The 72,089-nt window shown below is 36.1% G+C and overlaps 2 protein-coding genes across 4 annotated transcripts; one reads left to right on the top strand and one right to left on the bottom strand.

The window, feature by feature from the left end:
* The first annotated feature begins 38,852 nt into the window (after positions 1-38,852).
* On the top strand, positions 38,853-40,278 carry LOC107789895 (probable glutathione S-transferase). The gene is given in 4 exon segments (NM_001325484.1): positions 38,853-39,028; positions 39,030-39,047; positions 39,049-39,163; positions 39,934-40,278. Coding segments are annotated over 4 exon segments (654 nt in total).
* LOC107789894 (sister chromatid cohesion 1 protein 3-like) lies at positions 40,195-47,763 on the bottom strand. Of its 3 annotated transcripts, XR_001648931.2 has the most exons (16): positions 47,520-47,763; positions 45,269-45,530; positions 45,149-45,195; positions 45,004-45,053; positions 44,843-44,910; positions 44,388-44,761; positions 44,181-44,295; positions 43,956-44,092; positions 43,409-43,878; positions 42,844-42,883; positions 42,604-42,676; positions 42,389-42,521; positions 41,944-42,077; positions 41,785-41,823; positions 41,069-41,149; positions 40,195-40,332 (listed from the first exon to the last, which is right to left on the bottom strand). XR_001648931.2 is itself a non-coding variant. In XM_016611775.2 (14 exons), the coding sequence occupies exons 1-13, from the start codon at positions 47,638-47,640 to the stop codon at positions 41,976-41,978; spliced, it is 1,992 nt and encodes a 663-aa protein (XP_016467261.2). In that variant the 5' UTR covers positions 47,641-47,762; the 3' UTR covers positions 40,863-41,149; positions 41,944-41,975. The 3 variants fall into 3 exon arrangements, 1 of the variants encoding a protein (XP_016467261.2); XR_012703092.1 differs by lacking the exon at positions 41,785-41,823 and having other exon boundaries at positions 47,520-47,762; XM_016611775.2 differs by lacking the exons at positions 40,195-40,332; positions 41,785-41,823 and having other exon boundaries at positions 40,863-41,149; positions 47,520-47,762.
* Between the last annotated feature and the right edge of the window lie 24,326 nt (positions 47,764-72,089).

Genomic DNA, 72,089 nt, shown 5'->3' with positions numbered 1-72,089 from the left:
CATGGGAATTGGTTGATCTTCCTCCTGGAAATAAACCTTTGGGTTCTAAATGGATTTTTAAGAGAAAAATCAAAGATGATGGCACTATTGATAAATTCAAGGCAAGGCTCGTAGTCAAAGGGTATAGACAACGAGAAGGTCTAGACTACTTTGATACATACTCTCCAGTTACAAGAATTACGTCCATACGGATGTTAGTAGCATTAGCTGCAGTGTATGGTCTTGAAATTCATCAAATGGATGTTAAGACGGCCTTCTTAAATGGAGAGTTAGAGGAAGAAATTTACATGGAACAACCTGAAGGGTTTGTGGTTCCAGGTAAAGAAAAGAAGGTATGTAGACTTGTTAAGTCTCTTTACGGACTAAAACAAGCACCCAAACAATGGCATGCGAAATTTGACCAAACAATGTTGTCAAATGGTTTTAAGATAAATGAATGTGATAAATGCGTGTACATTAAAAATGTTCCAAATCACATAGTCATTGTTTGCCTATATGTGGATGATATGTTGATAATGAGTAATGACATTGCCAACATAAATGCTACTAAGCGTATGCTCAATAGCAAGTTTGATATGAAAGACTTGGGAGTTGCTGATTTAATTCTGGGAATTAAGATCAATAAGACTCCTCAAGGTCTGGCATTGTCACAATCTCATTATATTAAGACAGTACTTGAAAAATTCAAGCACTTGGGCTTTAAAGTTGCAAAGACTCCAATTGACGTGAATCTTGCATTAGCAAAGAACAAAGGCCAAAGCATATCACAATTGGATTATGCTCGTGTATTGGGATGCTTAATGTATATCATGAATTGTACACGACCAGACATAGCTTGTGCTATAAGTAAACTGAGTCGATATACGAGCAATCCAGGCCAATCTCATTGGATGGCAATGAAACGAGTTTTGGGATATTTAGAACATACCCAGAACTTTGAATTGCACTACAGTAATTTCCCTGCGGTGATTGAGGGATACTGTGATGCAAATTGGATCACCGGTTCAACTGATTCTAAGTCCACGAGTGGATATGTATTCACTATTGGTGGAGGAGCGGTATCTTGGAAGTCGTCCAAACAAACATGTATTGCCCGCTCTACAATGGAGGCTGAATTCATAGCCTTAGATAAAGCCGGTGAAGAAGCTGAATGGCTCCGGAATTTCTTGGAAGACATTCCATTTTGGCCCAAACCGTTGGCACCAATATGCATACATTGTGATAGTCAAGCGGCAATTGGAAGGGCTGGGAGCGTCATGTATAACGGTAAATCTCGTCATATACGACGAAGACATAAAACCGTTAGGCAATTACTCTCTAGAGGAATTATCACAATTGACTATGTAAAGTCAAGTGATAATGTGTCGGATCCACTTACAAAAGGCCTAACTAGAGAGGTAGTTGAGAAATCATCAAGGGGAATGGGGCTATGGCCGAGAACAAGTCATTGTGGCGGTAACTCTACCTAGAAGACTGGAGATCCCAAGATCTAGGTTCAAAGAGATCAAACAAAGTCATTAATGACGGTTCAACATTGTCAAATAAAAGTTTAGTCCATTCTCGTGATGAGACAATGTTCAGTACCAAGGATAAAGCATTAAGGCTTTTTAATGATTTCTAAATTTGATACGGGGTATATCAAATAGTGTATCTACAGGATGACACGTTTAGGAATCACCTATTTAAGTGTGAAGTGTGAGCCGCTTCAAGGAGAACTTTGTAAGGCCAGTTCTCTACGCACTTATGAAACCAGGCGGTGTTCATGGCTGAAACGAACACAACAATGAGAACCAAAGACGGTTAAGGGTTGATTGTGTGACTTATGGTTGTCTAGGTATACACCAAAGATCGACGGTTCAAAGATATCAAAACTACCGATTGACCGAGTATATCCGACATAAGTTTACTACGGAAAGTTCAAAGGGAAACCTACTTATCCAGATGCAATTAATCCTTGCTTGTAAATCACACAGTTTTTCATGCATACTTCCGTGATATAGCCATTCCCCATTCATGTGGGGGATTGTTGAGGTTTTATTTTAAGATGTAATATTCTTAAAATGAGGGTGAATGGGAAATGGAGGGAAAATGAAATTTTGAGTAAAATTTTAAGTTTCCCCCTCTTAACAATGAGACATTGTCCCATATTGGAAGTGGAAGACATTTTTGGTGGGTATATATATATAATTGCTCTTCTTGTAGCTCTTAAAGAGTTAAGAAGAAAGCAAGCCTCGCGCCGTCGTCGTCGTCGCTCGCTCGGCTCGGCTTCGGCTACGGCTACGGCTTCGGCTTCGGCTTCGGCTTCGGCTTCGGATTTGGATTTGGATTTGGTCAAATGATCGATTGATTGATTAATTTTTTGGACCAAATTTATTTGTTAATAGTAAATATTAACGTAAGATTATCCGTATTTGTAAACGGATATTTTCCAATCCGTGTATTGATAATTTGGCAGCCGGATAATGGTCTTCCCACTATGAAGTGCTTGCTCCACAAATATGAAGTGCTTGCTCCACAAATATGTAATGCTTGATCCACCATGAAGGGTGGACGTTTGGTCTTGCACTCCTTCTTGGCTGCTATATATATGAGCAGCAAATGTTGAAGAAAGATACAAAAAACTCAACATACAATTCGCTCAACAAATTGGCTATACATTGCATTCCTTCCTCTCAGAACTTCCATACGTTTTTCTGAGTATATACTCCTTCGTTCTGCATTGTTTTTAACTTCAAACAAAGCAACTGTAAGTGTGATTTGCTACCGAACTTTGTGTTCGCCGAAACACTGGGGTTTGAAGTACCGCTACACCAGTGTGTTATTCGTTCTATCCTGGGAGGAAATAATCCATTACCTTGGGTACTAGGAGGGGATTAAATTCCTTAAGGAAACACTGTGAATTCAGTGGGCTCGAATTTATTATTATTGTTTCATTACGTTAACTTATATTTTGCAGAATTAATATTTACAAATACAGCAATATTGACCGGGAATAACAATCTTAAGGAATTTAATATTTATTTCTGTACTTGTGTTATTCTTATTATTCTGCAAACTAAAACCTTTGTGGTTTGTGTACTCCCGTTTTGGAGAGTTAAGCCTTCGTGGCGTTTTGTTGGATATTAAAATCTACGTGATTTTTACTCCAGTTTGAAAACGTGTATTAAACGTTTGTTTGTGTCATTCTTTTACAGAAAAGATGATGACTGAAAACGAAAACCAAGCTGTTCCGATGGCGACTGCCAACGCAACGACAAGCCGAACACCGGCGTTGGCACCGGCAGAAAAACCCGGAAAATTTTCCGGGATTGATTTCAAACGCTGGCAGCAGAAGATGTTCTTCTACTTAACTACGTTATGTCTACAGAAGTTCATCAAGGAAGATGTTCCTGATCTGCCGGATAAAACTCCAGATAATGAACGCTTTCTCGTGATTGAAGCGTGGAAGCATTCTGATTTTTTATGCAAGAATTATATTCTTAGCGGACTGGATGATAATCTGTATAATGTATACAGTAGCATGGAGACATCCAAAGAATTGTGGAATGCGCTTGAAAAGAAATATAAGACTGAAGATGCCGGGATGAAGAAATTCGTTGCCGTAAAATTTCTGGACTACAAAATGATAGATAGCAAGTCTGTTATTACTCAAGTCCAGGAATTGCAAGTGATTATTCATGATCTACTTGCTGAAGGTCTTGTAATCAACGAAGCATTCCAAGTAGCAGCAATGATTGAGAAGTTGCCTCCGTTATGGAAGGACTTCAAAAATTATTTGAAACACAAACGAAAGGAAATGTCCCTTGAAGATCTCATTGTTCGGTTGAGAATCGAAGAGGACAATAAAGCTGCTGAAAGGAGAGGCCGTGGAAATTCAACAATAATGGGAGCAAATATTGTTGAAGCTAACAAAAAGAGGAAGAAGGCTTCTGGTCCGAAATACAACCCAAGCAAGAAGCGGTTCAGTGGAAACTGCTACAACTGTGGGAAAACCGGACACAAATCTACGGAGTGTCGTGCTCCGAAGAAAGACAAGAAAAGGGGTCAAGCAAACATGGTAGTAAACCATGATGATGTTGATAACTTGTGTGCCATGCTCTCTGAATGTAACTTGGTGGGAAATCCTAAACTGTGATGGTTTGATTCAGGAGCCACTCGCCATGTTTGTGCAGTTAGAGAGGCTTTTGCTACCTATGCTCTTGCTAAATCCGGAGAGACAGTTTATATGGGAAATGCTTCAACAGCAAAAGTTGAAGGATATGGGAAGGTATTTCTAAAAATGACTTCTGGCAAGGTCATGACTTTGAACAATGTCCTTCATGTTCCCGAAATGAGAAAGAATTTAGTCTCTACTGGACTTCTTGTTAAGCACGGTTTTAAGTGCGTTTTTGTATCCAACAAGGTTGTAATTAGTAAGAATGAAATATTTGTGGGAAAAGGTTACCTCACCGAGGGCCTTTTCAACCTAAATGTAATGGTTGTTGAAAATAATAATAATATTTCAGCTTCTTCTTACTTACTTGAGTCAAATAATTTATGGCATGTACGTTTGGGTCATGTCAATTATAAAACCTTGCGGAAAATGATTAACTTGGAAGTACTGCCCAAGTTTGAATGCGAAAAATCAAAATGTCAAACATGTGTGGAATCTAAGTATGTTAAACATCCTTATAAGTCAGTTGAAAGGAATTCAAATCCTTTAGACTTAATTCACACAGATATTTGTGACATGAAGTCAATACCATCTCGCGGTGGAAAGAAGTATTTCATAACTTTTATTGACGATGGTACTCGATATTGCTATGTTTACTTACTGAATAGTAAAGATGAAGCAATAGACGCATTCAGGCAATACAAAAATGAAGTTGAAACGCAACTTAACAAGAAAGTAAAAATGATAAGAAGTGATAGGGGTGGTGAATATGAATCTCCTTTTGAAGAAATATGTTTAGAATATGGAATTATTCATCAAACAACAGCCCCTTACACGCCCCAATCTAATGGGATTGCGGAAAGAAAGAATCGCACATTAAAGGAGATGATGAATGCGTTGTTGATAAGTTCTGGTTTGCCACAGAACTTGTGGGGGAAGCCATTCTTACGGCTAATCGAATATTAAATCGAGTGCCCCATAGCAAAACACAATCCATTCCTTATGAACAATGGAAAGGAAGGAAGCCCAACTTGAATTATTTTAAAGTGTGGGGGTGTTTGGCAAAAGTGCAAGTTCCTAAACCCAAAAGGGTAAAGATAGGACCGAAAACCGTTGATTGTGTTTTCATAGGATATGCGACAAATAGTAAAGCATATCGATTTCTGGTTCATAAATCAGAAAATCCCGACATTCATAATAATACGGTTATAGAATCAGATAATGCTGAATTTTTTGAAAATATATATTCGTATAAAAAGGAATGTGAGTCGTTTGGTGAAGGATCTAAACGACCTCGGGAAGAAACAAAAGAAAGTACATGTAATCAGGAGAATCCAAGACGTAGTAAACGTCAAAGAACGTCTACTTCATTTGGACCAGATTTTGTGACTTTCTTATTGGAGAATGAGCCTCAAACATTTAAAGAAGCTATGACTTCTTCGGAATCATTGTTTTGGAAAGAGGCAGTCAATAGTGAAATAGAATCCATATTGAACAACCATACATGGGAATTGGTTAATCTTCCTCCTGGAAATAAACCTTTGGGTTCTAAATGGATTTTTAAGAGAAAAATCAAAGATGATGGCACTATTGATAAATTCAAGGCAAGGCTCGTAGTCAAAGGGTATAGACAACGAGAAGGTCTAGACTACTTTGATACATACTCTCCAGTTACAAGAATTACGTCCATATGGATGTTAGTAGCATTAGCTGCAGTGTATGGTCTAGAAATTCATCAAATGGATGTTAAGACGGCCTTCTTAAATGGAGAGTTGGAGGAAGAAATTTACATGGAACAACCTGAAGGGTTTGTGGTTCCAGGTAAAGAAAAGAAGGTATGTAGACTTGTTAAGTCTCTTTACGGACTAAAACAAGCACCCAAACAATGGCATGCGAAATTTGACCAAACAATGTTGTCAAATGGTTTTAAGATAAATGAATGTGATAAATGCGTGTACATTAAAAATGTTCCAAATCACATAGTCATTGTTTGCCTATATGTGGATGATATGTTGATAATGAGTAATGACATTGCCAACATAAATGCTACTAAGCGTATGCTCAATAGCAAGTTTGATATGAAAGACTTGGGAGTTGCTGATTTAATTCTGGGAATTAAGATCAATAAGACTCCTCAAGGTCTAGCATTGTCACAATCTCATTATATTAAGACATTACTTGAAAAATTCAAGCACTTGGGCTTTAAAGTTGCAAAGACTCCAATTGACGTGAATCTTGCATTAGCAAAGAACAAAGGCCAAAGCATATCACAATTGGATTATGCTCGTGTATTGGGATGCTTAATGTATATCATGAATTGTACACGACCAGACATAGCTTGTGCTATAAGTAAACTGAGTTGATATACGAGCAATCCAGGCCAATCTCATTGGATGGCAATGAAACGAGTTTTGGGATATTTAGAACATACCCAGAACTTTGAATTGCACTACAGTAATTTCCCTGCGGTGATTGAGGGATACTGTGATGCAAATTGGATCACCGGTTCAACTGATTCTAAGTCCACGAGTGGATATGTATTCACTATTGGTGGAGGAGCGGTATCTTGGAAGTCGTCCAAACAAACATGTATTGCCCGCTCTACAATGGAGGCTGAATTCATAGCCTTAGATAAAGCCGGTGAAGAAGCTGAATGGCTCCGGAATTTCTTGGAAGACATTCCATTTTGGCCCAAACCGTTGGCACCAATATGCATACATTGTGATAGTCAAGCGGCAATTGGAAGGGCTGGGAGCGTCATGTATAACGGTAAATCTCGTCATATACGACGAAGACATAAAACCGTTAGGCAATTACTCTCTAGAGGAATTATCACAATTGACTATGTAAAGTCAAGTGATAATGTGTCGGATCCACTTACAAAAGGCCTAACTAGAGAGGTAGTTGAGAAATCATCAAGGGGAATGGGGCTATGGCCGAGAACAAGTCATTGTGGCGGTAACTCTACCTAGAAGACTGGAGATCCCAAGATCTAGGTTCAAAGAGATCAAACAAAGTCATTAATGACGGTTCAACATTATCAAATAAAAGTTTAGTCCATTCTCGTGATGAGACAATGTTCAGTACCAAGGATAAAGCATTAAGGCTTTTTAATGATTTCTAAATTTGATACGGGGTATATCAAATAGTGTATCTACAGGATGACACGTTTAGGAATCACCTATTTAAGTGTGAAGTGTGAGCCGCTTCAAGGAGAACTTTGTAAGGCCAGTTCTCTACGCACTTATGAAACCAGGCGGTGTTCATGGCTGAAACGAACACAACAATGAGAACCAAAGACGGTTAAGGGTTGATTGTGTGACTTATGGTTGTCTAGGTATACACCAAAGATCGACGGTTCAAAGATATCAAAACTACCGATTGACCGAGTATATCCGACATAAGTTTACTACGGAAAGTTCAAAGGGAAACCTACTTATCCAGATGCAATTAATCCTTGCTTGTAAATCACACAGTTTTTCATGCATACTTCCGTGATATAGCCATTCCCCATTCATGTGGGGGATTGTTGAGGTTTTATTTTAAGATGTAATATTCTTAAAATGAGGGTGAATGGGAAATGGAGGGAAAATGAAATTTTGAGTAAAATTTTAAGTTTCCCCCTCTTAACAATGAGACATTGTCCCATATTGGAAGTGGAAGACATTTTTGGTGGGTATATATATATAATTGCTCTTCTTGTAGCTCTTAAAGAGTTAAGAAGAAAGCAAGCCTCGCGCCGTCGTCGTCGTCGCTCGCTCGGCTCGGCTTCGGCTACGGCGACGGCTTCGGCTTCGGCTTCGGCTTCGGATTTGGATTTGGATTTGGTCAAATGATCGATTGATTGATTAATTTTTTGGACCAAATTTATTTGTTAATAGTAAATATTAACGTAAGATTATCCGTATTTGTAAACGGATATTTTCCAATCCGTGTATTGATAATTTGGCAGCCGGATAATGGTCTTCCCACTATGAAGTGCTTGCTCCACAAATATGAAGTGCTTGCTCCACAAATATGTAATGCTTGATCCACCATGAAGGGTGGACGTTTGGTCTTGCACTCCTTCTTGGCTGCTATATATATGAGCAGCAAATGTTGAAGAAAGATACAAAAAACTCAACATACAATTCGCTCAACAAATTGGCTATACATTGCATTCCTTCCTCTCAGAACTTCCATACGTTTTTCTGAGTATATACTCCTTCGTTCTGCATTGTTTTTAACTTCAAACAAAGCAACTGTAAGTGTGATTTGCTACCGAACTTTGTGTTCGCCGAAACACTGGGGTTTGAAGTACCGCTACACCAGTGTGTTATTCGTTCTATCCTGGGAGGAAATAATCCATTACCTTGGGTACTAGGAGGGGATTAAATTCCTTAAGGAAACACTGTGAATTCAGTGGGCTCGAATTTATTATTATTGTTTCATTACGTTAACTTATATTTTGCAGAATTAATATTTACAAATACAGCAATATTGACCGGGAATAACAATCTTAAGGAATTTAATATTTATTTCTGTACTTGTGTTATTCTTATTATTCTGCAAACTAAAACCTTTGTGGTTTGTGTACTCCCGTTTTGGAGAGTTAAGCCTTCGTGGCATTTTGTTGGATATTAAAATCTACGTGATTTTTACTCCAGTTTGAAAACGTGTATTAAACGTTTGTTTGTGTCATTCTTTTACAGAAAAGATGATGACTGAAAACGAAAACCAAGCTGTTCCGATGGCGACTGCCAACACAACGACAAGCCGAACACCGGCGTTGGCACCGGCAGAAAAACCCGGAAAATTTTCCGGGATTGATTTCAAACGCTGGCAGCAGAAGATGTTCTTCTACTTAACTACGTTATGTCTACAGAAGTTCATCAAGGAAGATGTTCCTGATCTGCCGGATAAAACTCCAGATAATGAACGCTTTCTCGTGATTGAAGCGTGGAAGCATTCTGATTTTTTATGCAAGAATTATATTCTTAGCGGACTGGATGATAATCTGTATAATGTATACAGTAGCATGGAGACATCCAAAGAATTGTGGAATGCGCTTGAAAAGAAATATAAGACTGAAGATGCCGGGATGAAGAAATTTGTTGCCGCAAAATTTCTGGACTACAAAATGATAGATAGCAAGTCTGTTATTACTCAAGTCCAGGAATTGCAAGTGATTATTCATGATCTACTTGCTGAAGGTCTTGTAATCAACGAAGCATTCCAAGTAGCAGCAATGATTGAGAAGTTGCCTCCGTTATGGAAGGACTTCAAAAATTATTTGAAACACAAACGAAAGGAAATGTCCCTTGAAGATCTCATTGTTCGGTTGAGAATCGAAGAGGACAATAAAGCTGCTGAAAGGAGAGGCCGTGGAAATTCAACAATAATGGGAGCAAATATTGTTGAAGCTAACAAAAAGAGGAAGAAGGCTTCTGGTCCGAAATACAACCCAAGCAAGAAGCGGTTCAGTGGAAACTGCTACAACTGTGGGAAAACCGGACACAAATCTACGGAGTGTCGTGCTCCGAAGAAAGACAAGAAAAGGGGTCAAGCAAACATGGTAGTAAACCATGATGATGTTGATAACTTGTGTGCCATGCTCTCTGAATGTAACTTGGTGGGAAATCCTAAACTGTGGTGGTTTGATTCAGGAGCCACTCGCCATGTTTGTGCAGTTAGAGAGGCTTTTGCTACCTATGCTCTTGCTAAACCCGGAGAGACAGTTTATATGGGAAATGCTTCAACAGCAAAAGTTGAAGGATATGGGAAGGTATTTCTAAAAATGACTTCTGGCAAGGTCATGACTTTGAACAATGTCCTTCATGTTCCCGAAATGAGAAAGAATTTAGTCTCTACTGGACTTCTTGTTAAGCACGGTTTTAAGTGCGTTTTTGTATCCAACAAGGTTGTAATTAGTAAGAATGAAATATTTGTGGGAAAAGGTTACCTCACCGAGGGCCTTTTCAACCTAAATGTAATGGTTGTTGAAAATAATAATAATATTTCAGCTTCTTCTTACTTACTTGAGTCAAATAATTTATGGCATGTACGTTTGGGTCATGTCAATTATAAAACCTTGCGGAAAATGATTAACTTGGAAGTACTGCCCAAGTTTGAATGCGAAAAATCAAAATGTCAAACATGTGTGGAATCTAAGTATGTTAAACATCCTTATAAGTCAGTTGAAAGGAATTCAAATCCTTTAGACTTAATTCACACAGATATTTGTGACATGAAGTCAATACCATCTCGCGGTGGAAAGAAGTATTTCATAACTTTTATTGACGATGGTACTCGATATTGCTATGTTTACTTACTGAATAGTAAAGATGAAGCAATAGACGCATTCAGGCAATACAAAAATGAAGTTGAAACGCAACTTAACAAGAAAGTAAAAATGATAAGAAGTGATAGGGGTGGTGAATATGAATCTCCTTTTGAAGAAATATGTTTAGAATATGGAATTATTCATCAAACAACAGCCCCTTACACGCCCCAATCTAATGGGATTGCGGAAAGAAAGAATCGCACATTAAAGGAGATGATGAATGCGTTGTTGATAAGTTCTGGTTTGCCACAGAACTTGTGGGGGAAGCCATTCTTACGGCTAATCGAATATTAAATCGAGTGCCCCATAGCAAAACACAATCCATTCCTTATGAACAATGGAAAGGAAGGAAGCCCAACTTGAATTATTTTAAAGTGTGGGGGTGTTTGGCAAAAGTGCAAGTTCCTAAACCCAAAAGGGTAAAGATAGGACCGAAAACCGTTGATTGTGTTTTCATAGGATATGCGACAAATAGTAAAGCATATCGATTTCTGGTTCATAAATCAGAAAATCCCGACATTCATAATAATACGGTTATAGAATCAGATAATGCTGAGTTTCTTTGAAAATATATATTCGTATAAAAAGGAATGTGAGTCGTTTGGTGAAGGATCTAAACGACCTCGGGAAGAAACAAAAGAAAGTACATGTAATCAGGAGAATCCAAGACGTAGTAAATGTCAAAGAACGTCTACTTCATTTGGACCAGATTTTGTGACTTTCTTATTGGAGAATGAGCCTCAAACATTTAAAGAAGCTATGACTTCTTCGGAATCATTGTTTTGGAAAGAGGCAGTCAATAGTGAAATAGAATCCATATTGAACAACCATACATGGGAATTGGTTGATCTTCCTCCTGGAAATAAACCTTTGGGTTCTAAATGGATTTTTAAGAGAAAAATCAAAGATGATGGCACTATTGATAAATTCAAGGCAAGGCTCGTAGTCAAAGGGTATAGACAACGAGAAGGTCTAGACTACTTTGATACATACTCTCCAGTTACAAGAATTACGTCCATACGGATGTTAGTAGCATTAGCTGCAGTGTATGGTCTTGAAATTCATCAAATGGATGTTAAGACGGCCTTCTTAAATGGAGAGTTGGAGGAAGAAATTTACATGGAACAACCTGAAGGGTTTGTGGTTCCAGGTAAAGAAAAGAAGGTATGTAGACTTGTTAAGTCTCTTTACGGACTAAAACAAGCACCCAAACAATGGCTTGCGAAATTTGACCAAACAATGTTGTCAAATGGTTTTAAGATAAATGAATGTGATAAATGCGTGTACATTAAAAATGTTCCAAATCACATAGTCATTGTTTGCCTATATGTGGATGATATGTTGATAATGAGTAATGACATTGCCAACATAAATGCTACTAAGCGTATGCTCAATAGCAAATTTGATATGAAAGACTTGGGAGTTGCTGATTTAATTCTGGGAATTAAGATCAATAAGACTCCTCAAGGTCTGGCATTGTCACAATCTCATTATATTAAGACAGTACTTGAAAAATTCAAGCACTTGGGCTTTAAAGTTGCAAAGACTCCAATTGACGTGAATCTTGCATTAGCAAAGAACAAAGGCCAAAGCATATCACAATTGGATTATGCTCGTGTATTGGGATGCTTAATGTATATCATGAATTGTACACGACCAGACATAGCTTGTGCTATAAGTAAACTGAGTCGATATACGAGCAATCCAGGCCAATCTCATTGGATGGCAATGAAACGAGTTTTGGGATATTTAGAACATACCCAGAACTTTGAATTGCACTACAGTAATTTCCCTGCGGTGATTGAGGGATACTGTGATGCAAATTGGATCACCGGTTCAACTGATTCTAAGTCCACGAGTGGATATGTATTCACTATTGGTGGAGGAGCGGTATCTTGGAAGTCGTCCAAACAAACATGTATTGCCCGCTCTACAATGGAGGCTGAATTCATAGCCTTAGATAAAGCCGGTGAAGAAGCTGAATGGCTCCGGAATTTCTTGGAAGACATTCCATTTTGGCCCAAACCGTTGGCACCAATATGCATACATTGTGATAGTCAAGCGGCAATTGGAAGGGCTGGGAGCGTCATGTATAACGGTAAATCTCGTCATATACGACGAAGACATAAAACCGTTAGGCAATTACTCTCTAGAGGAATTATCACAATTGACTATGTAAAGTCAAGTGATAATGTGTCGGATCCACTTACAAAAGGCCTAACTAGAGAGGTAGTTGAGAAATCATCAAGGGGAATGGGGCTATGGCCGAGAACAAGTCATTGTGGCGGTAACTCTACCTAGAAGACTGGAGATCCCAAGATCTAGGTTCAAAGAGATCAAACAAAGTCATTAATGACGGTTCAACATTGTCAAATAAAAGTTTAGTCCATTCTCGTGATGAGACAATGTTCAGTACCAAGGATAAAGCATTAAGGCTTTTTAATGATTTCTAAATTTGATACGGGGTATATCAAATAGTGTATCTACAGGATGACACGTTTAGGAATCACCTATTTAAGTGTGAAGTGTGAGCCGCTTCAAGGAGAACTTTGTAAGGCCAGTTCTCTACGCACTTATGAAACCAGGCGGTGTTCATTGCTGAAACGAACACAACAATGAGAACCAAAGACGGTTAAGGGTTGATTGTGTGACTTATGGTTGTCTAGGTATACACCAAAGATCGACGGTTCAAAGATATCAAAACTACCGATTGACCGAGTATATCCGACATAAGTTTACTACGGAAAGTTCAAAGGGAAACCTACTTATCCAGATGCAATTAATCCTTGCTTGTAAATCACTCAGTTTTTCATGCATACTTCCGTGATATAGCCATTCCCCATTCATGTGGGGGATTGTTGAGGTTTTATTTTAAGATGTAATATTCTTAAAATGAGGGTGAATGGGAAATGGAGGGAAAATGAAATTTTGAGTAAAATTTTAAGTTTCCCCTCTTAACAATGAGACATTGTCCCATATTGGAAGTGGAAGACATTTTTGGTGGGTATATATATAATTGCTCTTCTTGTAGCTCTTAAAGAGTTAAGAAGAAAGCAAGCCTCGCGCCGTCGTCGTCGTCGCTCGCTCGGCTCGGCTTCGGCTACGGCTTCGGCTACGGCTTCGGCTTCGGCTTCGGCTTCGGCTTCGGATTTGGATTTGGATTTGGATTTGGTCAAATGATCGATTGATTGATTAATTTTTTGGACCAAATTTATTTGTTAATAGTAAATATTAACGTAAGATTATCCGTATTTGTAAACGGATATTTTCCAATCCGTGTATTGATAATTTGGCAGCCGGATAATGGTCTTCCCACTATGAAGTGCTTGCTCCACAAATATGAAGTGCTTGCTCCACAAATATGTAATGCTTGATCCACCATGAAGGGTGGACGTTTGGTCTTGCACTCCTTCTTGGCTGCTATATATATGAGCAGCAAATGTTGAAGAAAGATACAAAAAACTCAACATACAATTCGCTCAACAAATTGGCTATACATTGCATTCCTTCCTCTCAGAACTTCCATACGTTTTTCTGAGTATATACTCCTTCGTTCTGCATTGTTTTTAACTTCAAACAAAGCAACTGTAAGTGTGATTTGCTACCGAACTTTGTGTTCGCCGAAACACTGGGGTTTGAAGTACCGCTACACCAGTGTGTTATTCGTTCTATCCTGGGAGGAAATAATCCATTACCTTGGGTACTAGGAGGGGATTAAATTCCTTAAGGAAACACTGTGAATTCAGTGGGCTCGAATTTATTATTATTGTTTCATTACGTTAACTTATATTTTGCAGAATTAATATTTACAAATACAGCAATATTGACCGGGAATAACAATCTTAAGGAATTTAATATTTATTTCTGTACTTGTGTTATTCTTATTATTCTGCAAACTAAAACCTTTGTGGTTTGTGTACTCCCGTTTTGGAGAGTTAAGCCTTCGTGGCATTTTGTTGGATATTAAAATCTACGTGATTTTTACTCCAGTTTGAAAACGTGTATTAAACGTTTGTTTGTGTCATTCTTTTACAGAAAAGATGATGACTGAAAACGAAAACCAAGCTGTTCCGATGGCGACTGCCAACGCAACGACAAGCCGAACACCGGCGTTGGCACCGGCAGAAAAACCCGGAAAATTTTCCGGGATTGATTTCAAACGCTGGCAGCAGAAGATGTTCTTCTACTTAACTACGTTATGTCTACAGAAGTTCATCAAGGAAGATGTTCCTGATCTGCCGGATAAAACTCCAGATAATGAACGCTTTCTCGTGATTGAAGCGTGGAAGCATTCTGATTTTTTATGCAAGAATTATATTCTTAGCGGACTGGATGATAATCTGTATAATGTATACAGTAGCATGGAGACATCCAAAGAATTGTGGAATGCGCTTGAAAAGAAATATAAGACTGAAGATGCCGGGATGAAGAAATTCGTTGCCGCAAAATTTCTGGACTACAAAATGATAGATAGCAAGTCTGTTATTACTCAAGTCCAGGAATTGCAAGTGATTATTCATGATCTACTTGCTGAAGGTCTTGTAATCAACGAAGCATTCCAAGTAGCAGCAATGATTGAGAAGTTGCCTCCGTTATGGAAGGACTTCAAAAATTATTTGAAACACAAACGAAAGGAAATGTCCCTTGAAGATCTCATTGTTCGGTTGAGAATCGAAGAGGACAATAAAGCTGCTGAAAGGAGAGGCCGTGGAAATTCAACAATAATGGGAGCAAATATTGTTGAAGCTAACAAAAAGAGGAAGAAGGCTTCTGGTCCGAAATACAACCCAAGCAAGAAGCGGTTCAGTGGAAACTGCTACAACTGTGGGAAAACCGGACACAAATCTACGGAGTGTCGTGCTCCGAAGAAAGACAAGAAAAGGGGTCAAGCAAACATGGTAGTAAACCATGATGATGTTGATAACTTGTGTGCCATGCTCTCTGAATGTAACTTGGTGGGAAATCCTAAACTGTGGTGGTTTGATTCAGGAGCCACTCGCCATGTTTGTGCAGTTAGAGAGGCTTTTGCTACCTATGCTCTTGCTAAACCCGGAGAGACAGTTTATATGGGAAATGCTTCAACAGCAAAAGTTGAAGGATATGGGAAGGTATTTCTAAAAATGACTTCTGGCAAGGTCATGACTTTGAACAATGTCCTTCATGTTCCCGAAATGAGAAAGAATTTAGTCTCTACTGGACTTCTTGTTAAGCACGGTTTTAAGTGCGTTTTTGTATCCAACAAGGTTGTAATTAGTAAGAATGAAATATTTGTGGGAAAAGGTTACCTCACCGAGGGCCTTTTCAACCTAAATGTAATGGTTGTTGAAAATAATAATAATATTTCAGCTTCTTCTTACTTACTTGAGTCAAATAATTTATGGCATGTACGTTTGGGTCATGTCAATTATAAAACCTTGCGGAAAATGATTAACTTGGAAGTACTGCCCAAGTTTGAATGCGAAAAATCAAAATGTCAAACATGTGTGGAATCTAAGTTTGTTAAACATCCTTATAAGTCAGTTGAAAGGAATTCAAATCCTTTAGACTTAATTCACACAGATATTTGTGACATGAAGTCAATACCATCTCGCGGTGGAAAGAAGTATTTCATAACTTTTATTGACGATGGTACTCGATATTGCTATGTTTACTTACTGAATAGTAAAGATGAAGCAATAGACGCATTCAGGCAATACAAAAATGAAGTTGAAACGCAACTTAACAAGAAAGTAAAAATGATAAGAAGTGATAGGGGTGGTGAATATGAATCTCCTTTTGAAGAAATATGTTTAGAATATGGAATTATTCATCAAACAACAGCCCCTTACACGCCCCAATCTAATGGGATTGCGGAAAGAAAGAATCGCACATTAAAGGAGATGATGAATGCGTTGTTGATAAGTTCTGGTTTGCCACAGAACTTGTGGGGGAAGCCATTCTTACGGCTAATCGAATATTAAATCGAGTGCCCCATAGCAAAACACAATCCATTCCTTATGAACAATGGAAAGGAAGGAAGCCCAACTTGAATTATTTTAAAGTGTGGGGGTGTTTGGCAAAAGTGCAAGTTCCTAAACCCAAAAGGGTAAAGATAGGACCGAAAACCGTTGATTGTGTTTTCATAGGATATGCGACAAATAGTAAAGCATATCGATTTCTGGTTCATAAATCAGAAAATCCCGACATTCATAATAATACGTTTATAGAATCAGATAATGCTGAGTTTTTGAAAATATATATTCGTATAAAAAGGAATGTGAGTCGTTTGGTGAAGGATCTAAACGACCTCGGGAAGAAACAAAAGAAAGTACATGTAATCAGGAGAATCCAAGACGTAGTAAACGTCAAAGAACGTCTACTTCATTTGGACCAGATTTTGTGACTTTCTTATTGGAGAATGAGCCTCAAACATTTAAAGAAGCTATGACTTCTTCGGAATCATTGTTTTGGAAAGAGGCAGTCAATAGTGAAATAGAATCCATATTGAACAACCATACATGGGAATTGGTTGATCTTCCTCCTGGAAATAAACCTTTGGGTTCTAAATGGATTTTTAAGAGAAAAATCAAAGATGATGGCACTATTGATAAATTCAAGGCAAGGCTCGTAGTCAAAGGGTATAGACAACGAGAAGGTCTAGACTACTTTGATACATACTCTCCAGTTACAAGAATTACGTCCATACGGATGTTAGTAGCATTAGCTGCAGTGTATGGTCTTGAAATTCATCAAATGGATGTTAAGACGGCCTTCTTAAATGGAGAGTTGGAGGAAGAAATTTACATGGAACAACCTGAAGGGTTTGTGGTTCCAGGTAAAGAAAAGAAGGTATGTAGACTTGTTAAGTCTCTTTACGGACTAAAACAAGCACCCAAACAATGGCATGCGAAATTTGACCAAACAATGTTGTCAAATGGTTTTAAGATAAATGAATGTGATAAATGCGTGTACATTAAAAATGTTCCAAATCACATAGTCATTGTTTGCCTATATGTGGATGATATGTTGATAATGAGTAATGACATTGCCAACATAAATGCTACTAAGCGTATGCTCAATAGCAAGTTTGATATGAAAGACTTGGGAGTTGCTGATTTAATTCTGGGAATTAAGATCAATAAGACTCCTCAAGGTCTGGCATTGTCACAATCTCATTATATTAAGATAGTACTTGAAAAATTCAAGCACTTGGGCTTTAAAGTTGCAAAGACTCCAATTGACGTGAATCTTGCATTAGCAAAGAACAAAGGCCAAAGCATATCACAATTGGATTATGCTCGTGTATTGGGATACTTAATGTATATCATGAATTGTACACGACCAGACATAGCTTGTGCTATAAGTAAACTGAGTCGATATACGAGCAATCCAGGCCAATCTCATTGGATGGCAATGAAACGAGTTTTGGGATATTTAGAACATACCCAGAACTTTGAATTGCACTACAGTAATTTCCCTGCGGTGATTGAGGGATACTGTGATGCAAATTGGATCACCGGTTCAACTGATTCTAAGTCCACGAGTGGATATGTATTCACTATTGGTGGAGGAGCGGTATCTTGGAAGTCGTCCAAACAAACATGTATTGCCCGCTCTACAATGGAGGCTGAATTCATAGCCTTAGATAAAGCCGGTGAAGAAGCTGAATGGCTCCGAAATTTCTTGGAAGACATTCCATTTTGGCCCAAACCGTTGGCACCAATATGCATACATTGTGATAGTCAAGCGGCAATTGGAAGGGCTGGGAGCGTCATGTATAACGGTAAATCTCGTCATATACGACGAAGACATAAAACCGTTAGGCAATTACTCTCTAGAGGAATTATCACAATTGACTATGTAAAGTCAAGTGATAATGTGTCGGATCCACTTACAAAAGGCCTAACTAGAGAGGTAGTTGAGAAATCATCAAGGGGAATGGGGCTATGGCCGAGAACAAGTCATTGTGGCGGTAACTCTACCTAGAAGACTGGAGATCCCAAGATCTAGGTTCAAAGAGATCAAACAAAGTCATTAATGACGGTTCAACATTGTCAAATAAAAGTTTAGTCCATTCTCGTGATGAGACAATGTTCAGTACCAAGGATAAAGCATTAAGGCTTTTTAATGATTTCTAAATTTGATACGGGGTATATCAAATAGTGTATCTACAGGATGACACGTTTAGGAATCACCTATTTAAGTGTGAAGTGTGAGCCGCTTCAAGGAGAACTTTGTAAGGCCAGTTCTCTACGCACTTATGAAACCAGGCGGTGTTCATGGCTGAAACGAACACAACAATGAGAACCAAAGACGGTTAAGGGTTGATTGTGTGACTTATGGTTGTCTAGGTATACACCAAAGATCGACGGTTCAAAGATATCAAAACTACCGATTGACCGAGTATATCCGACATAAGTTTACTACGGAAAGTTCAAAGGGAAACCTACTTATCCAGATGCAATTAATCCTTGCTTGTAAATCACACAGTTTTTCATGCATACTTCCGTGATATAGCCATTCCCCATTCATGTGGGGGATTGTTGAGATTTTATTTTAAGATGTAATATTCTTAAAATGAGGGTGAATGGGAAATGGAGGGAAAATGAAATTTTGAGTAAAATTTTAAGTTTCCCCCTCTTAACAATGAGACATTGTCCCATATTGGAAGTGGAAGATATTTTTGGTGGGTATATATATAATTGCTCTTCTTGTAGCTCTTAAAGAGTTAAGAAGAAAGAAAGCCTCGCGCCGTCGTCGTCGTCGCTCGCTCGGCTCGGCTTCGGCTACGGCTACGGCTTCGGCTTCGGCTTCGGCTTCGGATTTGGATTTGGATTTGGATTTGGATTTGGTCAAATGATCGATTGATTGATTAATTTTTTGGACCAAATTTATTTGTTAATAGTAAATATTAACGTAAGATTATCCGTATTTGTAAACGGATATTTTTCAATCCGTGTATTGATAATTTGGCAGCCGGATAATGGTCTTCCCACTATGAAGTGCTTGCTCCACAAATATGAAGTGCTTGCTCCACAAATATATAATGCTTGATCCACCATGAAGGGTGGACGTTTGGTCTTGCACTCCTTCTTGGCTGCTATATATATGAGCAGCAAATGTTGAAGAAAGATACAAAAAACTCAACATACAATTCGCTCAACAAATTGGCTATACATTGCATTCCTTCCTCTCAGAACTTCCATACGTTTTTCTGAGTATATACTCCTTCGTTCTGCATTGTTTTTAACTTCAAACAAAAGCAACTGTAAGTGTGATTTGCTACCGAACTTTGTGTTCGCCGAAACACTGGGGTTTGAAGTACCGCTACACCAGTGTGTTATTCGTTCTATCCTGGGAGGAAATAATCCATTACCTTGGGTACTAGGAGGGGATTAAATTCCTTAAGGAAACACTGTGAATTCAGTGGGCTCGAATTTATTATTATTGTTTCATTACGTTAACTTATATTTTGCAGAATTAATATTTACAAATACAGCAATATTGACCGGGAATAACAAAGATTACTGTCATTAAGAATTCAACTCTGTAAAAATAAATCAGGCCAATATATGGGATCACATAATGCATGAATAATAGAAGAATATTTGTAAATCTACAAAATAACAAATATTTTCCACAGTGCTAAAATATCAGACAAGTATAAATCTAATTCAAATTAAAGAAAATCGACTTTCAACTTTCAACAACTCAATCGCCTTCTGATGAAGTTCAATATTCATTTTATTTAAACCTCATCTTCCAACTTCTAAGAGCTAGAAATACAAACTTGAAAACATTCATTGAAGCAACTGGACCTTTTAATTTCGAACACTGGAAACTTTTTTTTTTTTGGGGGCGTACATCGGAAAAAACAAAATAAATCACTTAAAATCTCTCATAAGCGTGAAAGATGTGAGTTGATAGGAAAATAAGATACAAGAATTGGAGCACCCCCAGTACTTGACTTGTTTTTGCTCTTTGCAACTTTCTCTGATGATTTTAGGTTGTTGACATTATTAGAATTATCAGAAACTCTAGAAGATGAAGAAGAAGCAATAGTAAAACAGCTCAATAACCCTGAAAGCAAAGCCATTTATGAATGTTTTTATTTTCTTTTCACTGCTGAGAGCTAATAGAAGAAGTATTTAAATTATTTATAGGGAAAGATTGAGAATTTGTGGTTTTGCTTAGCTTTGGGACCAAGTAAAAGAAGATCATATTGTTTCTCTCACCCCTCTGCTTCCTACAACCTTCCTAGAATTTTGAATGTTGTCTCTCGCCTGAATTTTTGACTAAGTTGTTGATTACACAATTGACTCGGGAAGTGCAAAATTCCCACAAGTTCTTTAATTAATTGTCTTGTTTTTAATTTTACCTTTTTTACATTTTGCTTCACTTTTGTAAAATTGAAAAAAAGATATTTATAGTTAAGTTTTCGTTAATTATTAATCTATAACAAAAAGATGCTTTGGGGCACACTTTTTTGGTTAACAAGAAAACATAAGTATCAAATAAAGCCACCACCTCCAATTTATATATATATATATATATATATATATATATATATATATATATATATATATATATATATGTTTATGTGGAATGACACAGTTACCCACAAAAATAAATTTATTTGTCTTACCCACTTATTTATTTTTCTACCCATCAATTTAATTACATTTCCTATCCATAGTATTTTTTGTGGGGAATTTTCTCTTTTTCCTCCAATTCTTTTTTATTTCTATGCTTCTTTTCTTTTTTTCTTTTTCTCTTTTTTTCTTTATTTTCTCCTTTTCTTTTTTCTCGTTTTCTTCTTCTTCTTCTTCTTTTTTTCTTTTACTCATTTATTTTTGCCCAAATCGTATTATTATTATTTCTACCATAACTTATTTCACATACAAATTTGACTCTTTCTTTATTTTATTTTTTCTTTTCTTTCTTTCTTGTTCCTTTTCTAATTCCACGTGATTGTCATGCAAGCCTTGATCTCCTTCTCTATAAATATTAGTACACACTCTACCATTAGCAGTAACACAACCAGTTATGGAGCAAAACATAATTTACGGCCACCAAATCTCCATATATACTAGTTAGAATAGAAATGATAATAAAATATTGGAAAATACAATAAAAGTATAAGTAGCAAAAAAGACTTCTAGTACCATATGATACCAATATGATATACATGTATACCAACAGAGTATATGATTGCTCTAGAATATTACTATAACTATCTGCGACTATACTACTGTACCAAAATATTAAAGGATACAATAAAAGTATGAGAAAATTACATGCTCGCATTGCAAGCTAAATATCCGCAAAGCAACTTGCTCATTCTGTATACTAAGAGGGTATATAGTTGTATGGGGTCGTTCCAACAATTGCCTATAACTATAAAAACTATTATATAATACACATAATCTATGTCCATCGGAACAAAAAAATTTCAGCACTGCAAATCATGTTCATATAAATAATTCCAGAATAGAATTCACTTAAAACGAAGCTAAAACAACCAAAAAAATATTTAAACTACCATATGATACTAATATGGCATATAACTATACTAACATGGTATACCATTTTACTGGTTAATTTTCGGCAACTATATGACTATACTACTATTACATAACACACATGCATAAAAAGGAAAAAAAATAGTGTACCTGATATTTAAGAGTGGTAGAGACGAGTTGGCCCATTATAATGTTACCTTGCAATTGCACAATGGTGATCAAGAAATAAGCCCGAATCAATTCCTTATTTGTAAGAAATTTTTACATTCTTATACATTATATGAAACTATATTACCCTCCCTACTCAAGTTTTAATATAATTACATATTATATATCCAATTACCATTTATGTACACTTTTAAGGCAATTAATGATAGTAATTAGTGTCCTAAAATAACTCTAACATATCTTCCACCCCCCTCCCCCCACGTTTCTCTCTCCACATCCCCCCTCCCCCACGTATCTTGCACTCAAACACGATTCTCTCTCCACAAACTTCAAAATCCCTCCATTAACGCTTATTTCCTCTCTTCTTCAAAAAGCATTCTAAATTTTTACTCTCTTCTTCAAAAAAATTACCTCCATTAACGTCTGTGCTTTGCTTTATTTTCAATGAAGAAGAATAGCTTCAAAGATCAGCCCTAAAAAAGATAAAGGAGACGATATTCCTACATTTGATTTGGGTGTGTTCTCAGAGAATTCACCCAAAAAGGTTTCAAAATCAACTCATGCAAAAGAAGAGAACAAGCCCAGGCTTTCCTCTCGTGAACCTAGGGCAGAAGCTCGTACAAAACAAAAGTACGATATTGATGCTGGTGAATCGTCGATACCTGTCAAATCTGCAAAAAGGAAAGGCAAAGAGATTGATTTCGTCGAAGAAGAAGCTGTCATTAAAGTTGCAAAAAAAGTTAGAGTGTCTCCTAATGCAAAACCTTCAAAAAAGAAGAAAGTTCAAAAATCTTCTAAAATTGTTCCCCAATAGTCTTTGGTGAAGGTATAGTAGTTTTAACAATATATTTTTTTTAAAGCTAAAAAACTTTGTTCTCATTCATATGAATCAACATAATTTTTATTTTTGTAGTTGTAGAAAATTTGTCTACATTGTGTAGATTTATAGTTTTTTATTGTAGATACATTGTTATATAAACGTTTTGCCTAGTTTTGACTTTGTTTTAAAGATTGTAGATAAATTATAATATAATTGTAGTTATTTTATTTTCTGTTTTTGACTCTGTTTATCTCATTATAGATAAATTATATTATAAATGTAGTTATTTTGTTTTCTAGTTTTGAGCCTTGTTTTAATAACTTTCTTTTCCTTTTACTGCAGAATGGACCATTTGTTTGCACCTCCTAATGTTGATTATGGGATCATTAGGTTTCAGACATTATCCGACCCCACTATTTCTGACCAAATAAAGAATTTACTGTCTGAAAATGATTTAAAGCTTTTTAAGAAGACATGTTTTGGTTATTTTCTTTCCTCGCCCAGAATATGTATGCAAAATCAAGCAATTCATCTTCTCATGAAGTATGAATTGAATGTATCTGGTTCCGACTTTTTTTCAGCAGAGATAAAGGTCATAGGCTAAATTTTAGTTTGAGAGAGTTTGCCCTGATTAGTAGTCTGACATGTTTTATGAAAGTGACAGACTTTGGTTACACACCTACGTATGACAGTAAAATAATGAGAAGCTATTTTCCAAACAAGGAAAAAGTTCATAAGTCATACTTAAAACAAATTGTAATCAGCCGTAGTTGGGTGAACGACGAGGATGCAGTCAAGTTGTGTATTCTATATCTCATAGAATTCTTCCTCTGTCCTTTAGACAAAGACAATGCAGGGTTGATAGACCATTTTAGGTTCTTTTTGGTGGACTCAGGACAGTATGCGAACTACGCATGGGGTAGTGAATCTTATACACAATTGCTTCAGTCTGTTAGGCACAAGCTCAACCCTTCTGTTCATTTTTATGTCATTCGAGGTTTTGCACTAGCTATTAAAATATGGTTGTATGAGCTCTACCGTCAACACTGATATAGCTACAAGGGTTGGTAATTCTATCCCTCGTATACTTAGTTGGTCAGCTAGTAAGGACAAGATATGGTTATCTGCAATTGAAGATAGAATGATCAAACCAGCATGGATCAAGGTAAATGGTTTTCACTTATGCGCAGACAATCTAATACAAATTATCTATAACTTTTATACATATTATGTCTAAGTCACTCTCATTTCTTTTTTTCACTCAGTTCACCAGCATAATTGAAGCACTAGAAGAGCTTTCAAGAATTAATTTGCCAGATAAAGTTGAATACATCCTTGAAGAAGTTGAAACCAAGTCCGAGCATCCGATAGATGATGCATCTCCATCCGTACACAAGCAGGCAATTAGAATAGATGACAAGAAAGATATTCTGAAACAAATAAAAAAATTAAGAAAAGATGTTGACAAGGTAACATATATACATAATCCTGGATGGTTTCTTTAATTTATGTTATGCAAATTATTTCGTTAACTCTCTATATTTTAATATGTAGGTTGGTTCAGATCTTGAATCTTTTAAGAAAGATGTTTTTGAAGAACTAGGTAGCATTTGACTGCTACTCAATGACTCAATCAAGACTGTTTTGTAGGCGATAAATAGTCAAAAGGATAACATTGATGCCAAGGTTTCTGTGCCTTAAAGCCGCCAAAGCATGTGCACAAGGAAGTTCATCAAGCTGGAATTGTCCACAACTACATCTCTTATTTTGAATACAAACAATATAGCGCTTCACACCATCTATCACTGTATGGATGTGATCTGTTGAAGTCCTCACCTATAATTTCATTACAAACACACAACAACTTGTCAGAAACATATACAAAATAAATACAATTATTAAACATTTTATCTACAATGACTGTATGTATTTAGTTTGATGGAATAATTGATCCGATGTTATTGGATATAGCTTACTTTCAGCTTCTGCGATAATGTCATGTTGTCCTCCAACTCTTTATTGTATTTTTTCCCAAGGTATGTGAATGTACCCTTTGCTTTCAATAACTTTTCATTAGTCCAACGTTCAAGAAGAGTTCTCATGTACTCTAATAGTTATACTATCGGCAGCTCTCTTACATCTCTTGTTACCGCTTTCAATGACTCTATAATGTTTGATGTCATCGTCTAAGTTCTGTTCACCGTAGTATGTACTCAAGACCATCTGTGATAGCCAATATCGTATAGGTATGCTTTAACACGCGTGTCGATCTCTTCAATCTTTGACATTCTTTCATTAAATTCATCAAGCGTGTATGATCATGTCGTGAAAAAGTACAATTCGCTTAACTTTAGATGACTCTTCTTGAACTTTGACCTTATATTTGTCTAAATATGCCACATGCAAGCATAATGTGGCATGCCGGTATAAACAATAGATGTTGCCTTCAAGATACTCCCATTCTGATCCGAAACAAACACATATTTGGTTTTTCACCATATGCATGTTTGAATTGCTCAAAAAACCACTTCCATGATGCGTCATTTTCTGAATTAACAACAGCGTATGCCATTAGTAATATGCTACCTATCATACGTGATAAAAAGAAATTCAATTTCCATAATAAAACTGTAGAGGAAAAAAAATACATACAAAAAATAAATTTACAACAATATTTCTATAATAAATCTACAATACCTGTTGCATTCATTGTGCTAGCTGTTAGCATTATTCCCCTGTATGCCGACTTCAAGAAGGTCCCATCAACTACTATAACTGGCCTACAATATTTTCAACCCTTGATTGACGTACTAAGTACAACAAATGCGTACAAGAAACAGTCATCGTCAGTCTTCTGCAATTTAACTACTAACCCCAGATAAGTCTTCTCCAGAATATACAAATAACTAGGCAATCGACTGTAGGAGTCAGCAAGATGACCTCTAAAAAATTTCAAAGCCTTTTCCTTTGCTCTCCAAGCTTGCATGTATGTTAAGTTCACGTCATGTTCAAACAACATATCAGTTTGTATGTCTTTTGGTGTGTAAATTGTCTTAGGATCCACATATTTTGGTATAACCATGCTATCAACTAACATGGCAGTAGGTTTGTGTTGTATGTATGTATTGTCCATCAAAGAGCATGTGTGCAAGCTGTTAAATTTTCGAACCTTGAACAATGCTGAATCATTTATACTGGTGGACTTGAAGTGCCATGTACAATTGTCCCCAACACATACCAGGCAATAGCTACAGAATAAAAATAATCTAAAGAATGTTATGAAAAATATAGCTACAAAATAATAGGTTGTTTAAGTATAAAAATCTTATATTTAACAATTTATATACAAAATAAAACTACAAATTATCTACAATTTGTATACAATGATATTACAAACTATACAAAAAAAATACAAATAAACTACAAATTAAACAAAGATATGATTTTTGACCATTGAACTGTTCCTACCTTCTAGCACTAGACCTTTTCACCCTAAATTGGAACTTGTTTATGACAGAATAATGCTTCATTGCACTGGCAATTATTTGCTTGTCTTTGTATACTTGGCCTACTTCAATAACACTTGGCGTATGTTCTGTTATGATGATACTTTCATATTCCACTATCGCCGGAGATGTTGGCATATCAATCAACTTCAGTGTTCCAGATGAACCTGCAATCAATTAAAGCTAACTACAGTTCTGACATATATTGTAGATAGTTTGTAGTAAAATTATAGAACACGTAAAATTCAATACTTCTATATTCATAACAGTTGAACTATACTTGTTATGTAGTTTTTTTAATAGCAATATTGTAGAAATAGTGAAGAACGTATGAAATATAAACAAACATCACCACTGATATAACAAAGCAAACCTGCAATTGTGTTCGAATTAGAGATATTGTATTCCAAATCGAAATCACACGCTGTTATACATAGCGGATACATTCCTAAGCTTTTATTTTCCTTTTTCGTCTCCATGTATTCTCGAACTCCCATATCGTTCCGAATTTTCATTGGAGGACAATGTTCGTTGACAATGTATTTGATTTCGATAATTTTTTCTGATGTATCGATCATTAGATGCTCTGCGATTGCAAAATTCAATTGACTATAATTTGAATCTTCGCTGACTACAATTCCGTCAATATTAAACTCTCTGTATCTCCCAAAGCTATCCCAATTACCATTTAGCTTAAGCATAATAGCTATTTTCGACATTATTTTGCGGAATTCAGTACAATTGTAGATAATTGCTTAGCTTATGGTTGTGAAACCAGAATAGACAGAGAAAAGCAGAGTATCGGAAAAGCAGAGTATCGGAATAGTGAGAAAAACGGCTTAATTGCAGGCTTAATTCATTGCGATTATTGCGTTGCAAAAATCTCGGTAGAATCCTACGCTATCCCAAAATCCCGCTTCTAAAAAAGGAATGCTACTGCAGAAAGGATTCTAGTTTAAATAATTGTATAGAATTTGTAGACAAAACGTGTTCAGATCGGGTAATTAAGTAAACATGGATATGTTTTTGGTAATAAAGTTTCATATAGTATATAGGAATGAAAAAATCCCTATTTATAACTACATATGCTTTACTTAAAGAAATAGAACTTGAAAAATATTAGAATTAAACAGCATAAAAACTTAAAATCTTTCTCAACTTCCTTGCATTTTGAGTTAACTTCTTTTTTCCGTCCGAAATTTGACTAACCTGCTGAGATATTTGACTCATTTGCTTCCATTTTTATCCAAGGAAACTAGGGCCCGTTTGGCCATAAGAAAATTCACTTTTTTCCGAAATTTTTTTACTTTATTTCGAAATCAGTGTTTGGCCATAAATTTTTAAAATTTCGCTTAATGTTGAATTTCAGAATTTTTCGAAAATATAAAAAATTCCAAATAATCGTTTTTAAAATTTTTTACTTCAAATCACTCACAAAAATTCAAAAATAGTTTTAAATTATATTCATGTCCAAACACAACTCTAATTTTCAAATATCATTTTCACTTTAAAAAAATTCGTTTCCGGAATTTCATATTTCTTATGTCCAAACGCGCACTAGGATAATCATGTTATTTTCTCTGAATTCGAACCAACGCCAATTCGACTGAAGTTTTCTTCGTGAAAGTGACAATGTCAATGGATATTCGAAAACCAACTAAATCGACCGAACTGTACCGTACCGAACCGATTTTTAGGCTTCTATTAAAGAAACCATAGATTTTTATATAAATCTATAACTGTACCGATAATTAGGGTATGTTTTTTATTTTATGAAAATAAACCAAAAAGATATCAAACCGTACCGAATAAATTTTACATGTGAAAAATATATTTATATATTAAGTTTAAAAATAATAATGCAATAAATTTTTCTTTGGGCCTTGAAATTATGAAAATTGTTACAAGCCAACAAGTAATTAAACTCAAAATACTAATTCCTAAAACCTATTATGCTACTTCTACTTAAACTAAGTTATTTCAAGTATCTTCATTAGCAAGACACAAAGTATTATAGCGATTATGAGTAGCAAACTACAATGTATTGAATATGTTTCCTTTCATATAATTTAAATTTATCTTTTTGAATATTTAATCTTCTATAGACTTTATTCTTGAGTCTCAGCTTGGTTAATATCTTTCCACTCGTGTGATTTATATTTTTTTTGCCTTTGCTTGATTTCTTTTATGTTGTTGTAGAATAGTTGATGGATCTATACTCTAGCCATCTCATTTTTTTTAATTCATCACCCTTTAAACAGTAAAAATGTCTAGAGAATTTTGCTAAGTCCTATAAAAAAACATATGTTATTGCATTCTACTGCTACTGGTGAATTTTACATGATATTTAAAAAAATACCGAAAATTAACCGAACCGTGCCGATACCAAAGAGAAACCGACATGATTGGGACGTTTTCGAAAAGTCCAATTTTGGTTATACATAATAGAATAACCAAAAAATTAGTATGGTACAAATTTTATAAAATAACCGGCCGAACCGAACCATTGACAGCCGTATTACTACCTGTCTTTTATGCACTTGTTTCTTTGTTTGCATCTTTCTTCTTCTATAATTTGTACACCTTTTGCCGGTAATCAGCAGCCAATAAACTCTTATTTTTATATTCCCCCTAACATTTATATAATTGTACTATGATATGACTTGTTTTTTAATTATCTTATCTTATCAAACTTCTAAGGTATACTCATCGGCTCACAGACACTTGTTTATCAAATTTTTTAAGGTATACTGTTGACTACAAAATAAAGAAGACTTCATTTGTGACCTAATTCAAAGTTATGCCATTTTCTTTTAATCTGACTAAATTTGTGTATCAAAAATCATCAAAGGGTACTAATAGACTTTACAGATATCTAGCAATATCAACTTGTCTTTAGATGTTGAAAGATAAAGTTTCAGCTTATCATCAGCTCCATAACAACAAATCACCCAATATTTATTGAAACAATTAATTTGTACATGAATAATACAAGAACATTTGTAAAGGACAGTCCAGTGCATAATACATCTCGCGTTCATGCAGGATCCAATTCAGGAAAGGACTGCTGTAAATAATCTATACTAATACTGCTTTCACGCATCCTAACACAAGAACATTTGTAAAAGTTCAAAACTCCCCTTTTCCACAGGGCTAAAATATCAGACAAGTACAAATCATATTCTTTTGTTTTTCTCTGTGAATCAAATTCATCAACACCTCAACTTCCAACTCGCCTTTTAACGAAGTTCAATATTCATTAATTAAAAACCTCAAACTTCCAACTTCCAACTTCCAACTTCCAAGAGCTAGAAATAGAAACTTGGATCATGTCGACCATTCAAGAAAGTAATTGATCACCTTTAATTTCGATTCTTTGTGGAAACTTATAAGCGCGAAAACTGTGAGTTGATAGGGAAATAAGAAACCGGAATTGGAGCACCCTTACTTGGCTTCTTTTTCTCAGATGGTTTTGACTTATTGTTAGCAACATCAGAAACTCTTGAAGGAACACTACTAAAGCAGCTCAAGAGCCCTGAAAATAAAGCCATTTATGCAATTGTTGTTCTTTAATTACTGCTGAATGCTGATAAAGCCATATTTATAGGGAGAGGTATTTTCAATGGTGGCTTAATTAGCTTTTATTTAAACTTGGTGATCAAGTTAATCAAAGAGGATCATGAGGTCCATGTTTTTTCTGTCGCTATCATCCCTCTGCAGCTTCCTACTGCCTTAGCTTCCCAAAAAAAATTGACTGTTCTCCTCAATATTCTACTACTATATATGTTGTTTACCGGTGTTAATGGTTCGGTTCGGCCTGTTATTTTTTAAAATTTATACCATACCAATTTTTCTATTATTCTACTATGTATAACCAAAATTAGACTTTTCAAAACCGTCTCAATCATGTCGGTTTCTCTTCGGTATCGGTACGATTCGGTTAATTTTTGGTAATTATCTTAAATGTCATGTAAAAGTCACTAGTATAAGTAGAATGTAATAACATAAGTACTTTTATATGACTTAGCAAAACTCTTTAGACATTTTTACAATTTAAAAGGTGACGAATTAAGAAAATATGAAAGATGACTAGAGTATAGATCCGTCAACTATTCTACAACATCGTAAAAGGAACTAAGCAAATACAAAAAAAAATATTAATCACACAAGTGAAAAGATACTAACCAAGTTGGGATTCAAGAATAAAGTCTGTAGAAGATTAAACATTCAAAAAGATAAATCTAAATCATACGAAAGAGAACATATTCAATACATTGTAATTTGCTATACATAACCGTTACAATACCTTGTGTCTTGCTAGTGAATATGCGAGAAATAATCAAGTTTCAATAGAAGTAGCATAGTAGGTTTGGAAATTAGGATTTTGAGTTTAATTATTTGTTGGCTTGTAACTATTTCATAATTCCAAGACCCAAGAAAAAATTTAATGCTTTATTATTTTTAAACTTAACATATAAATATATTTTTCACATTATAAATTTATTCGGTATGGTTCGGTATTTATTCGGTTTCTTTTCATAAAATAAAAACCCTATCCTAATTATCGGTAAGGTTATAGATTTATATAAAAACCTACGGTTTTATTAAAAGAAACCTAAAAATCGATTCGATTCGGTACGATACGGTTCAATCGGTTTAGTTATTTTTTAAATATCCATTGACATATTGTTGTGGATAAAAATAATTGAATTGAGATTCGTTGGAGTACTCCTTAATTAACTGTCTTGTTTTTAAAATTTTACTTTATTTGGAATTGATTCAATTTATTATAAATAATGAAAAAGAAAATTTGCACTCGTTAAAAAATGCGTTTCTTAATCTGTAATCCAACTGATATACTATGATATGGACCTTTAATCCTAAAAATTATTCGTTCTGTCTGTTTTATGTGACACGCTATCCTGTTTAATTTATCCTAGAAAAATTTCACGTTACTCGTAATGACATAATTTGTTAGAACTCACTTTGTATAAAAATTTCATTCTTGAGTATAAAGTGAAAATAAATAAAGAAAGGTACACATGATATTTAAGGAAGTTTACGCAAGTTGCGCCGGCCTGTCCATTTTCTTGCTTGGCAAGTAGAATCACTGCCTTTGTTTTTTTGTTGAATGTTCAACACCACAAAGCCCCACATTTGACCAGTTGAATTTCGTGCTCTCTAAAGTTGATATTATCTGGCTGCTCCTTTTAAATTTCTCTGCTGCATTTTCTCCTTAAAATAGCCTGGCTTAAAATAGTTTATAATTAGTTCCTCTGTTTTAAAAGGTAGAATTGGGACAGGCTCGGGCGGAGCACTTGTAAAACGTCCATGGGCTTATGTGTGTGATTTAATTGTGTGAAACTTACGCCTCAGTCGTCGGGGCTTACGCCCCGGACACGCCCAACGCCTGGCGTACTGGGCTCGCCTAATAGAACTTTATGCAATTGTGTGTAACTAACCTTGTAAATCCTCAAATTTTCTTAATAAATCGTTGACTATTCAAAATTACTTTTTTCTTAATCATAAATTATTAAGTTGAGAGTATTTTATGTCATAATTAAAATAAAAATTATTGCACGTTATCCACTAAGACTGCTATAATAGTAAATTTTAAATAAAATTTTCATTTAAAAGTATTTATTTATTAACTTTTGTTATGTCTTTATTATATAATAGTCCATAATTTTTTTTATAATTATTTTCCTAAAGATTATTTTTTTTCACGTTTACGAGATACAATACTTATTAATTTAATAGTTCAGTATTAACTAGTAACTATTTACAAATAATTAGTTATTATGGTATAGTATGGTGAATTATGTGTCACTTTATTAACTTGTTGAAACTTAAAAATAAATGATGTTAGAGAATCATATTTAAATAGTGAATTATGTTTTTATATAAATTCTCTTTCAAATAGAAAGCATATTAAATAAAATTAGTATTTTAAAAAAAATATCAAATTATAATATCGAAATTCTTTCAAGATTCATTACTCCTTAAGATATACATATAAGATTTCGCATCGAATACATTACTTTTGATGTTTGAGTTGTAACGACGTTGCAGCTAATTTGCATATTATGATAATGTCATACTTTTCGTATTATTCATAATTGAATTATAATTTATAAATATTTTAAATAGATTATTTTTTTATAATTTTATGATTTTAATGTAATTTTTATAAGTATTTTTTATTTTATACTATCTTAAAATTCTTGAAATTAGTAAAATTTAAAAATTCGTGGATTGCTATACTGGGTACCATATTCTTGTAGGTAATTGCGCAAAGCATGAGATACAATCGTTCGTGGATTGCTATACTGGGTACTACTAGATTCTAATGGATGAGGGTGATGCAGAAAAGATCACTTTCACCACTCTGTGGGGTACCTATTGTTACAGGGTCATGCCATTCGGTTTAAAGAATGCAGAGGCAACTTACATGAGGGCCATGACCACCATTTTTCACGACATGATGCACAAAGAGATTGAAGTATATGTCGATGATGTCATCATAAAATCAAAGACACAGGCTGACCACGTGATTGATTTGAAAAAGTTCTTCGAACGGCTTCGAAGGTATAACCTTAAGCTCAATCCAGCCAAATGTGCGTTTGGGGTTCCATCTGGGAAACTCCTCGATTTTATAGTCAGTCGGAGAGGCATCGAATTGGATCCATCTAAGATAAAGTCCATTCGAGATCTGCCACCCCCGAAGAACAAAAAGGAGGTCATGAGTTTGCTCGGAAGGTTGAACTACATCAGTAGGTTCATTGCTCAGCTCACAACCACGTGCCCATCTTTAAGTTGCTGAAAAAGGATATTGCAATCAAGTGGACAGACGATTGCCAAAATGCTTTTGACAGGATCAAAGATTATCTATCAAAAACCCTTGTACTGGTCCCACCTGAACCTGGTAGGCCTTTGTTTTTATATCTATCGATGATGGGTAATTCCTTTGGATGCGTTCTAGGGCAACATGATGCGATAGGCAAAAAGGAACAAGCAATATATTATTTGAGCAAGAAGTTCACCAATTATGAGGTTAAGTACACCCTTTTAGAAAGGACATATTGTGCCTTGACTTGGGTCGCTCAGAAGTTGAGAAATTATCTTTTGGCCTATACTACTTACCTCATATCCAGAATGGATCCTCTGAAGTATATCTTTCAAAATCCAATGCCCACCGGCAGGCTCGCAAAATGGCAAATTCTGCTCACAGAGTTCGGCATCGTCTATGTCACTCGCACCGCGATGAAAGCACAGGCTCTGGTCGATCATTTGGTAGAGAATCCAGTTGATGATGAGTACAAGCCACTTACCACATACTTCCCAGACGAAGAGGTCAACTCAATAGAGGAAGTAGTTCCATACGACAACCCTCTATGGAAAATGTATTTTGATGGAGCTGTTAATATCAAAGGAGTTGGGATCGGGGCAATCCTCATCTCACCTATTGGACAGTATTACCCTGCAATAGCCCGGCTTCGGTTCTTCTGTACCAATAATACAGCAGAATACGAAGCATGTATCATGGGTTTGAAAATGGCCCTCGATCTGGATGTGCATGAACTATTGGTTATGGGAGATTCTGACTTGCTTATCCGGTAAGCCCAAGGTGAATGGGAGACTCGAGACATCAAGCTTATTCCATACAGACAATGTGTACAAGATTTGAGCAAAAGATTCAAATCCATCGAGTTCAGGTACATTCCCAGGTTTCACAACGAGCTAGCCGATGCTTTGGCTACTTTAGCCTCGATGCTCCCTTATCCAGGAAACACCCATATCGATCCACTAGAAATCCAAGTTCGGAATCAATACGGTTACTGTAATACAATTGAGACAGAACCAGATGGTGAACCATGGTATCATGACATAAAATGATTCCTGAAAACGAGAGCATACCTAGAGCACGCCAAGGGAGATCAAAAAAGAACTATAAGGAGGCTCGCTAGCGGTTTCTTCCTGAATGGGGAAATTTTGTACAAAAGGACCCCAGATTTGAACTTGTTGAGATGCGTAGATGCCACAGAAGCTGAGCGGATCATGAGTGAAGTGCATCCGGGGGTATGTGGACCTCACATAAATGGATATGTTTTGGCGAAGAAGATTCCGCGGGCAGGGTATTATTGGCTTACAATGGAGCAAGATTGCTTCAGTTTTGTTCGCAAGTGTCACCAATGCCAGATTCACGGTGACCTGATTCACTCACCACCTTCGGAGTTGCATCCCATGTCCTCTCCTTGGCCTTTAGTTGCTTGGGGAATGGATGTTATTGGGCCAATTGAGCCAAAGGCTTCAAATGGGCATAGATTCATTTTGGTTGTAATTGATTACTTCACCAAGTGGGTGGAGGCCGTCACTTTCAAAGCAGTCACCAAGAAAGCAGTGGTAGACTTTGTTCATTCTAACATCATCTGCCGCTTTGGTATCCCAAATACCATTATCACTGATAATGCAGTCAATCTCAATAGTCATTTGATGAAGGAGGTATGCGAGCAATTTAAAATTATGCATCGCCATTCTACCCCTTACCGGCCAAAAGCCAATGGAGCCGTTGAAGCAGCGAACAAGAATATCAAGAAGATTCTTAGGAAAATGATCCAAGGTTCGAGACAATGCCATGAAAAGTTGCCTTTTGCTCTTTTGGGATACCGCACAAATGCTCGCACATCTGTTGGTGCAACTTCTTATCTGTTGGTATATGGGACGGAAGCTGAAATACCGGCTGAAGTCGAAATTCCCTCTCTTCGGATCATTGTGGAATCGGAGATTGAAGATACATAATGGGTAAAGACCCGATTAGAACAACTAATGCTGATTGATGAAAAACGGCTAGCAGCAGTGTGCTTTGGCCAGTTATACCAGCAAAGAATGGCACGCGCTTACAACAAGAAAGTGCGTCTAAGGCATTTCGAGGTAGGCCAACTCGTTCTGAAATGCGTTCTTCCACACCAAGTAGAAGCTAAAGGAAAGTTCGCCCCAAACTGGAAAGGAACCTACATCATCAAGAAAGTGTTACCAAAAGGGGCCTTGCACTTGGTAGATGAAGAAGGACGGGTACCAGACATGACTATTAATGCAGATGCAGTCAAAAGATATTATGTCTAATATATACCCACTGTGGAGCTTTCACGCATGATTTTCTTAGATCGAGATGACGAAGGCTACCATTGCTCGTTATTCCAAGCAAGTGTCACCCTTTTGTTATCCCTTTTAAGCTGTATTTTTCTTCCTTGTTTTCCATTTTTTTTGGAACCTGTGTACTCAAAAAAAAAAAAAAGTCAAACAATAAATTCTTTTGAGTAATTGAACTACGTCCGACCTGATTCTGAAAGGATACGTAGGCAGCCTTACCCTGGGTTCGGTCCCATCGCAACAAAAATCCATATTCCCAATACTCCAAAACTGGGACAGAAGTTTGTTTTTATCTTACGGTTTTCCTGTAGAAATAGTTCCAAAAGTTGTAATTCAGTTCAAGGTTCTTTTTGCCTTTTCCTGTTAAGAATTTCTGATCGATCTTTGAGAATACTTATAAGCGCGAAAACTGTGAGTTGATAGGGAAATAAGAAACCGGAATTGGAGCACCCTTACTTGTCTTCTTTTTGCTCTTTGCATTTTTCTCTGATGATTTTGACTTATTATTAGCGTCATCAGAAACTTTTGAAGGAACACTACTAAAGCAGCTCGAGAGCCCTGAAAATAAAGCCATCTTATGAATAATATTTTTGTGCTTTCTCTAATTTAATTAAAGAGAAGGTGCAATTGTTGTTCTTTACTGCTGAATGCTAGTAATAAAACCATATATAGAAGAAGTATTTATAGGGAATATATATTTTTCAATCGTGGCTTCTGTCCTAAGCTTGGTGACCAAGTAAATTAGAAAAAATCATGATCGAGGTCCATGTTTTTTCTGTCGTTATCATACCTCTGCAGCTTCCTACTGCCTTCCCAAAATTTTGACTTTTAATTTCTCCTGAATTTTCTACTATAGTATATGTTGTGGACAAATAATATATTGACTTGGGATGCGATCTCTACTTCAGTACTCCTTAATTAACTCTCTTATTTTTTTATTTAACCATATTTGAAAATGATTCACTTAAAAAAACATTTGCTACTAATTTTATAACCCAAAAAATATACTCTTATGATAAAAATTACTCTTTCTGTCCATATATTTAAGGTAACACAATTTTCTTTTTAATCTATTATAAAAAGAATAACACTTTTTCTTTTTGAAAATTAGCTAATCTTAGCATCGCCATTTTATTCTTAACGAGTAATGACAGTAATTTGTTGGGACTCACTTAATATAGAAGTTCATTCTTTTGTAAAGAGAAATAAAAATGAAATATGAAATTGTCTCTCATTTAAAACGAAAGTTTTGGTCTTTTGCAATATATTTGGCTCCAGTTTTGGATTGGGGCATGTAAATTCATAGTCTCTCCGCCAAATTAGGTATTTTATGTATGTATTTTTTTAGAATTAATCTAATATTATTTATTGGTCCACATGCTCCGACTTATTAATTCCCACTTAATTTTTTTTTTTCCTTTTTTTGGTGCACGAAATCCTAGACCCGTCTGTATTTTTGGCTTATATTGTAAAGGTGAACATATGCCAGCTACCTTTATGTATAAACAGATAAACATTGATATAGTTGGTTTTACTTACTTTTTCTATTAAATATATTTTATAAGAGCAATATATTTTATAAGAGCAATGCCTCCAATGGAGAAAGAGAAAGACCTTAATGTAATTTAAACCTTATGCTACTTGCAGTGTAAACTGTAAAGTGATATATATGTCAATATCATTAGACTATAACCTTAACCTTTAAGAGGTAGATACAAGGTAAGGAGTATGATTGATTAATAAATAATAAATGTGTATAAAGAATGAAACATGCGAAAGTTGGGCAGGTTCAGTTTCTTGCTTGACAAGGAGAATCACTGCCTTTGTTTTTTTTTTTTTTTTGATTGAATGTTCAACACCATAAACGCCACTTTTGACCAATTGAATTTCGTGCTCTCTAAAGTTGAAATTATTTGGCTGCTTACTTTTAATTCCTCTGCTGCATTTTCTCTTTTAAATAACCACAAAAATACTACTCAACTATTAATTGTGCCATGACCTAGTAATTGAAAATGACACTAATACTTTTATAACAACAATCATAGAAAGGTATTACTAGATTACTATTAATAAAAATAGTTGATTTTATTTTATTTTTTTGTTGGTAAATTGACATACTAATTAATATTAGTTTATTTGTGAATGATTGATAAGAAATAGTAATAAATAAAAGGCACATGACTTTAAAAAGGATAAATAGGCAAACCTACACAGGTTCATTAATCATATCGAAGCTGGGTCCGTGATCCTTGTAAAATATTAATTGAATATCTACCTAGACCGTTTTTGTTGAATATTTACATAGACTATGTGGAAATTTTCACCGAAAGTAGACAAATTTCAATAAATATTATTTGAACGACGATGAAATTATTATCTGTTTGGCAGCTAAAATAGTAACGTGAGTATAACTTTATAAGTAATATTTAGTATGTTCCTACAAAGTATTTAAAACTTTAGTTTTTAAATCATTATTTTAGGAAAAAATTAATTGTTCTAGATGCCAAATAATCATGAATTTAGGTCATCAAAAGACTTAAAAATCACGTTTGAGTTATACACATAATTTTTAATTTAAGCCATTATAAATGTGTTCCCGAACAAGGTGAATTTTGCTATTAGTAAAGTCAAAAGTGAATATGAAAATTCTTTTTTTACCCTTTTTTTTTTTTTTTTTTGAAGTTCATAGTGTGTTTCCCCAGCACTTAAATCTTAATTCCGTCTCAAGAAATTCATTCTGTGAATTGATGAAACAAAACTATAAGCAATAGAGAATAAATTTTCATGTATGCTTGATCATTACAAATAACTATCAAATGTAACTCATATTTTCCTAGAGGTGAAGGGTAGTATTGAAACAACGATAAAGTTGTTTTTGTGTAATTTATAAGGCACGGGTTCGAGCCGTACGTAGAAGCAGACACTAATATAATATTTGCATTAGGGTTGGTTGTCTACATCCCACCCCTGGAGTGTGGCCCTTCCCTGAACCTGCGTGAACTCGAGATGCTTTGCGCACCGGACACTTCTTTTTGTTCTCCTAAAGGTAATTATGCGCTTAAATTAGTGAACATAACATGAGGTAAGCACTCAAGTAATCCTTCAGGAGAAGTCCATAATTTTGAAACTTCTCCACTAAAAGAAGTCATAATCCAAACTTAAAAGAACTGAACAATGAAATTATTGCTCTCTTTAAGTATCCTAAGTAAAAGAAGAAACTTAAGAAACAAAGATGGGAGAGGTGAAAGTTTATGGTATTATAGCAGGGCCCTTTAATAGAAGAGTTGAATTAGCATTAAAACTGAAGGGTGTGGAATACGAATACATTGAAGAAGATAGGTCTAACAAAAGTGCTCAACTTCTCAAGTACAATCCTGTTTATAAACAAGTCCCTGTGCTTGTCCATAAAAAAGTGCTCACTTTTGTAAGCTCATAATACTTGAATATATTGATGAGACTTGGGAAGACACGTGTCCTCTCTTGCCTAAAGATCCATATCAGAGAGCCATGGCTCGTTTCTGGGCTAAGTTTATCGATGAAAAGGTATACATATGTTCCCATTTAATTGCAATTAGTCTCTTGATGACAAACTCTTAGCAGAAAAGAATTTATGAAAATTCTTTTAGAGAAAGAGCTTCATTGCTTGGTGTCAAACTAGGATATGCGGTAGAAAAATGGATGTTCTATTCTCTTCTTTTTTTTCAAAAAAATCATCTTGGAGATTGTGTAATGCTTACTCTCAAACTCTTCGTTTACATACAACATTTTTTGTTTCTCTTCATCTTTGGATTCTTGTCTAATGATCCCAGACGTAATCCTGGACGTGAAGCATAAAATAAAAAGTGGTTTTCCTTGCTTGATTTTCAAATTTTCTTATGATTTGGTCTATTCCACAAAGGATTTCGAAATTTGAAAAAAAAAAAAATCAAGTCATCAATGGAAATAGAGGGATCCTTCTTTTGTTTAAAAATATTTTTGAGTATCAATTAGTATTTGGCCAAACTATTAAAAAGTGCTTTTTGGAAAAAAATTATTTTTTGTTGCTTCTCAAAAATTATTTCTACTTCTATTTAAAAGTACTTTTTTCCTTTTAAAAGTTTGTCAAACACCTTAACTTTGACCGAAAAAATACTTTTGACCAAAAAGAAGTTTCGCCAAATGGGCTATAAATATAAGAGGATGAGCAAAAACATTTGCTCAAAATAGATTTAGGAGGGTTTAAAATGAATAGCTTCTTTTCAATGGAAATATGTAGTTTTTTATCCAACTCTTTTATTATTTTTTCTGCATCTACTAAAGAAATTTCTTATCAGTTATTGGCTGCGGTATACAAACTTGTTTCCAGCAAAGGAGAAGAAAAGGAGAAAGGTTGGGAAGAAACTACTGAGCTCCTGAAATTTCTTGAAAATGAACTCCAAAATAAGAAATTCTTTGGAGGAGACAACATTGGATTCCTCGACATCGTTGCCAGTTACATTCACTGGTTTGGAGCAATTCAAGAATCACTAGGATTGGAACTATTGACCAAAGAACAATTTCCTAAGTTATGCAAATGGATTGATGAGTTTTTGAGCTGTAGAATTATCATGGAAAATCTCCCTCCTAGAGAATTATTAGTGCCATTATACAAAGCTCAATTTGAAGCAGCAACCAAGTGAGGCCTCGGGGTTCAAACCCCATCAGTAGTGTAACATCCTCTTCCCTTCCCTTCCCTGATATAATAAAAAATAAAAATAAGTGATGCCTCAAAGCTGAAATAAATGTGTGATATAGAGAAAAATAAAGAATGATATTCCTCGAAATCTATGTCATGAACAATAAAGAATGTTGAACATTTTGTTGTTATTATTATAAGCAGACAATCAGTTTGAGCTACGCAAATGTGATTTAAGATCCAGCAAAAATCTTGCCTAAATTTTGAAAATATGTTTGGGACAATTATATACGTTATAGTTTTGCTTAAAAGGGCCAACTCGTATGCATGATTATGGCCATTTTGTATAGTGATGAAACTAATTATTAACAAGTTAATTATTAAGCAAAAGGTCCGATAAGATGGAGTATTAAAATTTAAAAAGTTAAATAGACTGTATTCCAGAAAATTACATAAAATACGTATTAATTTCCACGACATTTCAAAATAAGAAATGTCATTTAAGTAGAGAAAAACGGTGTATGTCATTTTGCTAAATGATACCCACAGTTTTGACGCATTTGTATTAGAGATCAAGAGGAAAAGAACTTGAAGACTTGCAAAGAAAGCATAGTTTAAGATGTGACATCAAATTTCAATATGATATATGTCAGTTCAAGAGTGAAATTCATCAAAATAAAACACTTATTGCTTCGACAGAACATACAATAAGTTCTAAAAACAAGGAAAAAGAAAAAGAAAGGGAACTATTAAAATGGAAGGCAGAGAGACTTCATAGAGGAGCAGCACATAACTGTTTTAAGTTATTGAATGGCTGACATGGTTATATATCTTCATTAAGCTACTGAATGTTGCATCTCTGTACAGTGATTTAACTGCATTTCAAAGAACATCACAATTAGATTTGCAATCCAAAAAAGTTAAGACTTCTGGAATGCTGCACAGTAATTTAACTGCATTATAGACGGAAAATCACATTCATATGTGATGCATTATACATATACATGTTTGTATGTGCGTGTCTGCTTTAGAGGCACAACAAGACTATTGGAGTGCTCTTTATGTCTAATAAGATATTCCATAATGCATGAATGCCTCTACTCCAGGGAACTCAGAGAGAGACAGATAGAGCAACCGAGAGGAAAACTTTTTTTCTTTTTTTTATAACCGTTGTGTCTAGGCCAGTTGTGCGTACCTCAACTAATTCCATGAGATACATGGTACCTCTAACAAGCAACAAGTATCACGTAACTCTATTCCTCAAGGTTTGGATAGTTAGGAAGAAATAACCTAATGTTTTTGTCTCTGCTGGATTTGAACCCGAGTCCTCGAGTTCTCAACCCACTTCATTGACTTAAAAGAAAGTAAAATCTCAATCACTCAAGTCACTCGCTTGATACTTCCAATTTTTTGGTTAGAGTTAAGACGATTTTAGTCCCAGTACATGTTTATGTAAAGAGGAAGAGCAATGACGTTGATGCTTTAGTTTTCATTTATCTTTAGTACATACCATGTGAAGCCTTGCAAAAAATCTACCTCTTAAACTTCTCTGTATTGACAAAAATATAGGATGCAGTCAAAACTATGAGTATCATTTTTAAGAAAACTGCATCTTTAATTTCTTTAAACAATATAAAAGATGCAGCCAAAACTAGGAGTAAAAGTTTACCTCTATTCTATATATAGATCTACACAATGGCCTTAGCTTGAAAATTGTTCCTTCAGTTTGGAAGTCACTTTCAAAGTTATATCACCATAAGGTTCATTTTGATTCGCATGTACAAGTCCGCAATTCTCCAACACCTGGAATCAATTTCCACAAGACAGTAAGTAAAAATCTGCTGAAATAGTTCCTCAAACAATATATACACACCATACCAAACATGATGATTGACTAAGCAATAAGGCATATATCATATATATGAACTAAAAGAGAACTTATGTATACACTTTTTCTTGACTCAATCAAACACCCACAAAGAGTTAAAAATTTAATACATATGGTATTAGTAGTACAAGTGATACTGATATTAGAAGATTTGAAGATACCCAATATTTGGAACTAACTTGCATCCCAAGTATGCACAATTAATCACGGAAATATGAAGACTTACCAGAGTCTCATAAAACATTCGAGCACATATTGTTTTCTTTTTGCCTTCTAAAATTGCATTTAAGCTGAGATCTCCAGTATCTTCTAAGATGGGGGTTGCTGGTGACTGCCCCTTCAAATATTGAGCCACAGCTCTGCAATCATAGTGTTAAAACTTAAAAGACTGGTCTTGCAAAGTAAATCAATATAAGGAAAATAATTTTAATTGAATGCTACCTTGTTCTAGCAGATAATGTATCAAACTCTGGTGTTCCCCCTTGCTTACTTGACGAGGGAGTTCCTCGAAGTCCTGCTTTAGCAAATGGATATACAAGCCTTAGGCATATGTTAACATCATAAATAAATAAAAACTCAGTAATATGATGCTGCAGACAGTAGTATATAATATCAAACAAAATTATCCAAGTTACGACAAAACCTTAAACTTAAAAAGGGAAAAAGAGGTGCTTAGCTCACCTATAGGAGTGTTGTCATCTTGTTCTAGAAAACTTAGATCCTGCATTGGTATTTAGCAACTTATCAGATGTAAAACAGGGAAGAACTAAAGTGAATCATCATATCGACTCAACAATTTGACCACAGAATCAATGACGGAGCCAGGAATCCTAACATGGGGATTCAAAAAAATGCAAACTTGAACAGTGAGTGAATACACTTATTTATCAAGGAGACTCAACAATTTAAATATACCAAAAAGTTTGTTTTTACCCTATTGGTATAATATAATTTTCCAACGAAGGGGATTCAATTGAACACCCTTCAACACACTTATCTCCACCACTGCACAGAATGAAGTGACCACTAGAACATTCAAATATGAACCATAAGCTTCCACTCACATCAAATGTAGAAGTCTAATTATCTTTACAAATCCTAGCCTAAAATAGATTTAAAGATGTGTTCTGGGGCTAATGAGGTTACTCTAGATGATAATAATCTGCTGAAACAGTTATCTAGATAATGATCAAATTAGATTCATGCGTCACAGTTTTAATAGGGAAGAAAGCATGATCAAACATACCCCAGCAGAATTGTCAAACTCAGGAATATCAGACAGAACGGTAGTCTCCACACCTAGACCCTCTCCATACCATGTTGAAGGGGTCTCCATATCAGAACCAACGTACCCAGTAAATGCTGCTGGGTCGGGCGTAGGGAGCACCTCACTCTCCGTCGTTCTTTCCATTTGACTTGATTCTGTCCCAAAAGTTGTAGTAGCAGGAGTGAAATCATCTCTTCTGCTTGTAGAAGGCATGGACATTAGTGGAGAGGAAATGAACTTATTTGGTGAAGGCAAAATTTCAGACAACAAATCAGTGCTTTCAAAGCCTTGGTTATCACGTAGTCTTTCAATTTCCATCGGAAGATCATTCCCAGATGTAGGGGATTGGTTATTGCTGGGTTCTGCATAATCATCCTGTGGGGAAGCCGTCTTGACTTTTGCTGAAATGAAGTCTTCCTTGTAGATATTACAGAGATCATCACATAATCCTACAAAAATTTACAGAAGCTGAGAGTCAGCTGGAGGTCATTCGGACTCATAAAGATAGTAACTACGAGACACCCACCAGTTATTAAAGGCTCAAATAAAATTCCATCTTTTCTTAGTCTATTGTTTTGTTTCCAGATGTCCAGACAAGAAAAGGGAGCCTTGTTTTTCTGGCGTACTAAATCACCGGTATCTTCTAGATCCCTTCTCATCTTTCTGTAGTGTTGAACATGATACATTGTCAGAAAGACTAATGTTTGAAAACATATATATTAGTATTAATGATGACAGAACATTAACATACTTATTCGACAATACTAATTCCTTATCATATTTGAGTAGCTTTCGCTTTCTTCCCCTTGATTTTGGCATCTCAGGAGGGGGTGTTGATCGAAGTGCTATATCAGGTGACTGATGGCCTGAATATCAATGAAAACAAGGAGTTCCGTATTAGAGTATATACGTGACATATGAGTAATTTCAGTTTAAGAATAAAGACTCCTGCACCCACCAAATGACATTTGTGGATCAGCAAATTCGTGAGCATCCACTGAAGTGGCAGAAGGTGGTTCTTGCTGTTGTTGAGACGGGATAGAATGCCCCTCAGGGCCCCCCATCTCTTCTACAATTGGGCTGGTAGTTTCCTTGTCTCTCATGATCTGTTCCTCCAGAATTTTATCTGGTTCCATCACATCATTCCCTTGGTCTGACCACAAGGGAACATGATCAAAACTATGATCATGGACAGCATCACGCATGATTTCAATTTCTGGAATATCTTGAGGAATGTCATTACGAACGGTTTCTCTGTTTAGTCCTGACTGAATCTTAGGGGAAGAATTTAGGGATTGAGCAGCAGTTCCATCTGGATTTGAAGGATCAGAACTACAGCATCAAAGAAACGTATATTATAAACCTTGTAAATAGATGGAGAGAATCAACATTTACAGTCAATTAGATCCGTACTCTGTCTCCATAGGCATGGCACCTGATCCAGAAACTTCACCTGATTTTGACAAACTCTTTGCTATGTCCTGTAACGACAAACTTCCAGTCAAACTGGTGTTGCAATTTAGGTGAAAAAATCTATATTTCCCTTGCTAATATGAAGCAAAAGATAAACCCACCTCATCAATGAGAATAGCTACGTACTGATCTTCACGCGTTAGAATTTGATCTATGCAAAAGAGAATTTCAGAACTAAAGGTTCAATTGAAAATGAAACAGAAAAAGATATAAAGAAAGAATTAAAGTAAACAACATAATGTGTACCTTCCAAAGTTATCTCTTCATAACTTTTAAGATGAGTGTCCTCAAACCTGGAAATAAAAATGCACAGGTGATTAACTACAGATTCTAGATGACAATCAAAAAGGTAAAATGCAAGAATACCTATTCAGGTCAAAATCTTCATCAAAAACTAAGGCATCAAGTTCAAAAGTTTCTGGTAAAGTAATGGAGTGGTATGGTGCATGAGTGGCATCTGCCGGTAGATTGACATTTGTAGACGAAAAGGCCTTAAATAACACAGCTTGTAAGTTTTTGCAGTCATCAGAAAAGTATTCAACTTGCTTTGAGTATATCCGAACAACTCCAAACAGAAGGTGGCCAGACATTCGCAGTGCAATTGGTACATCAGGATACATGATGCGCTCTGGAAATAGATTTCAACAAATAAGCAACAGTATTATTGATTACAGATTTAAAGATAAAATATCATGCGCATATCAAAGCTACCACCAGAGGCGGACCCAGGATTTGAGCAGAACGGGTGCACCGCTATATGCTAATCACTAGCGATAAATTAAATTCGGCGTGCAACTCTTTGAAAACTTAATGTTATGATGACTTATCATTCAAGTATAAATAAAAAGAAGTTCTAAAGAAACAGAAAGCACTAAACAAAGAGAGATTCATTCTATGGAGAGGAAAGGTGTTTGATTAAGCATGTTTCACGCTTTAAATTTCTAGTATTTTAATAAAAAAGGGGTAGGTTCAAATTATCAAGATTTACTAAAGAAATCAAGAATATGGCTATGTTAACTGTAAGTTGCACTGTTGTATTCCAAGAAAAAGGTTGAAAGGGGTTTCGAACCCACGTCATCTAGACAAGAAGCAAACTTAAATGCCCAACACAACCACTTCTTCATCCACCTTCTTATGTTTGGGGGCACATCTTAAATATTTAAGGGGTCCCATATATATGGATAGATATATATAACATATATATACAGTTTTTTTGCCGAGGCTAACGGGGTCCCGTGACCCCTCAACCCACAACGTAGGTCCGCCTCTGGCTACCACTATATATTTGTGTAGAGCAACTTATGTCAAACTGTTATACATCTTTTCTGGGGGTTTTATTGAAATCCTGCTTTAATCACAAATTAGCAACATATGAGTGCACGAAAAGCTTTGTATAAGGTATCAGTGAGATAAAGTGATGATAAAAAATTCGAAAAAAAAAAAAGAAACAAATTAAACAAGCAGCAAAAGACATAGTAGTAATTTATTACTATGACTGCATAGCAATCAAGCTACTAAGAGAGCATCAAGAACTAAACAATCAAAACAAAGTGCATTTGGCATGTACCAGAACTAAAGCAACATTTGAACCATTAAAAGTTTAAGCATACATATGCAGAAGATTTAGTTTCCTAAAGAATATAAATCCACTACATTCTTAAATCACGATTATTAGATAAAGATTCCAATGAGCCTCATTTTATTTGTTTGATGAAAACAATTGTTCTCTCCTACTTTCCTAGAATTCAAAGAGTTGATATAGTTTCTAAGTTCAAGTTCCGATTTTTTATGCTTAAGAGCCTCTTAAAGTAGTCCAGACTTTCTCTTAGTAGATTAAATTTCTTTTCATGGCTCAAGAAACATCTCGTCATGTCCCCTTCCCTTCATTCAATCATAAGCATAAGTGAAAGCATGCATTTTTACTCATCATAGTCAATTTTACTACACTTAAACATCAAGATCAAAATGCAAATTATCATTTAACCACCTTTAAAATGAACAATGAATAACTGGTACAGAACAGTTGACAATAGATAGTGCATAAGCACAGATTAATCCAAGCGTTCAACTATCATGACTACAAACAGAAACACAAAAGCCTCCACTGAAATAGAAATCAATTCATCTTTGCAAATGACAAAACCTCTATATCACACCAAATCCCAATATTTAATCAAAACAAATAAATCTTTATCTCATGAAAAGGTCCCAACTGACATCAAAAAACAACAATTGAATAATAAGCTAGTTGAAATCAAGAAAAGATAATAAAAATTCAGCAACCAAAAAAAAAAACTCATCAAATCTGAGAATAAAAAGAGAAAATTCTGCAGCTAGGCAAATAAAAAGGGATAAATTCTCCAGCAAGAAAAATAACATTAGATACAAAAAATGGATAAATTTCACAATTAAAAGATGTAAAAGAGTAAACCTTTATCTCAAATAAAATTTATAAAAGTCCCAACTGATATCAGCAAAACAAGATTCACATATCAACCATATGACATTAGGAAAAATAGAACTATTTAAAAGAAAACTCAGGAAAATCACACAAAAGAAGAGCAACCCATCATAGCAGTTAGGCAAATAAAAAGGGGGCAAATTTTCAAGAAATTACCAACAGTGGAGGGAATGTGAGTGGAAGTATAATGGGGCTTCTTCAACTTTTGCAAGTGTGCTGCGCACCATACTGTCCCTAACGGACCCTTCCGTCCCAAGAATGTGTGTGAATAAAACATTCTTCCTATTAATTAGCAGCCAGTGGTTAACAGTGAAATTTTTAAGGTTCTGAGGCTTGTCCGGTGACCTAACTTAGGCTCTTCAGTTCTTGATTCTAGTATTGTATAGTTGTTAGGGTTTTTAAGGTTTCGAAATTTTTGAGGTTCTTGAAACTGAAACCGCGGGAGAAACTGGCGCCAATACGGCAAAAAAAACTTGGCCAAAGATCCAAATATAACCTTATACTTTCGAAAATAAAATGGTGTAAGAATATTCTCGTTATCTATACCTCTACAGTCATACTTTAGGTTCAAATATACCTCTTATTTAAACGGAGGGACACGTGTCATCGTCCTGTTGGCCAATTCTAAATATCTCGTAATTAATTAAAAAGACCTATTACCCATACCCGAAAAGTAATTTCTAAAGTAATTTTTTTTTTGTAAAAACTTTAAAAAACTGAATTTATTTTTACTAAAAACTAAAAAAAACGAATTTAAAAAAACTAAAAAATATTTTCTAAAATAATATTTTTATAAAAACTAGTTAAAAAACTGAAAAGCAATTTTATAAAACAATATTTTTGTAAAAACTGGAAAAAATTAAATATTTTTTACTAAAAACTGAAAAAATCGAAAATATTTTTTTTTAGTTTTTAGAAAAATATTGCTTTAAAAAAATGAAAAATAATTTCTAAAGCAACTTTTTTGTAAAAACTAAAAAAAAAACTAAAAATCAATTTTCTAAAGCGATGTTTTTGTAAAAACTGAAAAAACAAATATTTTCTTTTTTTCAGTTTTTAGTTTAAAAAAATCAGTTTTTTCAGTTTTTAATTGCTTTAAAAAATTATTTTTTAGTTTTTTTTCTTTAGAAAATATTTTTCAGTTTTTTTTGTAAAAATTGGGAAAAAAATATTTTTATTTTTTCCAGTTTTTACAAAAAAAATTACTTTAGAAAATTATTTTTCGGGTATGGGTAATGGGTCTTTTAATTAATTAGGAGATATTTAGAATTGGCTAACAGAACGATGATACGTATCTCTTTGTTTAAATGAGGGGTATATTTGAACCCAAAGTATGACTGCAGGGGTATAGATAACCTAATAGTATAACGAGAGTATTTTTAGACCATTTTTGAAAGTAAAGAGATATATTTGGACCTTTGCCGAAAAAACTTAAAGAGTATGACGGACGCTTTGGGTTTCCAAAGAAGAATGGCTGGCTTTGGTTATTTACGTTGTTGCCACTTGTGTTTTAGTAGGCGTTAGGACATAAAAATTCCAATTTTTGAAAGAAAGAAAAAAAAGAGTTGTATTTGGAGTTAAATTGAAAAATAATACTTTGGAATTTGATATTATGTTTGGACATGCATTTCATTTGAAAAAATATTATAGTTTTGTGAGTGAGGGAAAAAAAATTAAAAAGTGATGGTTTTTGAAAAACTAATTTTCGAAAAAATTTCAAAAACTTGCAAATTTTTATGGACAAACACGTTTTTTTTAATAAAATTCTAAAAAAAGGAAAAAGAATTTTGAACAAACAGGTCCTTAGTTTGGCCAAATATTGACCTCATTAACGTGTTTTTTTTACTTCTCTGTGAAAAAATAATATTGTAACAGCATAATTCCTTTGTATTTTATTTTTTAGGTCTTTATTTAAAGTGAATTAGGCTCGTGATATGAAAAGGAGGGGAGGTTAGAAAAATAGAAACGTTTTTTGAATATCATTTGACCTTAATATTAGAGCTATCAATATGGGACTAGCCCAGCCACTGAAGGTCTCAACATCTACGAGCTCAAGTTCCCGGTTAGCCGGTAATAAAAGATATATTTACTTTTAATTTACTGTTTAAAATATTTTTAGTCTTTAGTCACTACTTTAATAAATTTTTATTCGCTCGGATGAAAATACCCCTCTGCTATAATAATTTCGCTGAAACCTACGCTCCTTATTTACGTGATAACTTCGCTCGGTTTATTTACGTGCAGAGAACGTAAATAAGCTTTTTGGGATTGCAGAGAACTTCGCTCAAACTTTGCCTGTGATCGTCCAAATTTCTCCTCCTTTCTCCTCCTATTTCAAACTAGAGAATTCAACTTTCTCGTCCAAATTTCACCATAAAATTACAGTAAGTTCTAAAATTTCAGATATCTCTATATGCTTTTGTATGTTTGTGTGAATTTTTATTTGGTTGGTGGAGAATAAGATGCAAGGGATTTGATTTTTTTTTCCTTTTCTGGATTGCATTGTATTGATAAAATTTCCTGTATTTACAACTTGTATTGATAAAGTTAAGGACATCGTGTTCTTAACTTTATGACTGTTGTGTAAATATTGAGGACAAAGTGTCCAGACATTGTGTCCTAAACCTTTATGACTACTGTGTAAATATTAAGGACATAATGTCCTGTATTTGCAACTTGTATTGATAAAGTTTAGGACATCGTGTCCTTAACTTCATGACTGTTGTGTAAATATTAAGGACAAAGTATCATGTATTTGCGACTTGTATTGATAAAGTTTAGGACATCGTGTCCTTGACTTTATGACTACTATGTAAAAATATTCAGGACATAGTGTCCTGTATTTGCAACTTGTATTGATAAAGTTTAGGACATTGTGTCCTTAAACTTCATAATTGTTTTATAAATATTGAGGACAAAGTGTCTTATATTTGCAACTTGTATTAATAAAGTTTAGGACATCGTGTCCTTAATTCATGACTGTTGTATAAATATTAAGGACAAAGTATCCTGTATTTGCAACTTGTATTGATAAAGTTTAGGATATCGTGTCCTTAACTTCATGACTACTGTGTAAATATTAAGGACATAATGTCTTGAATTCCTCATTTTCTTGACTTGAAGGATGGATACAATATGTATTGTAGTTGCTTTTAATGGAAGATGAATCGCAGACTATAAGTATCTGGATCATCAAACAAAGCTTGTTCTAGTACCTGAGGCAATTCGATTTGAAGATTTCGTCAAAGGTCTTTGAAGTTATTGAATTGGATAGAGACAACTTTGAAGTAATGATATGGTTTAATATCAACCTGGGAACAAGCAAGGGAATGTTTGTATCCAAATATTTAGATCTTCACATATGTATAGAGTTACTAAAAAGTCATTCACTCTTTGAGGGGTGTCGTTTCATTGTTGATATTTCGGAAAGAGTTTTTGGCTCTACAAGCACCTTTGAACATATCAATATAGAAACTCAAAAAGACAATCAAGACAAATGCCAACAGATAATGGAAGTAGATGTGGTTGAATCTGAACCAATAATTGAAGAGGTGCTTCAAATATTTAAGACAAAACATTGTAGAGATTGACAACCAACAAGCTTTGGGTATTCAAGTCTTAGAGAGTGCACCAGTAATAGAAGAAGTTGCTGAAAAATCCTCTACTCAACTAACTAGACGAAGGTCAAAGTCAAAACAAAAAGAAAAGTGTGGGTGGTGTGTGCGTGCTTTCAGAATTAAAGATTCAACACTATTCAATATAGTAAAGATTGAGAAAAATCATGACTGCTCAGTTAACACTATGAAAGCTGATCAAAGGAATGCAACTTCAAAGTTGATTAGTGGTTACATTATTGACAATCTTCAAGACCCAAGGTTTGAAGTTACACCAGCCTTTGTCATGGAAGAAATGCAAAAATTGTATGGACTAGGCATTGGGTATCACAAGGCGTGGCGTGTTATTCAACGCGCTTCAGCTTTAATAAGTGAAACTCCTGAAGAGAATTATGAATTGTTGTCTTCATACTTATACATGATAAAAAGTAAAAACTCGAGAACATACACTGACATAAAGATAGACGACAACAACAGTGTAAATGTTAAGGACATGGTGTCCTTAACTTTGATGTTTGCACTATAAATATTTAGGACATGATGTCCTTAACTTTGATGTGTGCACTGTAAATATTAAAGACATGGTGTCCTTAACTTTGATGTGTGCAGTGTAAATGTTAAGGACATAGTGTCCTTAACTTAACTTTGATGTGTGCAGTATAAATGTTAAGGACATGGTTTCCTTAACTTAACTTTGACGTGTGCAGTGTAAATGTTAAGGACATGGTCTCCTTAACTTTGATGTTTGCATCGTAAATATTCTGGACATGGTTTCCTTAACTTTGTTGTGTGCAATTTAAATGTTAAGGACATGGTATCCTTAACTTTGTTGTGTGCAGTATAAATATTAAGGACATGGTGTCCTTAACTTAACTTTGATGTATGCAGTGTAAATATTAAGGATATGGTGTCCTAAACTTTGATGTGTGCAATGTAAATATTAAGGACATGGTATCTTTAACTTTGATGTTTGCACTGTAAATATTTTAGACATGGTGTCCTTAACTTTGTTGTGTGCAGTGTAAATATTAAGGACATGGTGTCCTTAACTTTAATGTGTGCGGTGTAAATGTTAAGGACATGGTGTCCTTAACTTTGATGTTTGCAAATATTTAGGACATGGTGTCCTTAACTTTGATGTGTGTAGTGTAAATGTTAAGGACATGGTGTCCTTAACTTTGATGTATGTAGTGTAAATGTTAAGGACATAGTGTATTAACTTAACTTTGATGTGTGCAGTGTAAATATTAAGGACATGTTGTAGTGTAAATGTTAAGGACATAGTGTCCTGTATTTTCATCTTTTGTTGTTAAACTGTATTTTCAGTTTTCTTTATATGTTTTATGCATATGGACCATCAATAGCTGGTTGGAATCATTGTAGACCGGTGATTGTTGTTGATGTAACGTTTTTGAAGTCAAAATATCGTGGTGTTTTAATAATTTCAGTTTCAAAGGATGCAAATAACCAAATATTCCCACTAGCCTTTGGAATTGCAGAATCTAAAAATAACAACTCTTATAAGTGGTACTTTAGTGAGCTTCACAATGCAATTGGGAGCCGTGACAATTTAATTTTTTTTAACAGATAGGCATCAATCTATTGCACGTGGCATCACAAAGGTATATCCTGAAAGCCACGATGGGATTTGTATCTATCATTTGGAGCAGAACCTAAAGCGAAAAAAGTAAAAAGTGAGGTCATAAAACATTTTCAAAGTGCTACAAGAGTATACAGGCGCAAAGAATTTGATCTATACATATTAGAGATAGCAAAATTTGATAAGAAGACTTTTGACTACTTGATAGAAGAACCACCAAAAAGGTGGGTGCATTCTTGTTGTCCACGACGAAGATATGACATGCTCACAACAAACATAGTTGAGTCAATGAATTCTATGCTATTAGAAGCAAGGGGTTGCCTATATTGAGAATGATGGATTTCATCCAAGTGAATCTATAACGTTGGTTTTATGAAAGAAGAAATGAAGCGGAAGCAACTTTTTATGATGTTTCATGTTGGCTAGAAGAGGAATTGAAGAAAAAGATAGATTTAGCTTTTACTTTAAATGTAAGTATTATGTTCTTACTTTAGCTTATTATTTTAATGATAATTTAACATAATGTACTAACTTATAGTTTTTCAACTTTGAATGTCTTCCCTATCGATTCATGACGTTCTAGACCTGGGAAGAAGGAAATACTTTCTTGGTGAACTTAAACAAAAAAATATGTGATTGCTTTCAGTTTCAATTTGATGAATTACTATGTATACATGAAATTGCAGCTATCGAGAAGAGAAACATCAAGAAGTTCAATTTCTACTCAGACTGGTATTTAAAGGAATCTTGGCTGAAAATATATGAAAGATAAATACATCATGTAGGACATACAGATTATTGGATTGTACCAGAGAGTGTTAAGTCATAAATTATTAAACCTCCATATTTCAAGGTCCCGCCAGGTAGAAGGTAGAAGTAAAGGTATATTCCAGCTACCGAATCATCAAAAATAACATTCAAATGTGGTCGTTGCAGAAGAATTGGTCATAATAGAACATTTTGTATATATTCTCCGACAGTCCACCCACTCTCAAGGAAGCATAGAGAATTATAGATATATCCACTTATTTTTATCTAGTCTTTTAAGTTTTTGATATAAATTGGATTCATTTAGATTGTTTTTATTTGAGCAAGTAAACTTTAGCAGATGGTTATATAAAAAATGTTCTGAATTTTCAAAATTTCTTTGTGCTTACTTGCTCTTTGTTTCTTTATAAAACTTGATGCTTGCAGATTCCTACATCTTATTTTTAAAATGAGATTGGTACAAGTAAACTTCGGGATATAAATTTTTGAAACATCCTGAAAGTTTGAAGTATGAATCTAATATTAAGGACATAAACTTCTAAAATGTCCTTAACTTCTGGAAATCTCAGTTTAGTATCTAGATTTCCAGAAGTTTGGGACATTTCAGAAAAATATGTCCTGAAGTTCTATAACAATCAATGTGTGTTGCTTTGTCTATTCCATCTTGGAAACAAATAGGAATCTTTTGCAATAGCTCTACAAATTTGCAAGACTGTGCAAATTAACAATAACTTAACGGAATCTGAAAAACTTCTGGATAATTTAATCAAACATTGGCATTTTAAAACTATGCAAAAATGGACAGGCCAGTGGTTAACAGAATGAACCAAATTGGACTAATGAAATTGTCAATTATCAAGCTGCAGATTTCATTAAAACTGGACAGAACTTCTGAATTGGGATAGTTGAGTAGACAGTAGCTACTCAACTGGGACAAATTGACCAGTTTCAACAATTAAAAATTCAAAAAGCTCATATTGACCAGCAACAATATATATATAGAGAGAAATTAATAACATGATGCTTTCATATTACTGCTGAAATTGTTATTTGCCAAAGTTGCTGTCACGACCCAAATTATCCCTCCGTAAGGTGTCATGATGGCACATAGTCTTTACGACTAGGTAAGCCTAATATTGCGAAAAATATAAAGAAACACAACATATTATAAATAGCAAAGAGTAGTACCACTCGGCATATACAAATTAATTTCTCAAGACCCGGAATATCACTAAGTCACAAGCTAATATATTCTATGTAGCTCTATACAAAAGTCTGAAGATAATAAAGAAGGTCTCTAGGCGAGGGAGTAGAAGGGGACTTCGAAAATCTGCGGACGCAAGTAGAAGTACATTGAAGTCTCCTAGAATCAGCAGCACGCACTAACCCCAAGGCTGATAGCTCATACCTGGATCTGTACGCGAAAATATGTGCAGGAAGGGCATGAGTACACTACAATGGTACACAGTAAGTGCCAAGCCTAACCTCGGTCGAGTAGTGACGAGGTCAGGTCAAGGCCCTACCGGAGTAAATATAATAAATTAAACAGTAAAAGATATAAGTGAAATTTACGGTAACATAGTTAAAGAAATTCTCGAAAATTTAACAGTTAAGGGAGCCCTCAGCTCAAAACAAGGTAAACACAGTGGGAAATCTCTCGGGATACCGTCCCGTAGTTCCAAATGAATATGCAGTACAGGGAAATCTAACGAAATACGTCCGTAGTCCCAAAGTAAATATGCAGTGTTGGGGGATCTTCCGAAATACATCCGTAGTCCCAAAGTAAATATGCAGTACATGGGGATCTTCCGAAATACTTCCGTAGTCCCAAAGTAAATATGCAGTGCTGGGGGATCTCCCAGAATACGTCTGTAGTCTCAATTTAAATATGCAACGCAAGATGAAATGGCAGGTATGGCATCTAGTTATACAGTTTATTTTGAGCATAGATAAGGGAATAGGGATTTAACTAAGCATGACGCACAGAATGTCAAATAGGCAGTTAAAACACGTAAGCATGCTTTTCTAGTCTAAACTAAATAATTAAGCATATTAGTGCAATTTAATAAGAGAAGAAATCTATGATTTAAAAAGGATAAACATGATTTTTTGCAATAACAGCTCGTGTACGTACTCGTCACCTCACGTACACGGCGCCCACACACCAAATAATATCAAGACATCCTAAGGGAAAAGTCTCCAACACAAGGTTAGGCAAGTCACTTACCTCGAACCGCTCAAATCACCTCGATAACACGTTCTTGCCACGAGTATCCGACTCCAAATGGGCCGAATCTATTCAAATAAATTGCATAATGTAAATATAACTACGAGTAACTGATTTATCTAATTAATTTGAAGCTAAATCGTGAAATTAGGAAAAACGCCCAAAACGTCACCCCGGTCCCACGTCTTAGAATCAGGTAAAAGTCACAAAATACGAACACACATTCACTCACAAGTTTACTCGTACCAAAATTGCTCAAATCCGATACCAAAATCTCGATCAAAACCCCAAACTTCGGCCTAAGAATCTTTCTCAATTTTCACCCCAAATCCGAAATTAAATGATGAAATCAACCATAGATTAGTGGAATATAACTATAAAAGAGTTAGGAATCATTACCCAAAAACTTCCTCCGAAAATCTCTCCAAATTTTGCCTTCTACCGAGCTCTCAATCAAAATTTTGTGTTATGAACTCAACCCTCATTTTTGAACCTTAAATTCTGCCCAGGTGCGTTCTTCTTCGCGAACGCGATGAACAATCTTCCACTGTCCCAAAATTCCTCCTTCGCGAACGTGAGGGGACTCTCGCGAACGCGTACCTTCCACAGACGGACCCTTCGCGAACGCGTAGGCTTAATACCCGAAGGTTCCTCTACCCTGTTCCTCTACGCGAACGCGAGGACCATATCGTGAACGTGTAGGATTAAGGCCCCACACCTTCGTGAATGTGGGAACAACATCACGAATGTGAAGAACAACTTCGCTACCTTTCCCAGATGCTCTACGCGATCGCGAGGCACCTCTCGCGAACGCGATGAAGGATTTTTCTGCAATAAAAGACCAGAAATTTGCCACTTTTCTAAGTCCAAAGATGACTCGTTGAGCATCCAAAACACACCCGAGGCCCCCCGGGACCTCGACCAAACATACCAACCAATCCTAAAACACCGTACAAACTTAGTCGAGCTCTCAAATCATATCAAACAACGCTAAATGATGTTGGGCATATTTCGATATGTGTAGATATTACTTTACCCATATTTTAACCGCTTTTTGATGCTATTTGATCTTTAAAATGCCCGACATGGTTTAATTATTGGTTTTATGACTAATTGAGTTGTGTGTGATGATTTAAGGTGTTTGGAGTGCAAAAATATGAAGAAAAGGTGCTCTAGCCAGAGGAAGAGGGGTTGGATGCGTCGCATCCAATCTAGAAAAATATCAGATTTCGTGCACCCTTAGCAGTGAAGTCGGCCCATAGCATCCGCCTTAGCATCCGTACCTGGGCAAAGCTGAGATGGAGGAACAAAGGGTGGATGCGTCGCATCCACCCTCGCATGCAAAGCTGAGAAATGGAGGACGAGGTGGATGCGTCGCATCCACCCTAGCATCAATCCCTGAAGCCGATTTGGACTAGGAATAGGAGAACTTTGGCCCACGACTTTTGTACGCAATATATAAGCCAAAAACGCCTCCTTTAGGTCATCTAACATATTGAGGAGAGGGAAAAAGCCACGACAAAGCTTGGAAACCACAGAATTCGTCTTGAGTTCTTATTTTCTCCTTCTTTTATTGATTCTTATGCACTCTTGTGAATTTTTGATGATTGCCTGAACGTGAGTGGCTAAGAACCCTGTTATTCTAGGGTTATGGGTGATACATGAATGTTGATGTTTGAAATTTAATTTGACAAAGTTGATTTTATCATATTAGGTTATTTATTTAATTCTGTTCTTAATTAGTTTGTTGAGTAGCTAACAGTGAATTACAATCTACGAATCTAGAGTTGAACTCGAAAGTGGGAATTCTAGATTGCATATAGAATTAAATAGAGCAAGTTCTTGAACCCGGGCGTCGGGGAACGGATTTGCAATTAGGATAGAAATATACCTAATTGTCTTGCTCGGTTGAAATACAGGAAGTGTAAATGCATTCTTGTTAATCTTAACTCCATAGACATATAGGTATTAAGTTAGCTTGAACAGGCGAGTAAGAACTCGACAGATTCTTATGAGTAATATCAACCCTGTCAATCAACAACCTAGATAAATCAATTAGTCATTTTAAGTCAAGAACGCAACACGATTGTGAGTTAACCCGTAACCCTGGAATATCCTTCTCTACTGATTGTTATTCGAAATTGCTTAACTGTTTTGGTTGATAACTAGTTATTTCATTACTTTATAATTTTTAGGTATTAAATTAGTAAATTATCTATTTTGTGAGAAATCTTTTGAATCAATAAGGCAATTGAGTTAGAATCAGTCGAAAGTTAATCATAGGTCTTCGTGGGAGCGATACTCTACTCATTACTCTATTACTTGACGACCATGTATACTTGCGTGAGTGTGCGTTTAGACCCAACAAGTTTTTGGCGCCGTTGCCGGGGACCTAGAAATTAGCTACTTGACTGAGTTAAGCTTTTATTACTTATTTGTTCAAGTTTTAATTTTCAGTTTGCCTTGTTTGTGTTAACGCAGGCTCTTCTCTTGAATGCAGAGGAGTAGAAGTGCAAACAACCTACTTCCTTTTGATCCAGAAATTGAACGAACACTTCATGGAGTGAGAAAGGAAGTCGAAGCTAGAACGAGAATAGAAAGAGAGTTGGACATCGTAGTTCAACTACAGCCAATAGAGATGGCAGGTAATGAAGAGCGTCCGGTGATAGAAGCCGCAAGGCCCAATCTTGCTAATATGACTCAGGCTATCGTGAAGCCTGACATCACGGGGCATTTTGAACTCAAACAGTAAATGGTACAGCTGATTCAATCCACAGGACAATATGTGGGTCTGTCTCATGAAGACCCACAGAGGCACATTCAGAACTTCTTGGAAATTACGGACACTTACAATTATCCGAACGTTTCCAAGGACTATGTCAGGCTGACATTATTTCCCTTTTCACTGTTGGGGGAAGCTAAAGAATGGTTGCCAAAGGAGCCCGCGAACTCAATCCACACTTGGGATGATTTAGCAAGGAAATTCCTAATCAAGTTTTTCCCTACTAAGAAGACAAAATCGCTGAGGAGCCAAATTCTTGGGTTCCAACAACGAGATGGCGAGACACTTCGTCAAGCTTGGGAAAGATACAAGAAGCTACTCAGAGACTGCCCGCATCATTGTCAGACTGATGAGGTATTGGGTCACACTTTTATTGATGGGCTAGACGAGGCATCAAAGATGAATCTGGATTCGGCTTGTGGGGGTAGTTGCATGGCGAGGCCATACAGTGAAATTCAACTCTTGCTAAACAACTTCACAGCTAATGATCATAATTGGCAAGGAGATGGGGATGCAAGAAGAGCAATTAAACAGAAGTCAACTGGGTTGATTGAGCTTGATAACTTCTCAGCCATGAGAGCATATACTACAAAGCTGGTAAATCAGATGAACCGACTGACAACACAACAAACGCAACATGTACAACAGATGTCTATTTGTTGCGAAATATGTGGTGACAGTCATATGAGTGACATGTGCCCCACGAATCCTGAATCTATATACTATGTGGGGCAACAAAACAGAGGTCCTATGAATCAACATGCACAATATGGGAACACTTACAATCCAAATTGGAGGAATCATCCTAACTTCTCATGGGGCAGAAATCAACAGAATCAGAATCAGTATAGGCCTCAAGGAAATTTCAATCAGCCTCAGAAGCCATCCCAACAAATAGAAGAGAGTACGAATGACTTGCTGAAAAAGTTGTTGCTAGACAATCAACAGCTCAAGACCGATTTTAGAAATTTTGAGAGGCAAATGGTGCAGTTAGCAACAAATCAAAATACTAGACCTACATGCTCTCTTCCCAGTGATACAGAGAAGAACCCTCTAGTTAATGCAATTACACTTAAAAACGGGAGGGAACTAGAGGAAGTGCCAAAGAAGAGAAAGGACAAACCTATACCTGAGGGGGAGCTGACCCCTAAGGCAATACATGAGTCAAAGAAAAATGATGCAAGTTCAGAGCCAGTGGAGGCTGCAAGGCCACCACCACCTTTCCCCCCAGAGATTGCAGAAAAAGAATGACGATCAAAGGTTCAACAAATTTCTCTTTATGCTGAGTCAGGTTCAATTAAATATTCCATTGGTGGATGTACTTCGTGAAATTCCAAAGTATGCTAAGTATATAAAAGATATAGTGGCTCACAAGAGGAAATTGACTGAGTTCGAGACAGTTGCACTTACTGAGGAGTGCACTTCAAGGGTCCAAAACAAGCTTCCTCAAAAGCTTAAGGATCCTGGCAACTTCACCATCCCAGTCCGAATCGGTAATAGTGATGTGGGTCGTGCTCTTTGTGATTTGGGGGCAAGCATAAATCTAATGCCCTTGTTCTTGTTTAAGCAATTGAGTTTGGGAGCTCTAAGACCAACCACTGTGATGTTGCAATTAGCTGATAGGCCCATAGCCTACCATGAAGGAGTGATTAAAGATGTGCTGCTGCAAATTGGGAAATTTATCTTCCCAGCTGACTTCATTATTCTAGATTTTGAGGCTGATGAACAAGTTCCAATCATATTGGGACGACCTCTCTTGGCTACTGGTGATGCAATAATTAAAGTGAGAGAGGGAAAAATAATTATGAGGGTGGACAACGAGGAAGCAGTCTTTAATGTCTACAAAGCAATCCAACTTCCCCGCCACTATGAGGAGCTCTCTATGATATCTGTTGTGGAGGCGGACGAGCAACTTCTTGACACAAGTGTATATCTAGACAACTCTCTAGAAAAAGCACTCATATTGTTCGATAGCTTGATGATTGATGATGCGGTTGAGGAGATGATGCATATCCTAGATACATCATGTGCTTACATGCAAAGAATACACCCATTTGATCCCCTGAATAGGCCAAGTGGGCCTCCTCCAAAGCCGTCAATTGAAGAAGCTCCAAAATTGGAGCTTAAACCCCTACCCCCTCACCTTCAATATGCTTATTTGGGTAGTTCTGACACTTTACCTGTTATTGTTTCTTCTCACTTGTCTAAATTGCAGGAAGAAAAGCTATTGAGAGTGCTACATGAGCACAAGCAAGCAATTGGGTGGACAATGTCTGACATTAAAGGCATTAGTCCAGCTTTCTGCATGCACAAAATCCTCATGGAGGACGGACACAAGCCAAGTGTATAGCGTCAACGCCGACTAAATCCAATCATGAAAGAAGTGGTAATAAAAGAAGTGATTAAGTGGCTTGATGCGGGTATTGTATTTCCAATCTCTGATAGCAAATGGGTAAGCCCCGTTCAATGTATGCCAAAGAAAGGGGGGATGACTGTAGTAGTTAATAAAAATAATGACTTAATTCCTACAAGAACTGTAACTGGATGGAGAATTTGCATAGATTATAGAAAATTGAACAATGTCACCCGGAAAGACCACTTTCCCCTTCCCTTTATTGACCAAATGATTGATAGGTTAGCTGGCCAGGAATACTACTATTTCCTGGACGGTTATTCGGGGTATAATCAGATTGCTATAGCCCCAGAGGACCAAGATAAAACTACATTTACGTGTCCTTATGGAACATATACATTCAAGAGAATGCCCTTTGGTCTTTGTAATGCACCTGCAACTTTTCAAAGGTGTATGATGGCTATTTTTACTGACATGGTTGAAAGATTTGTAGAAGTGTTCATGGATGATTTCTCTGTGTTTGGATGTTCTTTTGATAGTTGTTTGATGAACCTTGATAAAGTGCTTACGAGGTATGAAGAGGCGAACTTGGTGCTAAACTGGGAAAAGTGCCATTTCATGGTACGTGAAGGTATAGTTTTGGGGCACAAGGTGTCAAAAGATGGTCTACAGGTGGATAAAGCAGAGGTGGAGGCGATTGAAAAATTGCCCCCACCGACATCTGTCAAAGGCATTCGCAGTTTCTTGGGCCATGTAGGTTTTTATCGTCGATTCATTAAAGATTTTTCGAAAATTTCTTCTCCAATATGTAGGCTTCTAGAGAAAGATGTCACCTTCAAGTTTGATAATGCATGTCTGAAAGCATTTGAGGAGCTGAAGGGAAGATTAGTGACTGCACCAATTATCATTGGCCTGGATTGGGCACAACCATTTGAGTTGATATGCGATGCAAGTGACATAGCAATCAGAGCGGTTTTGGGGCAAAGGAGGGATAAAATCTTTCACTCCATTTATTATGCGAGCAAAACTATGAATCCAGCTCAGATGAATTATATAGTTACTAAAAAGGAGTCGCTTGCAGTGGTGTGGGCATTTGACAAGTTCAGATCCTATCTAGTGGGAACCAAAGTCATCGTCTACACAGATCATTCAGCTATCAGATACTTGTTTGAAAAGAAAGACGCCAAGCCGAGGCTGATTCGTTGGGTCCTCCTCTTGCAAGAATTTGACTTAGAAATCCGAGATCGAAAAGGGACAGAAAATCAAGTGGCTGATCACTTATCCAGATTAGAAAGTCGGAACCATGTAGCTGAAGGAGGGTCAATCAAAGAAACATTTCCTGATGAGCAATTATTAGCAGTCACCTCAGGTGAAGCCCCATGGTATGCAGATTATGTGAATTTTATTGCAAGTGGGGTGACGCCACTAGAATTGACACCTGACAATAGAAGAAGATTCTTACATGATGTGAGGCTCTACATGTGGGATGAGCCATTCTTATATAGGCAGTGCGCAGATCAGTTGGTGCGAAGGTGTGTTCCTGAGGAAGAGATGAATGCTATACTGCATGACTGCCATGCTTCGCCATATGGAGGTCATCACGGCGGGGATAGAACCGCCCAAAAAGTGCTACAATCAGGTTTCTATTGGCCAAATTTATTTAAGGATGCATATGCCTTTGTTAAAAATTGTGATAGATGCCAAAGAACCGGAACTATCACGAGGAAGCACGAGATGCCCTTGCAAAATATTCTGGCAGTAGAGCTTTTTGATGTTTGGGGGATTGATTTCATGGGACCGTTCCCACATGCTAATGGGCACAGGTACATCTTGGTAGCGGTCGACTATGTTTCTAAGTGGGTGGAGGCCATTGCTCTTCCTACTAATGACGCAAAGGTAGTGGTAAGCTTTGAAAAGAAGCACATCTTCACAAGTTTTGGGACTCCAAGAGTGTTGATAAGCGACGGGGGAACTCACTTTTGTAACAAATTGCTAAATAATATTCTTGCAAAATATGGAGTTAAGCACAAGGTTTTCACTGCCTATTATCCCCAAACGAATGGTCAAGTAGAAGTTTCCAACAGAGAGGTAAAGCAGATTTTGGAGAAAACAGTAAGTGGGAATAGGAAGGACTGGGCCGGGAAGCTGGATGATGCATTATGGGCATATCGCACTGCATACAAGACTCCCATAGGTACTTCTCCATACAGGTTGGTTTATGGGAAGGCGTGCCATTTGCCCGTCGATCTTGAACACAAAGCCTATTGGGCGATTAAAAAGCTAAATATGGAGATGGACTTGGCCGGTAAGAAGAGATTGCTACAACTCAACGAGCTTGATGAGTTTTGATTGCATGCGTATGAAAATGCCAAATTGTATAAAGAAAAGACCAAAAGGTGGCATGATAAGCACATCTAACATCGTGAATTTGAGCCAGGTCAAGAAGTTCTCTTGTTTAATTCAAGGCTAAAGCTTTTTCCAGGAAAGCTTAAATCTCGATGGTCGGGTCCGTTTGAAGTGGTTAGTGTGAAACCTCATGGGGCGGTGGAATTGTGTGATACGGGTTCCAATGCGATATTCTTGGTAAATGGCCAGAGAGTAAACACTATTGGGGTGGTGACATTGCACGTCACAAGACCTCGATGGATTTAGTGGAGGCATGAAGAACGTGTTGCGTCGTGCCGCGACGTTAAATCAGACGCTTCTTGGGAGGCCACCCAAGTTAGTTAGTTCATTTTTTTAGGAATTAGATCTTGTATGTAAATAATTAGAAGAAAAAAAAAGTCCAGATATGGGAAAACAGGGCGGATGCGTCGCATCCCCCTCAGCATAAAAAAATTTTGACGGACCAATTGCTCAAGGCAGTGAAATCTACCTATCGCGTCCACATCGCGTCCAACCAATTTCAGAGAAACAGTAGGGATGCGTCGCGTCCAAGCTCGCATGCACAGGTAAGTGTTATATTTTAACACATTCTATGCCAAAACACAATTACACACAAAATTTCCTTCTGCCCAGACCCTCCCCTCTCATCTCACTTGCGACAAAACACATCTCCTCTCTTCTCTCGCGACAGGTATGTATCTTCGCCCTCATTCTTTCTTTTTCTTCACTCTCCTCTCTTCTCTCTCTCGCTGGTAGCAACAGACCCCCTACCCCAAATTCCCCTAGGTTAAGTTTCCCCAATTTAAATGTCACACATGTGATTCAAAAAGGTTGAGGTTTGGGGATATCATTCCTGTTAGTTGTAATGGTTGCGAGATAATAAACTATAATTCCCTTCATCTCGTTAATTTTGGGAGGGTAGTCAAAGTACCCCACTGATAGAAAGAACTAGGCACAACTGTTGCATATCACATGTTCGACGAATTGCCCGTGAGGTAAATTTAGGCGCCGGTGAAGTCTGAGTAACCGAGCGACATTAGTATATGCTAGTGAATAAGTGTGAGGTCGTTTGTGTTGATTGTGTACAGCATTGTCGGAATGTTTTGAGCCTATGATATATTGTCTAAATAAATTGAACATCTGGCACATGCTAGACATCTTGAATTATAAAGTGTTACTCGATTTAAATTGTGTGAGCTCTATGCGTAATGATATGTCGTGAGAATAAGTGTGGGGTCGAGTGAGGTGCTATGTGCAATTGAACATGGTTAGTGAGCGTCGCTCGGATAAACCTCATGTTGGGCATAATGATATCTATATAGCGCAATGCTTATTTGTAAAATTTGAAGAGAGTTATCATATCCCTGCTGAAAGCCATGAGCTATAGTTTCATGAAGTATTGAATGGCATGACTCTGCGAATAATTGGAAGTGCAAGCTGTTGCAACTGCTTTATAGCCGAACTTCACTGTTTTATACGCAAATTGTTGATTTCTTTGCATTACAGGTACTTAGGTGCATAAATGGCAGCAACGAGCAAACCATCCAAGCAACAAGACAAAGATAATAACAAGCAACCGCCCAAACAGCCTACCGGAAAGGCAGCAGGTGCTCCAAATCCACAGAAAAAAAGGAAGTGGACTGAGAAGGAGAAGGAACTGCAGACTAGGCAGTTAATTGATGAATCAGAGCAAGAAGAGGAAGAACCATTAGTAAGGAGGACATTGAAAAAGGGTATTACAACAACATCATTAAATCCGCCAAGCAAAGGGATAGAGATAAGAGAACCTGTGACATACCAGAGAAAAGCCTCCAAGCAGAGTGACCCGAATGATAAAGGAAAGTAGAAGATTACTGCAGAATCTGAGTCGGAGTCAGATTCGGATAATGAGCTTCTACCTGGCGACATGAGTGACGAAGATGAGGGTGAACCAGTAGACCGAGCTACTTGGGAGAAGAGCTTTGTTAATGAAAAGGCATTTCGAGCTTATAATAAGATACTGGGTTCAAAGAAGTACATTCCAAAAAAGCCAATCAACATCGGAGCACTTAAGAAAAAGTACCCAGAGTTTCTAAAATCAATTCGAGAGGTGCAACAATGGGGACCTATTTTGAAGGGCCACGGCAAGGCCAACCTCACTATCGTCAAAGAGCTTTACGCCGATTGGCATCACTCCAGGGGCAGCATTGTGAGAGTATGAGGGGTGGATATTAATGTCTCAGCTGAAGCTCTGAATAATTTCTTAGGGGTTCCACACACACTAACAGATAGGTTTGACTACATATGCAAAGCACCAGATTATGCACACATTAAGTCTGTCCTATGCCCTACCAGGAAGGATGCAAATTGGAAGCATGGGAGTATGGAGTACCATTCTATGGCCAAAGAATTCACGAGTGCGTTAGCACGTGTGGCTCTAAATTTCATATGCAACTGCCTGATGCCATGCCAACGCAAAACTGATGTCCCTCGACACCGAGCACTAGTATTGTATGCTTTATTGGAGGGGATACCGCACAACTTGGGAGCCATCATGCATGACCAAATGCAGTGCACCAGGATGAACTACAAGTGGAGGTTGTTCTTTGCAAATACCCTATCAGCTTTCTTGACAGAGATGGGAGTACTATGGGACAAGGAGAATGACGACATTGAGCCTAAAGCTCCAGGGCCATATGATGTTACTCAGGTACTAGAGCCGAACAAGGGAAGGTCTTCTAAGCTCACCATTCAACAGTTGTTTGAGTAAATGCAAGCGGATATACAAGAGAACAAGGCTGAGTTGATAGCGACTCGTGTAGAGTTGAGTGCCACCAGAGACGAGTTAAGTCAAACTTGTGCGGATCTAAGCCGAGTCCAGACTGAACAGGCCACGATGATGAGGGAGATATCATTACTCCTCAGAGCTATGGTTTAACGTGCAGAAATAGACATCTCACAGCTGCTTGCATCGTCCACTGCCGGACCATCCACTCCTGTTCCTCTTATAGTCCCTGAGACTCCACACACCAGGCCTACTGAGGTCGCTGTACCACCTGCTACAGAATCATCTCCAGTTGGTGATGATAGGACAATGACAGCTCTCCCTATGCGTGAGGATGATATTGCAAGGCCGGAGGGGGTCTTGATGAATGCCATGGATGCCGATGCTCTTCCACAGACTGCGGATGAGCCTTCCACCTTGACTTGAGGGAGTTTCTTCTCACTCTACTTTACCTTATTTGTGTGCATTGGGGACAACGCACAGTTCTAAGTGTGGGGTGGGGGTTATTCATATTTTTTGTGTGGATGAATGTACTTAACTGTTACAATTTTTATTGATTTTGACTGTTGGGGGCTGTAATATTCACTGGATTAATGGCCTGTAATAGTTAGTAAATTCATCTATATGGAGTAACTCTCAGTTGATTGTTATGTCTAGTCGTAGTAAGTAACCTTATATATAAAAATAAATAAATAAAAAAATTAAAATTGATCATGAAGCCTTTATAAATTGGATAGCATGTTTTGTGACTCCTATGTCTCGTTTACATGACTTATGTTCACTTTGTGCTTAATGCTTAATATCTCGTTGCTCCGTAAATACTTACATTGTTTAAGAGTCGGAATGTGATCGTACTTAGTGAGTCATGTGTCATGTGTGGTGAGGTTTTTGTATAGTCCATGTATTGCACTTGTGTCTAGAACTTGCCCGGTATGTGAGTTGAAGCGAAATTTGAGGTGATGCTCGGTTTGAAAAATGATTTTAGGCTTTCTTTGATCTTTTTGAGCCTATTGCTTATCATACATAAAATTTATCCCTAGTTAACCAGTTTGAGCCTATTGACTTTTATTTGGTACCCACATTACAAGCCTATACCCTTTTATTCTTAATTGACATTGTTTTGATCCTTTTACCTCTTAAAGCACTTTAATTGTTAGATGAGCGCTAAAAGAAGTAAGAAGGAACTAAGTGTGGGGTGGCTTTTGAGTGGAACCAATGAAAGGAAGAAAGGTGCACTTGTTTTGTAAAATAATACACCACTAGCGGAAATTAAAAAAAAAAACAATTTGAATAAATATAGGTGAATAAATTGTTATCTTGTTCTTGCTAGTGGGAATGAATTAAACTAGTGCTTAAAGAAAGAGGAAATATTGTTGGGGGTGATATTATTTGTGAAATTGAAGTGGTGTTGAAGAATTTGCGCTTAAGTTATTTGGTGATGTGTTAAAGTGCTTAGGAGGTTGAGTCACTATTCCTAAAATATATCCTACCTATCCCGTAGCCCACATTACAACCATAAAAAAGTCCTAATTGATTTTAGATCGATCGAGCTTACATTAGTAGAGATTTACATTAAGGGCAAGCTTATGGTACCAATTGCATGCATGTGAATTCTTTGTAAGAGTGAGCAATTTTCTTTGATATATGTGAGTCATTAAAATATATTTGATCATGAAATTCGAATGTGTGGATTGAGGGCACATGGTTTCACGAGGGATAGATAACGTTATTAGACTTCTTAATGATGTTGGGTGTTCAAGCCATGAATGCATTGTGACATTGAGTCAATTTTTGAGGTTAGGGTTGTTGTGAGCATGTTGTCTTTGTTTAAATATTTTTAAAGAATGACATAAGTAAAGGGAAGGGTATATGATGCATATTCTAGAGCCTAATTGTTGCAAATAACCATGGTGATAGGTGTAGAGTGCTTTGAATGACAAGAGCTTAATTTTGTTTCGTCTACTATAGTGATGGTTTGTTCGAGGATGAACAAAGGTTTAAGTGTGGGGTGGTGATGTTGGGCATATTTTGATATGTGTAGATGTTACTTTACCCATGTTTTTACCGCTTTTTGATGCTATTTGATCTTTAAAATGCCTGACATGGTTTAATTATTGGTTTTATGACTAATTGAGTTGTGTGTGATGATTTAAGGTATTTGGAGTACAAAAATATGAAGAAAAGGTGATCTAGCCAGAGGAAGAGGGGTTGGATGCGTCGCATCCAATCTAGAAAAATATCAGATTTCGTGCACCCTTAGCAGTGAAGTCGGCCCATAGCATCCGCACCTGGGCAAAGCTGAGATGGAGGAATCCACCCTTGCATGCAAAGCTGAGAAATGGAGGACGAGGTGGATGCGTCGCATCCACCCTAGCATCAATCCCTGAAGCCGATTTGGACTAGGAATAGGAGAACTTTGGCCCACGACTTTTGTACGCAATATATAAGCCAAAAATGCCTCCTTTAGGTCATCTAACATATTGAGGAGAGGGAAAAAGCCACGACAAAGCTTGGAAACCACAGAATTCGTCTTGAGTTCTTATTTTCTCCTTCTTTTATTGATTCTTATGCACTCTTGTGAATTTTTGATGATTGCCTGAACGTGAGTGGCTAAGAACCCTGTTATTCTAGGGTTATGGGTGATACATGAATGTTGATGTTTGAAATTTAATTTGACAAAGTTGATTTTATCATATTGGGTTGTTTATTTAATTCTGTTCTTAATTAGTTTGCTGAGTAGCTAACAGTGAATTACAATCTACGAATCTAGAGTTGAACTCGAAAGTGGGAATTCTAGATTGCATATAGAATTAAATAGAGCAAGTTCTTGAACCCGGGCGTCGGGGAACGGATTTGCAATTAGGATAGAAATATACCTAATTGTCTTGCTCGGTTGAAATACAGGAAGTGTAAATGCATTCTTGTTAATCTTAATTCCATAGACATATAGGCATTAAGTTAGCTTGAACAGGCGAGTAAGAACTCGACAGATTCTTATGAGTAATATCAACCCTGTCAATCAACAAACTAGATAAATCAATTAGTCATTTTAAGTCAAGAACACAACACGATTGTGAGTTAACCCGTAACCCTGGAATATCCTTCTCTACTGATTGTTATCCGAAATTGCTTAACTGTTTTGGTTGATAACTAGTTATTTCATTACTTTATAATTTTTAGGTATTAAATTAGTAAATTATCTATTTTGTGAGAAATCTTTTGAATCAATAAGGCAATTGAGTTAGAATCAGTCGAAAGTTAATCATAGGTCTTCGTGGGAGCGATACTCTACTCATTACTCTATTACTTGACAACCACGTATACTTGCGTGAGTGTGCGTTTGGACCCAACACTAAAATCACGAATCACCCTCCAATTCAAACTTAAAGAACTTGAAACTTTAAAATTCTACAACCGATGCCGAAACCTATCAAATCACGTCCGATTGACTTCAAATTTTGCGCACAAGTCATAATCAACATTACGGACCTACTCCATCTTCCGGAATCGGAAAACGACCCCGATATCAAAAATTCCACTACTGGCCCAAAACTCCAAAAATTTGACTTTTGCCATTTCAAGCCTAAATGAGCTACGAACCTCCAAAACACAATCCGGACACGCTCCTAAACCCAAAAACACCTAACGAAGCTAATGGAACCGACGGAATTCCATTTCAGATTCGTCTTCACACAGTTTCGACTACGGTCCAAATCCTAAGGCTTAAGCTCTCATTTAGGGACTAAGTGTCCCAAAACACTCCGAAACATAAAATCAATCATCCCGGCAGGTCACAATAGCATAAATAGATTTGGGGAAAGCAGTTAATAGGGGTTCGGGGCTCTTACTCTCAAAACGACAGGCCGGGTCGTTACAGTTGCGACCAAAAAATTATGCTATGCAAACAAAATAAAGTGGCTTATTAACAATTTACAGGACATTTCAGAAATATACTACTAGTAATTCCACTACAACTGACTTTCTATACTACTACACTACAGCTCCTTCAGGCAAGAAGTTTCATTTTCACTATCATAGTCGTCACCGACTTTTTCTGGTAGTGTTTCATAACCAAAATTTATTTTTACTCTCCATGTGCCCAAAGATTTGCTGCAAGTTCTTTTCTGAAGTTTGATATGTCCTTAGGTTGGAATTTCTCCACATTATTTCCCATCATCAACAAGTCGACATACTTGATTAGGAATGCACCACAATCAGTCCTAAAAAGAACGTTAGCATAGGGAGTCAATTAAACAATATCTTTAATAAATAAATCTAAAGTACATATAAATTATATAGCAAATGACAATACTTACGATCCAGTTTGTTTCGGTAATCTTTGCCACTGAATGTCAAATTTATTGAATGCATTTCCAAAAGACTTATGATTTTTCTCAAAGTATGAGAACTTTAGCAAGCGGGGATCATGCGCGCATACATTTCAATGTGTTTCAATCCATCCTCATATGGTTCACTATATATGGAATCGTACACATCAATCTTTTTCTCATTCAAGTCCAATACCCCCAAAAGAAAATGCGTCATATCATCAGTATCTACTGAAGGTAGCCGACATGGAAAAAAGATTTTATCAGCCTCTGTCCAAGCAATTCCACATCTACGATTGTCATCCCACATATATGGTGTGAGAACAAATTGATTATCACCACACCAAAACTCATCTGAAGCATCTTCATTGAAATCCTCATACACATGTAGCATATAGTTATCAAAAATTATATATTTAATTGTGCAACGAAATAGATGGGCGCAAGGGTGATAGCATTCCTTCTTTCTCAAATAATACAAGGCAATGTCAATATGCTTCATAAAAAGGCAAAAAAAAGGAAAAAAATCCATCAGTCATAAATAATTAAAAAATAATAAATTAAGAAGAAAGAAAAAAAATGTCTTGTAAATTATCAAACCTTATAATCAAGTACATAGCTACTATCTGAAAGCTCAAGGAAGAATATTTTACTACTGATTTTTTGATTGTACAATTTATATGGATTCTTTGTCACACCATTATCCTCAACATATATATCAGTTTGTCCCCTAAAAATTTGAAATAATATCAAAGTTAGAAAGCCTATAAGTTGGTCCTCAATTAAGGACACTTGGTCCTGAAGTTAGAGTTGGAAGTTCAAAAATTAAGGACAGGTAGTCCTTAACTTAGACTTACAAGCTCATAAATTAAGGACAGTTAGTCCTGAACTTATAGTAACAAGCTCATAAGTTAAGAACACTTGATCCTGAACTTAGATTGGAAGTTTAAAAATTAAGGACACTTGGTACTGAAGTTAGAGTTGGAAGTTCAAAAATTAAGGACAGATAGTACTGAACTTAGAGTTGGAAGCTCATAAATTAAGGACAATTAGTCCTGAACTTAGAGTAACAAGCTCATAAGTTAATGACACTTGGTTCTGAACTTAGAGTGGAAGTTTAAAAATTAAGGACACTTGGTCCTGAAGTTAGAGTTGGAAGTTCATAAAGTTAAGGACACTTAGTCTTGAACTTAGAGTTGGAAGCTCAAAAATTTAGGACACTTAGTCCTGAATTTAAAATTAGAAGTTCAAGACACAAATGTAAGCAATTAAGAAATAATGAATACATTTAGAGACTTACACTTTTTTGCGACCTTTCCTTTTCTCCTTGCCCAACCACCCAATGAATTTCTTCAATAACTTTTCATCATCTTTGGCATAATAAAAAATACATGTATGAGTATATTTTGATTTTATCCAGTCCGTATACTCAGTAGTATTTTCATTGTGCGACATCGATGTTCCACTTTTGTTTATCTGTTCAAAAGGAGATTTCAATTGCCAGCTAAGCTTCTTATTCCTTTTCCCTCGACCAAGCTTTTATTCAACATTTCCTTCAACATCCATAGACAAACCCTTATCAATGCTCATTTGTGTAGTCGGAGGAGTAGGAGTAAGAATAGTAAATGATGGACCATCAAAACCAATACTATCTCTCTTCATTTTCCTAGTATATTGGTTAACGACTGCATTTTTATTTTGCTCTGCAAGAAACACTACATATACATTAGTTTGCTGCAAGTCCTCAATTGTAGGGCAAATTATCAAATGAAGAAACAAAAAAATAGGACATAATTTTTGAAATGTCCTGACAATTTGAAGTAAGAATCTAATATTAAGGACACAATTCTCCAAAATGTCCTTAAATTTTGGAATTTCACCTGAAGAAATGAACTTAATACCTGT

The sequence above is a fragment of the Nicotiana tabacum genome, chromosome 19, assembly GCF_000715075.1.
Source record: "Nicotiana tabacum cultivar K326 chromosome 19, ASM71507v2, whole genome shotgun sequence".
In the NCBI taxonomy this organism is placed as follows: Eukaryota; Viridiplantae; Streptophyta; class Magnoliopsida; order Solanales; family Solanaceae; genus Nicotiana; species Nicotiana tabacum.
The sequence above is the reverse complement of the archived record's forward strand: the minus strand, read 5'-3'. Positions and strand labels throughout refer to the sequence as shown.

Coding starts and splice junctions, on each gene's coding strand:
- LOC107789894 (XM_016611775.2), bottom strand. CDS start 47,640: ATGTTTTATTCACACACATTCTTGGGACGGAAGGGTCCGTTAGGGACA. Junction 45,531..47,519: donor TCACATTCCCTCCACTGTTG/GTAATTTCTTGA, acceptor ATCTATTTCCAG/AGCGCATCATGTATCCTGAT. Junction 42,884..43,408: donor AGTTTGACAATTCTGCTGGG/GTATGTTTGATC, acceptor ATACCAATGCAG/GATCTAAGTTTTCTAGAACA.